Source organism: Micrasema longulum, unplaced genomic scaffold, assembly GCF_059751315.1.
Source record: "Micrasema longulum isolate JH-2025_06_02 unplaced genomic scaffold, ASM5975131v1 h1tg001512l, whole genome shotgun sequence".
Lineage (NCBI taxonomy): Eukaryota > Metazoa > Arthropoda > Insecta > Trichoptera > Brachycentridae > Micrasema > Micrasema longulum.
In genome coordinates, this window is record NW_028278696.1 from 452,945 (window position 1) to 525,033 (window position 72,089).

A 72,089-nucleotide genomic window follows, 5' to 3' on the forward strand; every position below is an offset into this window, starting at 1 on the left:
GTTTCAGTAAAAAACGTGTTTTTAATGAAACGGGAAGTTCGTTCAAAATTGGAATTAACGAACACTTCCAAAGTTGGAGAAATAAAAAGAAAAACTCCGCTTTTGCAAACCACCTTATTGAGTCAAATCATGTTTTTGATAAAAATACTTATTTTAAATTCTTTCATACATGCAGCAGAGGTCAACAATTAGATAAACTTGAAATTATATAAATAAACAGCTTAAAGAATTACCCCGATAAAATAATATTAAACAATCAAGGCCCCGATTACAACGGGAAGGTAACATTTATCTTCAATTTTATCTACAACGTAAAATTAAGTTTTCTGTATGAAAAGCAGAATATGCATACAATTTTTTCTTCTAAACATGTTCAATTATAGGTTACTGACGAAGATACGTACACAATTATCGGTTTCTCTTTATAGACAGTTGAAGATAACTCTGTTAACTTCCTATTGTAATCTATGCCCTGGTAACACACGTTCATTCCCCCTTATTGTATCCATCAACATACAAACAATGAAACAACTCGAAGATGACCAAACGATTCCTTACATATTTTTGAGTAAATTTCGAAAATTTGTTGTACTTTTTAATTGAAATATTTACAAAAAAAAAAATATTTGATAATATTTGGTGCCATTAACACTTTGAACAATAAACCTAAAGGTATACATATTAAATATGCAGTTGGCCGCATTTGATACCATTTTTAGCATTTGGCCATCTTTGATACTAAGGGCCTCAATTAACTGCCGGGAATTTTGGTTTCAGAGAATCACTTAATTACCTCCAGGCTTGGGGACATGGCTTTCGAAGGAACTAATAACCAGTGGCCCCTGTTATAGTTTTAATACAATTAAAATACATATAATTCAAATACATTTTTATTATAAAACTTAATAAGACGATACATTTTACATCGGTTTTTATCATATACATTTCAAATAAAAACTTAAATTCATACTATTGTAATTACTTTATACTTAAATTATTTTAATTTAAACTCTTTTACTCCCATAATTATATAAAATTCTGATTTACATCCCCTGCTTGTACTTTATATAAAATAGATATTTGTTTTGTCTCCCACCAGTCTGACGATGCCGGTCACGACGAAACTCGGTCACTGGTAATAATTATAAACAAGTGGAATAAAACTATAAAGGTATTTTTATTATTATAAATAAAATGCAGTTTTATAATACCCACTGGCTTTTTTAAAGAGGCGACGTTTTGAAACGGACAAATTGAGTTCTTTACAAAAACTGTATTTGTATTGTTTTATAATAACATGAATTTAGGAATATAAACACACCTCATCAACACAGATTTATATCAGGAAGATCAACTGTCACAAGCCCTCTGTTATATGAAAATTTACATTTGCGAGATATTTTCAGATCATTTACGAGTAGATTAGGACACGAACTTTCAAAAAGCGTTTGACACTGTGAACCTTAAAATTTCAATAGAAAAAATGTAAAACCCAGGTATTCGAGGAACCTTTCTTAAGTGGTTATCAAGTTATTTGACTGTGCGCAAACTTGCTGTTAAATTTAATAGATGTCTGTCAAATGAATTTCCAGCTTCTTCGGGAGTTCTTCAGGTTTCTCACCTTGGTCTCATTCTTTTCGATCATAGCCCAAATGTTCGTAGACAAAATACTGGATTTCACCCCCTCGAGAGTCATTAAGATCAACATGTAACAACAGGGATGGAGAATACCTTAAATAAGGGAATATCGAAGTCTAGGCATTTACAGGGCTTATGAACTGTTATCGGGTGGTTTAACTCAAATATTGTAATAAAACCAACTGGTCCAAGAAGAAGTTTAAAAATTCGAAAATTGTTGTCAGGTGTTGCCTAGTATGTGAAATAATTCAGTCAGATGAACCTCTTCACAACAATATCGATTTCAACTCTTTAACTTTACTCAAATCAGCAAATTGAAGAATTGAAGAAATACAGATGTTCGAACATAGGCAAAATGGTAAATGTTACACAGTGTGTAAAGTGGCCACTTCATGTAACAAAAAATATCAAGAGACACTGCGATTGGTGTACCAATGCATTGCCCTATGCGCCATTAGGCGATAAAAGGGAATGATGGTGATGATGATGTTCCGGCATTTATTTATTCAGTAATTAATTTACACTTTGAAACAATTATATACAATATATTTGAATTACACCTATGGTATCTTTTTAAACATATTTTTATCATCTTTACTTTTAAACCTATGTACAAAAGGCGTAACTGTTACCTATTATTGTTTTGTTAACCTTATTATGTACCTATTTTATAACCAACTATATAGTGTAAAAGCCCTCTGGGCGCTTAATGTCAAAATTAATAGAAAAAAAATAGCAGATAGATTGTTTATTCATTTTAAATGTTTGGTTTGTGTCTCAAGGTAACATTTTTAATAAAATTGTTGTGGATTGGGTGTTTTCTGAAAAAGTACCTCTGCATTTTCACCAATAATAAATCAATTAATATTTTGTGATAACACGCGATACAATAAGTTTGTTTTGACGTAATTCCTCGTCAAAAAATATGTCCACGATTCACAATTTCGGAAAAAGGTTTTTTTTGGATTCCATATTGTTTTCAATTTTGGGTTAATGCTATTGTGTTCGTATTCGGTATTAAAACACCTACATTATATTCGTTCACTCAACATTGTTATTTACTGTACAATAATATTACCTACGCGCAGTTACCTACACCCCCTAAATAACAATACCTCATTTACTGCTTTGATGAAATCCAACTTTGTGGGTGATAATGCCATCTATCGGCAATTACTAAAAGTTACATACTATTTTCAGTTTTTTAAAGCGCACTCGTGACAGGACTGAAGCATAAAATTATATTCTAGGTTTTACCTAGTTTTAATTATTATTAGTGAAATCGTTTTTTTTTAAACAAGTCTTTTGGAAAAATTTTAATATCAGGTACAATAAATATGTGTGCTTTAATCGAGGAAGTGATATTTTATGTAGACATATTCAATTGAATCATTTATTGTTTCAGCATTTACTTTGTGGAAAAAAATTCTAAATTTATTTAAAGTGAAACACTTCGTAATTTTTACTACATAAGAATTTAATATACTATAACGCAACTAGTTTTAGGCATTCTGAATTACCCACCAACATTCATTGCCATAAAATTAAAATTTTACATTCTGTCACAAATAAATGTACTATAATGAATAATTTAGAAAACATTGAAATACAAAAAAAAATTCAGAGAAAACTTTGATTAATAATATTATATTCCAAAATTCTTTACCCCTGCTATCAATATTCCCTATAATTAGGAAAACCCCACCCCCTTCACCACACATTGCCTTGCCCCTTCCCGCGACCCTATCAGTACCTAAATACTGATGATGTAGATGATGATTCAGAATACCTGAAACTAGTTGTGTTATGATATATTAAACTCGTATGTGGTAAAAATTACAAAGTGTTTCATTTTAAATAAATATTAGATTGTGTTATTTCTCTGGTAGAAATGATCATTTGGATTACGATTAAATGGTATTGAATGAAATTAATTTGAACGTATGTATGTATAAAAAACATTCTGGATATTGGCGCTCTCAAAAATGTACTTTGCTCTGCTTCAATCTACTGGTTACAGTTACCGTGGAATAGCTGGCTGGGGAGATCGTGCGGCATCCATCTTAAAGCCTCTAATAATTTCTTTGAAATTATTTCTTAGAATCATATTCCGGCGTCCTCCAGTATACCCGCCAGAACAGTTGTTCCAGTGCACGAGGGTACTGGATGTGAGGCAACTTTACCTAAAAGAGACACCGACACACTTCTGGTCGAACAATAAGAAGAGGTCTCAGCAAAACGTTTGTGTGAAGTTTTCCCATGGAATAAAATATGTTAAACCCAAAACCCGGACGACTTTTGTTCAGAGACACCTATCCTTTATCGCACCGAGAGTGTTTAATATTTTGGAAGAGCGTATTCTCTCTCTCAAGGACAAAATCTACTTTCAAAAAAGAGTTTCAGTACTGGATATTCCTTAGGGGAAAGGGGTAGAGTAAGAAACTTTCAGTTTGTGATTGAGTTACTCAAATATTTGAGTTAGTTTGCTTTTTTTAAATATTTTTTTTTATGTTCTTCAAATATTTTTTCATTGAAAGTTGTTTTATATGTTAATATACGATGTATTTTTTATGATGTTTTTGTTCTGTATTATATAAATAGTGAAATGTATGTTGTTAAAGTTTTATACATATATTTCTCTCAACTTCACATGATTTTGGTTCCACGGAGTTGGGATTTGTTTCTCAATAAATGTGACGTAAATATATTCTGAATAAAAGAAATAAATATAAATAAAATAAGACTTCTAAACAAAGGCGCATTATTTTTTATTTTCTTTAGCAGCATTTAGTGCATAGGTATGACACAGCATTGATTGATAAAAATTTCAACGCATTAGATCATTTGCTTTAAATAACGAGATGACGAATCTTGCGCTTCTTAAGGTGATTCTAAACGAAAATATGAAACTAAATATTCATAGATGGCACTTTTACATTTTTTTATTAAAAAATGTCATTTTTACGTTTATGGAAATTTTACAAAACTTGGTTTGCAGAAACTTTACACTATACTGGTTGTAACAAATACCATAACAATGTAATTTAGGTCATTTTCACAAAATGGTGTACAAAAGAAAATATAACTTATCTGTATCGTTTAGAATCATCTTAAAGTGAATACTGCGACTCCTTTCAAATAAATGTTTTGAGTCGGTAATGCACCCGAGACCCCGTGTGCTAACCACTACACCACGGGCCGAAATAAGTACAGCAATAAAAAATAAGCCCACCTCCACAAGTCCCTCAAAATCTTCACAAGCCTGGAGAAGATGTATGACAGCAGCAGATGATACATATTACTTGCATAACTTAACCAAATCTCCCTCAAAACCATAAAAATATACTAAGCAACGGCGTAACAAGTAACGACCGGTCGTTTTTTTCTCAAGATTAAGGCGGATTATTTAAATTTACACATGCAACCTTTTTCTTACATAAAAACATCGGAAGGGATTTTTTTTAAAAATGTTTTATGTATTTGATTATAGAAATAAAAGACGTAAATCGAAAAATTTCCAATAAAAGTTTTACAAAGGTAAAACTGATTCACGGGATAGAAAGTAAATATAATTTTGCCAACCTTTGCACGAAACTTGGAGAGATTGTATGCGGGCCAGTGTAAATAAGGACACGTACCTATCAGTAGTCATACATAACCAAAATAAATATTCTACTACTGCCTGGTTGCGTACTGCGAACCAGTTTGTTTATAAAATAATTCAACGTGACATTAGCAAAAGCATCAAATTTTATATGCAACGCTATTTTAATTTTAAAAAATTTAAGAAAACCATTAATCTATTTCCCCGTAGGCGAGGCAAAGAAGATGGACTGTCACACACGTCTATCCTAACATGCATTCCAAGCTTCTTCCGCATTTATACGTGTTATTATACATGCTCTTCGGTTCTGACTGCTTTTAATATTACCAGACCTGAGATTTTCATTTATATGATCATGCCACGTCTCCTCGGTCGTCCTCGTCCATTCGTTAGCGTTCGTTCTCGCCATTTATATCTGTTTTACCATTCATTCACCCAAACATGTTCTACATGACCAAACAATCTTATCATCATCATCATCATTCCATTATCGCTCCCTAGTAAAAGCATATGGTGTCCACAAAGAGCCCCCATGCATCTCTATCAGGTTCGCGTCCCGTAATTTTGACTTAAACTTACCCTCGAAACACCTACGCATTATTTTTAAAGTATCTAGAGACAATTATTATTGTTTTCTTGGAACTAAGTGACAGTAGGGACGTAAACATGGGGCCAGGGAGAAAAATGAAAAAATGGCAGAAGGGACGTAATTTATGCCTGAAATCCTTACGCTTAGGGCGCAGCAATCATTTCATATTCAGAAATGATGCTTTTGTTCAGTTTACGTTGGTAAAATACTCGCACATGCGCAGTATTTTACCAACGTAAACTCCGGTCGAAAACCAAAATAATATTTGATGTAATGTTTTTATTTTAGATAGTTGTACGGATAAATTTTGAACACCTAGTTTTAGTTATACCTCAACTCATAAACTATGTAAATACAAAAATGTTTTTAAAAAACAAAACATTGTTATCCAGATCCAGACGCTTTCCGATGACATTCTATGTACCTATATGGATCTTTGTTTTTAACGAAAATCATCGCCATCCCACGAAACGATGAGACACACCCAGCTTCCCTAATCTCTTTTGGTAGTCATAATCAGATTGTTTTGAGTGTCCTGGATTCTTGTTTTGGAGAGTCTGAAACCTTCACCTCCCCTCGTAGGATAGCGATCAATTTCGTTGTTACGCTGAACATGTATTCGGATAATAATTTATTTTTTAATTGAAATATTAACACTAATGTATTTAAAATCACTTTTTGCTTTACGAAATAATGTTCAGTGCCATCAACATAATATGTTGAATCTTTAAATATCTGCCACACCTCAATATCGTCCTCATTTCCCTTACATTTTTTATATTTTTTATGCTTTCTGGCATTTCCTCAAATAACTGTATTCCTTTGTACATAAGGCAATTCTGGAACATTGCTTTTGATTTCATTTCTAGTCTTGTATTTTTAGATCCTCTTGTTGCGTAGCTATGAAAGAACTAATTATAATTTTAGTTTTAAGTGCGTCGTCGGCGAATTTTAACCACAGTAAAGAAAACCAGCCTATTGTGTTGTCTAATCTGCTTGGGAGATTGCGGGTTCGAAAACATTGCAAGTGCGCGAGACGATTCATTGGTTAATTTATGCACAGTACCTACTCGCGGAATTAAATTCACTACAATATATTTAAATACATTAAAAACAATCATAGAATTACGTAACCATAACAATAGTATCAAGGAAATACATCTAAGAAACCAAAAATATTTTTTAAATATATACATAAATATGAAAAAGCAAAAAAGAAAAACATTTTCAAACAGAGAAAAGTTCAAGAATTATATTGCGAGAAAAAAAAGAAATCAGATTCGTTTTACAAATATCAAGTCCATAACCCAGCCTTATTCTCATACTGATTACCATATCTGTGGAGCCTGGGGATATGCGAGTGCATGTGATAGGTGGTCCTAGAACCTGCAGAGCAAAAATGAGATCCGTGGCGGGTATGTCAACCAGGTACACGGAAACACACCAACTCCAGCAAATCTCTAAAAATAATCAAGTTAGGGCACACAAAACACGTTTATTATTTAATGTACACAAAACATATTTATAATTCAATGTACACAAAACACGTTTATGATTTACTTGAAGTTATGTGTTTTTGGCGAGACTCATGTTTATGGATTTAAAATGCGGGCATTCACTAAAAGTGATTTACTGTCGCGAAGGGGTTATTTAACAACTTGTAAATGTTTCTATTACGCAGATTACATTTGGACATAAATTCTAATACATTTACCATAACGCCTCACGCCTTATTAATTCCCTAGGAAATAGTCGCCCTGAATGAGACCCAAAACAATTATCTTAGTAGGCGCTGGTGTTGGACGAGTTCCCGTGATGTTTCCATTAAACCCCAGAAGAGGGATTCCCTGGGTAATTTTATCTAAATGCTGTACGGAATCCCCTTACTGCGGTGATCTAAAGGATAAAATTTATTATTTCACCAACTGCTGTTTGAAGGCTAGATTTCATTAGAGGAATTATTCCTAAGAATCTCGCTGTCTGCAGTGTCATCGTAAAAGCATGAATTTCACAGATTATATTTCATACTATACGATCGTCGTATTGGTACTAAAAAGACCAGAAAGTATACATAACATGTAATGCATAATGCATCCATGCTAAAATACATATTTAAAAAAAATTATTATGGTTCACAAACAATAAACAAAACATTCAACATTGGTATACATGTTATTGTTGATGTACCTTCAAATAAGTTTTTTTTTTTTGAGATGGATAACCTGATTTAAATTCTCTCAATATTATAAATTCATCTACTTACTTATTACAATAATTACGCTAACAATTTATTATACTTTTATCTAATTAACATAAAATGAGTGGTATTACTGTTAACTGTCTTCTGTGTGCGGATGATGCCGTGCTTCTTGCTAGCAGCAAAGAAGACCTACAATTCTTGGTAACTAAAGTCTACGATTTATGCAAGAAAAGCGATTTGCTGATGAATGTTGATAAATCGAAAGTGATGGTTTTTGAAAGGGATGAAAATATAATTAACTGTAAGATCAGTGTGAACGGAGATATTCTGAATCAGGTAGAAGAATTTGTGTACCTGGGAAGTATGTTTACTATGGATGGAAAGACCGAGAAAGATATTGAAAGGAGGGTGAGTGCCGGGAACGGGGTGAACGGTGCACTGAAAACTACTTTGGCAAACAAATGTTAATCGCAGGAGGCTAAACTAGCAGTTCACAACGGAGTTCTAGTGCCAACTCTAATGTATGGGAGCGAAGTATGGAATTGGAAAAATGATGATAAAAGTAGGTTGAATGCTGTTGAAATGCGATCCCTCGGGCGAATGTGTAGTAAAACGATGCATGATAGGTGCACAAATGTCGAGATCCGTGAAGTGTGTAAGGCTGAGAGACATGCATTATTGACAGAATCAAAAAAGGGGTGCTGCGTTGGTTTGGACATGTAGAGCGAATGGACGGCGAAAGAACGGCTAAAAGGATCTACGATGCTAATGCTGATGGATGCAGAAAATGAGGAAGACCGAGAAATACATGGCACGATAAAGTCCATCAAATACTTGAAGATGGACATGTCAAAAGTAGGAATAATCGGCGTGCGTGCATGAGAAGATGTATGAATGTATAGGAAGCGAGGTATATATGCCAAGATAGAGTGATATGGCGTCCTATCCTCTCTGCCTACCCCTACGGGGAAACGGCGTGATGGTTTGTTTGTTTGTTGACATACGGGGACTGGCATATTTTATAAATTTTACTATAGTTCTCCAATTCTTTTAAAATCTAAAAATGTGTTTGTCTTTTAGGTTGTATTTCTTTCACGTCGCGACGGGCAACCGATCGACGTGATTTTTCGGATAAGAATATCCAGGGAACTGATAAGTGTTGTAGGCCACTTTTTACTTCCCTTTATATAATTTTATATGTATAAATATGTCATTAAAAATGCCTATTGGGCGTTTATGTAAATAAATAAAATAAAATAGTATAATTGAATCTATGCAAGAAAAATTCTTCGTAACCTTCATGTCATACCATACGAGAGCTTAATTTTAAGATGAATTTTTTTAAAGTGTATTTTTTAAATTGTATTTCTATGTAAATAATACGTGTATAGAAAAATAAAAAATAAAATAAAAATATAAATGTAACCTGGACAGAACCCTTCAGTTTTATGATCAGAGCCTAGAACATTTTGGTCTAGATAAGTTAGAATTTAGGAGGCAGATTTTAGACTTAATGTGTCTTTATAATATTATTAATCGTAAAATTGATTTTACATCTTGTTTGGAGAATGTACCCCTGAATGTTCCCAGTCAGCGATTGAGATCGTACACTACATTTCATCTTCCAACCTTCAATAATAATATGGCGCACTTTAATGCATTATCACGCAGGTTAAAATTATATGATTATGTAAAAAATCATGCTGATATTGATATCTTTAACGATACATGAAATAATTATAGGAGAACTGTAACGTAATTTATAAAATCAAATAGTCCCTTATGTCAGTAAGGTAAAATAATTTGTAATAACCAGTGAATTTAATTAATTGTTAAGACTTTCATCATATTCAATATCATCATCATCATCATCATCATTCCCTTTCCACACCTAATGGTGCATAGGGCTCTGCATTGGTACACCAATCGCAGCGTATCTTGATTATTTTTGTTACATGATGTAAGATTATCAGTCTTACGCTTCAGGTACCAGTCCAGGGACAATGAAATATTCTAGTGTGGAAATACCCTTAAACCACATATATTTCATATCAACCATGTCGGGAATCGAACCCAAGACCTCAAACGATTTATTTGTGCATTTTTTGTAGACATATAATTGATGAACAATATCTAAACATAACAAATTGTGATTATTATATCAATGTCGTATGTATTGTTTATTGTTTGTTAACCGTTATAAATAAAATAAAATAAAAACAAAAAACCACAGCCCGCTATGGTCACAGGTCACAGAAAACTTATTTTTTAAACATGCGTCGTATGAGGCTCTGTAATTCTTGTTATATCTATTAAAGTAAAGTAAAGATTGTGTAGGATTAACAGAAAAAAAACATTGAAATAATTATATTGTAAAGCCATATATTTATTATTTATTAATTTTATTCATACAAATAGAAACATATTACAAAAAAATATGATAAAAACGTATCCCAAACTTTATGAGGCCAAGGGCCCTGTTTTGAGTTGGGATACAAAATAATGGAAAGTGGAAGCACGTACATAATTAAATAATAGCAAAAAAAAAAGTATTCTTACATTTAATATATAAGGTAAACGTATATATTATATACTGACCATATTTACCGCACATGCCGGAAGTGTGGACATTTTCCTTTTTTTTAAGCCGACTTATTGAATTAATTGTTCCTTAACATTGGTTGTTTTTATTTGTCATTATTTATAAAGGTATTTAACTACATATTTGTACAATTACATTGGCACGTTGGCGAACTTATTGCCAAGCCAAATGGAAATTTCTACGAACAAACAGAAAATAAAAGATTTTATCAATATTTTTTTATTTGTCATAAGACTATAAAAATAATTTTTAAAAAATCAGGCGGTAAAGGTTTAGGAGACCATATTACTCACATGTACCTACCTTAGTCATCTTCCACAACTATGATACTGTGACCTTCACCAGCGAGACGACGCGACGACGCATTATCGTGACGATGATTCTTGCTCTAGGGCACAAGTTGCACAAAAAAGTTTTTGAAAAGTTTTTAAAAATATTATCACATTTGCATCCAAACAGATTGCATGAAAAAAGTGAGATAGGGTGGGTGCTATAGTAGTAATAGGACCTTCTAAATATAATGGTAAAAAATAAATAATAATAATAATATAATGCATTTACTTAAAGAAAAAACATACAAAAAATGTCTATTTTATGGTGGAAATAAATTTCCAAGTTACAAATATTTTAAAATTTAACTTTTTTAAACAGAACTTTTTTCGGTGGAACTGACCATAATAGATTGAGTGAAGTATAAAATATTATAGCATACGTCATGATATGTATAGAACTACCATTTAAGAAAAAAAACCGTTAAGAATACCAAGTCTATAATGTTACACTATAATATAGTAAGTTATATTAAAACGAGCCTATCTATTCAGCAAGGTAAATGTACCAAACGTACCGAACCAACAAAATTTCAATCAAATGTTAGTTTCAATTTCCATTTACTTATAATCTCGGGTATTTTCACAGGCCTAAACCAGTCCATTCATAATATCATCTTATATAATAATAAAAATACCAACGGTTTATATATATTATACGTTAATACTGGCACTTAGAATTTTTCAATGGCAAATTTCGTTTATTTATTTACCCTATATGTACATAAGACTGTCGTTATATTTTTCGATTAATTTTTGGAAGAATTGTCACTGCAAACACAATTTTCGTTCCGAGTAAATAATAAATACGGAGGCTGGTGTGGTGCCGAGCAGGAAATTGGATTTTCCAGGGGGTTCGCCAACACTTACCCCCGGTTACACATCTCTACACCATGCAGATCTTGCTTCCACGCTAGAATATTGTACCAAAAATAGTACCTACCTACGCCTACGCGTGGATAATGGCCAGTCGCGATGATTTATTTTATACGATGATTCATGTTCAACCAATATTTCACCGGCTATTGAATCGGATATTTAATTCCGGATCTGTAACAAGGCCGAGAAGATTTGCGATTTGGACCGGCATATGTCCACAATACGGAATCAGAATTATTTACCACACATTACCATCGGATCACCATTCGTCATAGTGATGAATAGGACTCATCCTCTAGCTCTAGCCTCCAGTCCCAGGCCAGAGAGGCTAGAGAGGCTGGTCTGGGGCGGCTGCAGGTCAACTGTTCGCGTGATTTACTTCCCTTTGTCCTTGTTCCGAGTGACGTGAATAGTGTGTACACAATGGCTAATGTCTTCACAATGACCGCTAGATTAATAATACTAGGTGCCTAGTAAAATATTAATTAGGTAATAACTGTTATACTTACCGTAGGTAAATACTGTTCGAAAGAATCGGGTTGTGGTCCCGCGACTAGTGCTGCGGACTCGAGGATCAGAGGTCCGAGGTTCGAACTCCACTCGACCTCAACTTGATTTCCAATTTTTATTAGTGACTTATTTCAAACTCATTGAAAATGGCCCCCAACATTGAAAAATTTGGGTAAATTGTAAGAACGAAAATATTTGCTTTTTTAAAATTGTATTAATTAAGAAGTAAACACTATGTACCCACATATACATCTATGGTGGGATTACGCATTATTTATTTATGTAATATAAATATATTTCAAAAACAAAATTACATTATTTTACAATAAAAAATGCAATTACTGTGAGAATAGGTCAAATAGGTATTTACAAAATATTTGTACTTGTCTATCGGCTTCTATAAGGGCATAACCGATATAATATGGTGCAGAAAATTAGAAATAATATTGTAGTTATTAAATATAAATCAATATGGGTATAAACCATTTTACTAATAATTATTTTTCAAAATTTTTTGGAAATTTATAGGAATTATTATTAACTAGAAAAATAAGTATTTCCCCATCTTAAAATATTGAACAACCGTTTTTTTTTTTAAAACATTCTAGTTTTGCCTAGAAATTATTTGTTTGAAATAAATTTCGGCGAATTTCAGCGCTCCGCGCCCGTTTGGCAATATGCTGTTTCTATAGATAAGTCTCTGACGTTCAAGAATCCGCCACTCTGCTGTTAGAAATGCACAACTCCTGTATATCATCAAATGTAAAATATTTTAAATGTATTAGTATATGCTAATAGAGATTAGTTTGATTGAAATCGCACAGATGTCACTCAATAAGGATTAATTGAGAAATAAAATCAAATGTCAAACACGCCACTACATTATCCACCCACCCATATCCACCATACTTCCATACTAAATAATATTATAAAAACGAAAGGGCGTTTTTTTGTGGTTCCTTCACGTTTCAACGAAGCAACCGATTGATGTATTTTTTTGCGTAGAATAGCCGGAGAGGTGAGAAACAAAACATGATACTTGTTTTTTATCGCGAATTAAAAAAAACTAAAATAAAAAAAATATGTCAACAATGAGTAACTTGGGCATCCAGACAAATCCGCAATAACGGAACACTTTATAGACACAGGACATTTTTTCGCCTTTGAACCAAAAATTCTACATAAACCTAGTAATTATAGTGCACGAATAATAAAAGAGGCAATTGAAATACACAGACATCCAAATAATATAAACAAAGACGACGGGCTTAAATTAAATTCAACATGGTTCCCAGCACTACATATGACAAAAACGAATAGAAATGTGCCTACTGCCGGCTGCGACACAGAACAAATTACTAGTACATAAACATAATTATTCTTTCCTACAAAACTAGAAATGTGCCTACTGCTGACTGTGACACGGTACAAATTACTTGTACATAAACACATACATTTCTCTATAAAACACAGTTTTCCCTGAAGATGGCTCCTGCAATGGTAGCCGAAACGTCGGATCAAATCCAACATACACGGTATCACCCAAAAAAGATACATAATAATGAGTATCATTGGTTGAAATTTAGTAGGCGGTAAGGTGAGATGTCATAAAGAATAAATTTGAAATCAATTCTTTAAGTTTTTACTATTGATTTTTTCATTTATTTAAGAAGATACATACATGAACAGAAAATATAAAAGGAAAAATAATAAAACCCACTAAACCGCGAAACCGATTGATTGTGTCTGTCATGTACCTACGGGCCCGTTTTACACGTATCGCGCCAATCCACTCGGTCCGAGAAAATCAGGGCGGGTAAATACTTATATTATTTTATAGTTTTATTTATTTAGTTTCTACTCGGGGGTGAAAATTTTGCTAAAATAAATCGAGTGGAAATTAGTCGGCCTCATTGTGTAGTACTTGTAGTTCGTGTGTTTACCTGCCTATTGATAAATGAAATAATTAAAAAAATAATTATTAATGAATCCACTCTATATTATTTCGTGGTGCCGGGGGACGTTCAACCATCAACTAAATTGGCGGATAGGAATTTGATATCTATCTATATATGAAATAGACTCATTTACGACTGATATTTTTTCGTTTAAAGCTTATTGAATATTGCACCGCCTAAACGATGTGTATGAGGGAGAAAGCAGTTAAAATTTCTCGCTTATAACTCCAATGGAACTCATTCAAGATTGAACTGTCAATACTTCCTCAGAAAATCACAATTTCGGTCACATTGTAAAATTTTAACCTCTCAGTTCAAAAACATTAAATAATGTTTCTTGATTAATTGAACTACGCAATACGCAATATACAAAACGTCTTGTGTCAATTTTGAGGTTATAAATTATAACCACAGACTACAGGTTATAACATAGACAACTAAAACCACAGACATAGACAAAGATACGGCCATCAAATCGTTCGCGTTCTGCGTTCGTCAATGTGTAACCATATAAATATTTTGTGGGGTAAGTTGGTCCTTTTTTCTATTTGTGTATTCTTTATTCGTACAATATTGTTACATTGTTATGATTTATTTTTATAATGCGAAGAGAATGAAGTATTCTTAATAATTTTATTAGCCCTGCTTATTAGATTTCCTTATACCAAGCTTATATTGAGGAATAACTGTACCAGGTATAACTATTTATACCAGGTATAAAAAAATATTACTTTCTAATATTAGCCGGTTGATTATTCCATAATTGAGCAGCTACCAACCTAACAGCTAAAAACCACATCCTGCAGTGCTCTTCAGGAGCCCTTTCTTTTTCAGTATTATCGTAAATTAATCTACCTACTCTGCATTTCAGTAAGTATATGGCTTAGAAAACATGGCTTATGAATAAATTGTAGAAAATTAACTTGAAAAGATTACTTTTAATATTTTTTGTAGAAGGCACAAGCCAACAGTTGTTGAGATTTTTTTTTAAATGTTACACAAAAGTAGTAATATTTATGCGCGCACAGGCTTGCTGCATTAGAAAACTTGAGTTTTCAATAAAGCACTAGGTACAAACAACATATCCAAAATTTAAAACAGCATGAGGTTTTGCAAGTAAACCGTCTTTTGTATGACCTGGTCACTGGGCTATAACTCACTCGTGAAAGGTTCCGGGTTCGATTCCCAGTAAGTTTACTGGGTGTTCTGTGCTATAATTCACAGCTGTTCACAGACAGGCACTTAAACATAAACATAAGTTTATTAAACATTCAACACACTGTACGTAATCATCAAAGTGTAAAAAACGTTTGTAAATAATTGTTACATGTTTGCCTCTAAATTAATTTGAATGCAATTTTTTTTTTAAATCTAACGTGAAATTTTATGGAACTAGGAACCTTTTTATTCTCAAGGTGGCAATATGCGCTTTCTATTTTGGTATACCAAGTATCACAATCAGAGCATTATCGTGTTTAGATTATTTGTTTTATAAATTTATTGTATGTATAGGTTTATATAATTAGTACTATGGAATCTACATAAAACTAGTGAATAAATTTTATTTTATGGAAAGTCCTGTAGCTGGTTAAAATAATACCCGTCTTTCATTGCTCCGCCTGTAGTAAGATTGAGTTTTTTTTGTGTTTTAAAGTAAAAGTAGTTCTATGCTAATACTACAATAAGAAAAAAACTGATATCGGTTTATTACAAATATTCTTTTAACGTTTGTAGCACTTACTTTGTACTTTATTGTTATATTTTAAAGGAATAAATAAAATTACTTTGTTAAATGAATTACTTTATTTTTAGGGTTATTAATTATTTTTATTTTACCAACCTATCTTCAGGGTTATTAATTATAATTATTATATAACCTTGAAGAGGGCAACTTGAGTTGCTGAAACTAGTCGGTTGTGACAATAAAAAATAAATTGGTTTATAAAACAAAGTAATCTGATTTATTCCTTTAAAATTATTTTACATATTATTATATTTATTATGCCATCTACCAACATGCATTACTTTTTGTCCGAATATCTTTCATAAAATAAATCAATTATTTTGTTCAATCTATCTTTCGTATGAATTTTAGGTAGATACAAATATTTATTCAATTAATAAAAACGGAAATAGTAGCTGGCAACATGTATCGCTGCTTATAGCTAACTTCATAGCAAGCGTCCTCGTGTTGACAAGGTCTTTATATTTTGAACATGGCCGCTGCCGATGAGGTTGCCCTTTTAGCTCTCGTTCACGGCTATCTTTTGAAAAAGGATAAAGGCTTAGCTTCAATTTATCAGAAAAAAACGAACGCGGTAAGATTCTTTTACTACACTTTATAAGGGTTTATTATAATCACGACGCAACCTCAGTAAACGGTTTCCACACGTGCAAGTCGGCTTGTCTTTAAACACGTGCTTTTCGTTTTTGACGTTTTTGCGTATTTAGTATATTGTATTTGTTAATTTTTTTGTTTATTCTTTCAGACAACTCTTCCTAAAGGATGTCCTAACCTCGAAGAAATATATTCACACTTCCAAAAGACTTCTAAAAAAAAGGTTCCACCAGTAAAAGCTGAATCAAGGTATTTAAATTATATATTTTGTCTTTTAATTCATTATATCTCAGTTAGCTTGCGGTAAATTTTGTTTTCGCGCGGTTGTGTTCATGCCCCTCTAAAATCGCCGTAGTTTCAGACGTTCCTTGAGAATTCACCGACGTTTTTCATTTTATTATTATATATCATTCTATACGATCTACTGAACTTAGTTATCAACAATAAAAAACAGGTAGTTTCTTACACTTCTTACGATATAATACATTTAAATAAATTAACCTCTTTTATACCCATAACCTCAAATACAAGCCATGTGGGTGTTGTCAAAATACAAATCTGGTACCCACTGCCTCAATGCCCTCAATACAATGAATCAAATAACAATCCAACGTGTTCAAAACGCGTAGTCGAATACTAATAGTTTTATTGAAAATTACATGTGATATTGATTAAAGTTTCTCACATGGCCAGAAAAATCTTAAGACAAATTATAGCAATTCCGTCAATTTTTAATTTAGGCTTTTGAGGAATATCCTGATAATTATTCGTACTTTTGTTTATCCAAATTATCTTCATACATGTACATCTTCATGCATGTATATACATGTAATTTGTGCTTATTGCTAACACAGATATTCAAATTAAGTACTCTGAAATAAACTAAAAAGCAATTTTATGCCATAATTTCAGTATAAAAGAGTTATATATCATAGTTTAATATTATAATGCCATCACGTCAACTGATTTAAGTGCTAATTTTTTTTATAAAACCATTACAATACCTAGATGTGTGTGTTAAAATTGGTTCCACAGATATTCAAAGATCTCTATCTGTACATGCGTGGACTTCTAAAATTCTGTACTGAGGGACCGTCACATAAATTTTAAAAAAGACATTTGCGTTCTTATGTTTTACCATTTAGTTTTGAGGACCATTTTCAACAAGTTGTAAATAACTCACTATTTGAAAATGGGAATCAAGTTGGGGTAGAGTGGGATTCGAACCATGGACCTTTGAGCTGTGAGCCCGAGACAATAGCCACAGTACCACAACCCGATCCAAACAAGCCTTAAAGGAACTAAAGCACTTACGCAGTTCCAGAATCAGACAAAGCGCAGTTTATTTTATACCAGTTCGCGCATAACTGCGCAGCCGAGAGGTTGTGTGTGGGGTTGTTACAATTTTTTGAAAGTTATTAATGAATGAACATCAAACTTATCTCAGATCGCTACAATTAAAACAATAAACCAATAAAAACATATTGTAGTTATTTAAAGGTTTGGCTTATAGCTGATTTTATTAAACAAAAGGAAAATAGATACTGATTGTTTAGAGGTCAAACTTTTAGGGTAGCATTGGCATATATCTGTGTGTGAAAGGAAAAATGGAATGAGTAAGAAAATCGAGTTTTGTGTTAAGTATGCAGAGTGGTTCTTTAGATACATATCTACCGAGGAAAAATGAGATGAGTAAGAAAATTAAAGAAAATTGGATTTTATTTTGGAAAAGGACAAATGACATGAATAATTATTTCAAATATTTGGCAAGGATTAATGGAATAAGTTTACTTATTCCAGTGGAGCGTATTTTTTTAACGTTTAGTTGGCAAGGAACAATGACATAAGTCAACTCGGTTCTATGTTCTTTTCCGCTTTTGACCATATTTACTCTACTCTGTCGGCCATTTCGTACAAACTTCACATAAATTCGTATCCTTTATGAGTATGAAGGGATACAGGTGACAAAAAGTTTTTGCCAGTAGGCTTAACTCTGGCCACCGTGTACAAGATGTACGTACAATTTAAAGTCCTTGGATATATCTCTACCCTTTGAAACTATTTAATTTTTCTGAAGAGGCAAATCCAATGAACTATTGCAACTAAAACCATGCTACGATAGTCCAGTGCCAATAAATAAAGAGAAAAAAAGACAATGTTTGATTATGTCCAAATGCTTGCAGACTGGCTGGATTTCCTCCCTAGGGAGTTGTTCATATTTAAATTTATTTCAACAGAGAGGGAAAAAGCTTTCGAGAAGGGAATATGGAAGTCTAGGCATTTACAGGGCTTATGACCTGTCATTGGCTGGTTTAAGTGGCCACTTTACACACTGTGTAACATTCACCATTCTGCCCATGAATTACTACCTGGTAAAAGAAGAAGTATAAAAATTGGAAAATTGTTTCCAGGCGTTGCCTAGTAGGTGATTTGGTTCAGCTGGATGAATCTCACCCACGTGATAAAGGTTTCAGCTCTTTCACTTCACAAAAGTCAACAGATGGAAGAGTTGAGGAAATGTGGATGTTCAAACATGGGCAGAATGGTGAATGTTACACAGTGTGTAAAGTGGCCACTTAAACCAGCCAATGACAGGTCATAAGCCCTGTAAATGCCTAGACTTCCATATTCCCTTCTCGAAAGCTTTTTCCCTCTCTGTTGAAATAAATTTAAAAAGAAAAAAAGACCTTCGTATTTTAAACCTAATTGATAATGACCGTCACGATTTTTTCAAAACCTTAAAAGACAGTTCTAATGTGCCATGTATATAAATTATTAATTATTTTTATGAAAATTAATATATTTATATATACAAGTATAAATTATTTTATCTTAATGAATATAAGCGAAGTCTTTTGAATGTACCCACATAATAAAAAATAGAATTAAAAGGATATTTTTTTCTTATCCCATTCTTCACCGTGAGCTCTTTTACTTATGTTATCTGAATCCCATCACATATCAGATCTCTGATCTGTCTGAGATAGGAGTGGAGTTTATGTGACGAGATGGGATTAATAATTATATAAATATATTGCACTCTCTGAATCGCAAATCTGATCACCTTTCCTTTATATAATTATTAATCTTTATAATATAATAATAATTATATTATTATTATTTCGAGTTGGTCTGTGGCCCAGTGGTAGTGTCGTGGACTCTGAGTCTAAGGTTCGAATCCTCGCTCCGACACCACTTGATTCCTATTTTCAAACACAAGCCGCTTAGGCTTTCTTGAAAATAGTATTTACAAATGGAAATACTAGCAAATGCGAGATTGCACAAATTTGTTAAAAAATATAATATACTCGAATATACACATTTTTAATACCACGTCTATATGATCCCGTACCCTATGCACCATTTAAGAGTAAATTTGATTCAATTTTTTTTTATTTATCGGTTTTGATTCGGTATCAAATGACATAAGTGTCCATTTTAATAATTGATGACAGAATATTTGGAAAGGAACACTGGCATAAGTCAGAAAAATGTAATAAATTATTAAGTTACACTATTTTAGGTTACATTTAAAATTAATATACATTCTCGAACCTACTGGTACAAAAATTCAAAATAATAAAGCCGTTTACGATTTGTGGGATATTTCATAAAAAACTGAAATTCTTCAATTTTGTTTTAGCTCTCCTGAAAACCTGCATTTTTTTTACTCATTCCGTTATTCCTTCATCTGTGTGCGAAAGGAATAACGGAATGAATGGTCATATTTGCTTCCCCGTGATTTATTTTATTTTAATTGGAAAACCCAACAGTTCTACATATTTACAGTCAACATTAAGAAATATTGCATGGTCTCAGAACCAATAACAGTTTTCCGGAATTTTCCATCTTTTCAATTTTGGGGTTTGCCAGTTTTAACCACAGTTTCGGGCCGAAATTGGCTGAAACTTCGGCTCAGCTGAAACCTGCGGTCAGGATGTGTCAGATCGTTTGGCTGTACTCGGGTGCATCTTATGGCCACCTGTGACCTTTGGTTTGTTTAGGCTTTCGGCTGGTGAGTGTTGTCAGCTGTCACGTTGTCGGTCAGTCAGTTCTCATGCATCAAATAACAACTATTTTTACAGAAGTATCCCAATTATACATTGCTGTTCATGTCTAAAAAATAGGGTCTTTTCAAGTTTATTTTTATTTAAATCTTAAAATAGGGCACACATATCATACATATTGTTATGTGTGTTCTAATAATAACATTGCAAATATATTTAATTTATAAATTGTTTATCACATATGTCTTGACCATTATTTTAAATTTTGATATGTTTTTTTTCTTCATAAATATTTTTTTCCATTTCGTAATACTTTTTAATTGCTTTAAATAAAATTGAATTTTGTGACTTTGCCTTTTTCCTAAATGGAAGTCTAATTTTGTTCTTTTCTCTAGTATTGTGATTGTGTTCATGCTGGTTCCGATCAATTTTTTTTCCAAAATTCTGTTTTTTTATTAGAGTTTATAATTTTATGAACAAATATCATTGTATTGTAAAATATTCTTTGTTTATATGTTAATAATTTCATTTCATTTACCATCGACTTTACCCTCGTATATCTGTTTTTTTTCAAAATGATTCTAAAGGCTTTATTTTGTAATACAGTTAGTTTATCTATGTTTTCTTTGTTTGATAAAAATAAAATGCTACTACAGTAGTTAACGTGTGGTTCAATAATTGCTTTGTAAATAGTTTTGCAGGAGTCCTTATCAATAAATCTTCTGATCCTTCCCAAAATTGATATTTTTTTTGCAATCTTATTTATTACCATCTTAGCGTTTTGGTGAAATGTAAGTTTTGAATCCAACATTACACCTAAATATTTAAGTTTATTATTATTATTTGTTATAAGCAGGCAGTCTTTGCTGATGTGCTATATGCACATATAGGTGCTTTGCTATATCTCGTGTACTGCTTTTTGTCTTCATTTTTAAATAAGCCAAAAATACAATGGTAACAGGATTAATATTACTTCATGCAATGTCGGATAAATTTTCTGTAAGGGTATAAAATATACATATTTTGAATTACCGAAAACGAGATGTCTCGCGCCCTGTGGGAAAAACGACACGAATGACTTTTGAGCGCCAAACGACGTGATGCCAACTGCGAGCTGTTTTGTATATGCTCATTTTTAAACTCGAAAATTATAAATCAAGACATGTTTTGAATACATTGATAGTTATATAATTCAAATCTTAAAAATCCGCTTTAAATTTGTGCTGTATTTTTGACATTATTTCCGACTTGTGAATATGCCGTATTACAGGTATTGGATTTTTTTCCATGCAAATAATTAATCATTGTACTGCCATTGTCTAACATAAAAAATAAAAACTTGTCTGATGATTTGCTAACAATAGTTAATAAGTTTAAAGCTCCTATAGCGTACATTGAAGAATTGTTACATATAATTTATATGTGTAACATAACAACTAAAAAAAAGCTAAAAATAAACTAATTTACGCATCAAATTTTATCTTTTTTATTTCATAGTGTATTTTATTTACAAAAAAATTAAATGCAAGTGTTCTTATAATTTAGCCAAATATAAAAATTTTTGTGGCCATTTTCAATGAGTTGTAAATAACTCACTATTAGAAAATTTTGGGTTAGAGTGAGGTTCAAACCTCAGGACTTCTGATCTATGAGTCTGCAACATTAGCCACGGAACTACAACACGATAACAGCCTAATTTTGGGCATTTTGATGTGACTCAGATGTGAACTTATTTAAATAAATTTCGGTTTCAGCCAAAACTACAACAGAAGCTGAAATTCAGTTTCGGCTAAAAATCTTAGCTAAAAATTTCAGTCGCTCACTATAAACAAGTCTATATACGTTTTCCACAGTGAATGATCAATAATCATAGTAATATTTGGCTAATTTATGTAGCGCCATTTTTGTGAAGAACCACCTCAGGGGCGCTACTACATATTAAACATTCTGATTTTAAAATTGAGGGTATAATAAACAAAAGAAGTGAGATCTGATCGGACTGGGACTGTCGATGAAAAAGTACGAAGGCAATTGGTTCCAGACACGGGCTGGCAACAGCGAAAGTACAATCTCCGAATCTAGCATTTGGGCAGTGTCAGAGTTTGACAAGTTTTGCTCTACCTAATTCAAATGAATCAGCATTAACTTTGTGGAATAACATGATTAAATGTATTAAATTGAACACTTTGTCTTAAGACCACTTAGCTTATTTTGAATCTCTACTAGTTTTGGAAAGCACAGATCTTTCAGTCTCCTGGGGGAGGTGCCAAAGAAATTAATAAAAAAACTAATTTTTATACCATAATTTCTACAAACAAATAAAACATACCGTCACATAACAGCAAAAATTCAGTTAATTAATTTATTATTTTTACCCATGCATGCATAATACATTTGTAATAGAGATTTTAAAAATTATTATTAAAAACTTGTTTAATTTTAAAAAGAAATCAAAAACAAATTCAGGGAGACATAGTAGCATGAAGGTTGGATACCCCTGATCTACAGGTGTTATTATAAACTTGTTTATCTCAAAAGATCTGTGCTTTCCAAAACTGGTGGTGCTTCAAAACATCAAAATAAACTCAAGTGGTCTTAAAACAATTGAATTAATTTTATTGAATAGAGGTCCGATAGATAACTTTGACAACTATGATTCACCGTGTTTACAATATTTTTTTAATAATTATCTTTGTCTTTTATGTTGAAATTGTTCTATTCGTAAAATAAATGTACCTAATTTTAAAATATCATACCAAAAAGTGTAGAATGTTTTTGATATTTGAAAAAAGGAATTTATTCTGTTTCTACCATTTGTAGAACACCTTCCCTCTTATTGTTATTTGATAATGAAATCTCTTTCAGTTCTGAAGATTCTTCTGAAAATGAAACCCCACAAATAAAGCCTGGGAAAGTCAAAACTGTCAATGGCAAACAACCATGTCCTGTTAAAAATGCAAAAAAAGAAAGTTCCGATGACTCTGATGACAGCTCAGAGGATGAAAAACCAAAGGTTTGTTTAATATTTCTTTAATGCTTTCTAACAATGTAATTCTTCTTGATTATTTATTTTCTGTGCAGTAATAAATTTTATGATGATATAACTAATATTGAAAAAAAATATGATAAACATAATTTGTTTCGTCACTACCACTGATTATTTACAAAAAAAATATTTTATAAAAATGTTCATTTCACAATTACAAAATTGTGTTTCTTTTTTAGGTGGCAGCTCCTGTTAAGCCTTCAATTAAAAAGAAAGACGAATCTTCAGATTCTAGCGATGACAGTGATGATGAACCTCCAAAGAATGTTCCTCATTCGGCACAAAAGAAAGTTCAGCAAACACCAAAAACAACCGCCACTCTGGTAAAGAAACAGGAAAGCGATAGTGATTCTTCCGAAGAGGATACACCGCCGCCCAAAATCAAGGCACAAGGTGGTAAAATCCCTGCCCCCGTTGCCAAGAAGGCAGAATCAGATTCTGACGACAGTGATGATTCCAGCGAGGAGGAGATTTCTACAAAACCTCCTGTCAAGGCTCCAGTCAAAGTTGCCAAAGCTACACCCGCTAAGAAAGCTGATTCTGACACGGACTCGAGTGATGACAGTGCCTCCAGTGAAGAAACTCCCAAAAAGAAAGTCACCGGTCCAACTGTTGCAGCAAAAGCTCCAGCCAAAAAAGAAGAGTCGTCGAGTGAGGAAGACTCGTCTGATGAAGACGAAAAGCCTAAGAAGGCTGCCAGCAAACCAGTGAGTTTTTTAATAGATGTCTTCATTCGTTCTATTACATTATTTAGTGTTTTAATTTTTAAGTTAATAAATTGGAGATGCTAGATTATCATTTTCCTATTCACACCCAGTGGTGCATGGAGTACACTGCAGTGATACTACAATAGCAAAGTATCTTGTCTATTTAGGCAAAAATATAATGTTATGTCGACTTTGCCAGGAATGGATCCTGGTACCTCAAGCATGGTAGGCAACGGCTCTAACCAGTAACAGTGTTAACTTATCACCACCTGATTTCCCTTTTTGATTTGAAAACAATCTTTTGGCACTTTTTCATTTAGGTCGGTATTCTTCTTCCATTGGGCATTGGGAGATTTAAGATTAAATTATGTAAATTTGAACTAAAAAGAATAACTGACTTAGTGAATTTTGTCATTATAAAAGTGATAATCTGGACTCACAACCCCCCACTGTCATAACGTCTTTAGAATTAGTGAACTTTTGTACACATTTTTAATGATGATAACTAAATGTATTGAGACATATCAATGATATTTCAATTGTTTCGTCACTACCACTGATATATATTGTAATATATTTCTATACACATTCCAATTTGTGTCTGAATGTTAATGTGCTATTTTTATTACAGGTGGTCAAAGCAGTTCCTATCAAGAAGAAAGAAGAGTCGTCAGATTCAGATGATAGTGATGATGAAGAATCTACCCCGAAACCAGCGAAGGTTGCCGCTGGCAAAAAAAGGAAAGCGGAATCTTCCAGTGATAATGACGATGAAGAAGATGACGATGGCAATGTCAAGTCAACTCCATTCAAAAAGGCCAACTTTAATAAATCTAATGAAAATGGAAATGTGAGTAATTTTACAAAAAAGTCACTGTTATGGAGCGTAAAAAGTTTACTGATTTACTGATTTCAATGGCCTATTATTAAATACTGATAGTTAATCTTTCTGTTATACCGTTTATGCGTCATTTACACTCCTCGCCAACATTTCAAACGGCATTACAGGATCCATCATTCACTCTGATGGACCTTACAATGCTCGCCAAGAAGACGCGGCATAACGGCCTCTGTGGTGTTATAGCTAAGACGCTGGACTCCATACAGAAGTTTCCGGTTTCGATTCCCGGTGAGAACACAAAAAGTGATTTTTCTCAGGCCTGGGTGTTCCGTGCTGTAAATCACCACTATAATTGAGCCTCCTGTCCTGTTATGGTGCATGAAAAATCAAGCAGAATAAAATGCTTTACCATTTCATTGTACCACTGGGCCCCGATTATAACGAGAAGTTAACAGTGTTATCTTCGGCTCTCTTATAAAGCAAAATCAAAATTGATGTTTGAAAATGTGTATATTTGTGAGACAATGTTGTCAGTAACCTGTAATTGAACAAGTTTAGAAAAAAAAATGTATATTCATTTTATTTTCCGTACAGAAAACTAGATATAATTGAAGATAACTGTTTACTTCATTGTAATACAGGCCCTGCTCCTGTGGTGATGTTTTCAACAAATCTATAAAGTGCCACACAGAGAAAAATAGCTTAAGAGTGTATTCATTAAATTTCTTAGTGAAATTCCATGTTTTTGTGGTAATTAATATATTATTCTCACTTGGCATAATTTCACTCGCAGGCAATTTCCAATAAGAATTCAGTTGATTTTACTACTCCGAGTCCCGGGGGTAACAAACAAGAAATAAACAGAGGAAATAAAAATACCCCATTCAGACGTGTTGTATCCGAAGTGATTCCCGTGGACCCTCGTCTCTCGGACAACTCCTTCGAAGGAAAGGTAAATGCCCCAGCACCGGCCTAGCCGAGCGCAATACACCGTGATTATCAGTGCGGTGTCGCGGACATGTTTGGGCATTTACTATCTCTATCGAGTTTCTCCATCGACGCGCATTATTTTCACGATGTATTGTGTAGGTGATATTAATTAGGCCTTTTTCCTTATCTTAAGGAGGACGAAGAAGATGGTGAGAATGGCGACGAGCAAAACAACAGGAGCTTCGGAGGAAGAGGCGGGGGAAGAGGATTCGGGGGTGGGCGAGGGTTTGGTGACCGCGGGAGAGGAGGCAGAGGAGGCTTCGGTGACCGCAGGGGGGGTGGAGGGTTCCGCGGGGGGCGTGGTGGAGACCGTGATGGTTTCCGCGGTGGCAGGGGTGGGCGCGGGGGCGGCGGCTTCAGGGGAAATGACCGTGGGGGTGGCTTCAGGGGAGGATTTCGAGGGGGGCGAGATGGAGACCGCGGCGGAAGAGGGGGTGGGGGAGACAGGGGAGGAGACAGAGGGGGATTCAGGAAATCTTGGGGTGGCGAGAGGGGCGGGCGGGGCGGGGACAGGGGGGGAAGAGGAGACAGAGGCGGTTTCAACCGAAGCTTTGGAGGAGATTCAACACCCCAAAACAAGAAGATTACGTTTGACTAAATATATAGGATAATCATATATGGTAAGTTCATTATGAAATTAGTTAACTCATGATTTATGACAATTTGTCTGTAGATATAATGAATGCACCCACCCTTTTCCTGAAACTGTTTATAAAGACTTGTTTCTTTCTTCAGCTAGGCATATTCACTATCAATTTTTATAACTTACTAAAACTATTAAACTTTAGAGGAAATTTAATATTTCTTTACAATCGAACTGTGAAAATAACAGAACAAAGACATTTTAAAAACTGCCACTCATTGCATTGTCAATTTGTGGTCAATCAAATGCAAATGGTCACTTAAATCAACTGATTCCAGTTTCCCAGCGTGACAATGAAGAAATCGTGGTTATACAAGTAAAAGTGACCATTTGCAAAAATGACTAAATTAAGATTATCGACTTTTTGACACCGTATTAGCATAATGCTTTAATGGTAAAAATGCCAAGTCAATCCGACACTCCAAAAAATTTTTTTTTTTTTTTAATGTGTGATTATTTTATAGAAGCTCAAAGATTTTTGATTAGTAAAACTGACCAACACACATGGTCACTTTTATTAGTAAATTTAAGATCCAAAGAATTGACCAAGTAACATTATTCATGTAGGTAGATGTCACTAGTAAAGAGTTAGTAGTAAGTATTTAATAAGTTAGTATACGTTTTGTATTTGACAGATATGTTTTTTTATTAAAAGTTCATTAATATAATTTATTCTTTAGATTATTATGTAACACTTTTTAATTATTTGTTCTTTTTCATTTATTTTGTATTTCTGTGTTTATTTAACCTTTATAAATATTAAAAAAACCTCTATAAATATTATAAAATAAACTAAAATACTACCTCCCTCAATGAACGAAACAAAAATGTGTATCTGCAAAATTTCATGACAAATTTTACTGGCAAAATTGACCAAGTTTTTAAATTTTTTATTTTATTTAAAGGTGATATTGTTTTTGTAAAGTTGAAAGTACCGTACATATAATGTACAATTATCAACCAGCTACTTGAAAAATCTGATCTCAGCAACGAATGTAGCTTCAGTTTGGTGCATGACTATTTTGCTAGCCCTTAACTTCTGTGTCAATATATTTAATGTCTTTTTTTTCACCACAACAGGCCAGAAGGCCCAATTACAGTGGTGAATTACATCACAGAACACCCAGGCTTGAGAAAAATCACATAATTTTTGTGTTCTCACCGGGAATCGAACCCGGAACCTTTCGTGTGTGAGTCAAGCGTCTTGACCACTACACTACGGAGGCCGCCCCTTTTTTTTATTTAATAGCTGTGCTTTTGTTTTCTGAGTAACAAAGAAATGCACCCTCTCCAATCATAGTCGGTAAATGTTTTTTTTCTACTTTTCAGTCTGTACGTCATTTATTTAAATTGCATCGTACAATCAAATGATCTAATTTTTACCGCTTTAAGAACACATTATTTATATCCAATTTCTCATAGCACTGAACTTGCTGTTTAAAAATGGCTCTCCCATTTACATGACGACTTAATATTGTAGTTATATACATTTTATCAACACTACTATTGGCAATAAAATTATGAATCCACCTCTTAAAACGATATGTTATATTGTTTCCAGAAAGGTGCACGAGGATCATGGGGAGAGCGAGCTAACCTAGATCTCAAGCATACCAGAGGAAAGGGATTCAAGCATGAAAAAACTAAGAAGAAACGTGGTGCTTATCGCGGTGGATCTATCGACGTCTCCGTAAACTCCTTCAAGTTTGAGGACTGATAAATTATTCCTTCTAAGTTTCTACGAGTCAGAAATGATGTTTCCCATTTAGCCGATGCAGTGATTATTGTGTGGAACTTTTAACTAAGAATTTATCACCCGAAGTTTACATGCCCATATTACTAATTTATAGATTCACCCATGAAATATTGTATCGAAGGTTATCTTATTTTCCCAAAGGCTACCTTTGTTGAATGTCAGTTGTGTTTTGAGATTGTGTAAATATATATAAGTTGTGTTTGTGAAGACAGAGATTTTGAACAAGGAAATGTAGCCTCATTCCGCATCCATATAAATACTATTTTTCCATTGTTTATTTTTTTACTTTACATTTCACAATATGTATGTAAATCATAAAAACTTGCTATTTAGTATCATTCTCAGATAAATATTTATAATATTACTTTTCGTATGAAGCAGAGAAAGGTGATGAATGTTAATATTGAAAATATTTTTTAATTGTTTTAAGGGTAAAAACTGACGGAAAATGTAAAAAATAGAATCTAACATGACTGTACAAGTTATTTGTTAGAATATTGTTTTACATTACATGTAAGTGTTGACAGAAGTTTTTAATGATGCAAAATGGTAAATATAAGTGAAAATTCCTAAATGTTATTCTTTTATTAAAATATATTCCCCTACATTATAAACTAGTTTACTTTCAAGGTGATGAACTCAATGATAGCAAAGCAGAAAAGGGTGCACTAATATTATGTACCTAAAACTATATACATATATCGCACTGTGAGTGTAAGTTGTGGTCCTGTGGCTAGCGTTGCGGACTCACGGATCAGAGGTCCGAGGTTCGAGCCCCACTCTATCCCAACTTGCTTTCCATTTTCTAATAGTGAGTTATTTACAACTCCTTGAAAATGGACACCAAAATTGAAATATTTAGGCAAATTATAAGAGCGCTAATATTTATTTCTACAAAAAATATATCTAAGGATGAGCCTGATACTTTGAAAAATTTCAATATTTCGCTGGTCTGGTTTAACCTTAAATCTCCTCGGCAAGTGATTTCCAATCTTTTTTGTTTCGTAAGGGAATTGAACTCCTTTCCACGAGGTATGAAGATGGAAAAACTTTTTTGTGATTGTCCATAATGCGTGATAGGTAGTCTCTTGAAAGCCAAAATTGCTGATATCCCTTTCTTTTTGGTGATTATACCTATCAGTTCTTGTAAAATGACATCTGTTTCTTCAATGTCACTATTTGGATTTATAACCCATTGTGCTTATTTATTTTCGGACTTATTCAGAAACACATTTGCTTACAATACATACTGGTACAATTGAAATATAATACTACTAAAGAAAATTAAAGCTAGGACAAAAAAATAAATAATAATTACTACCTCAAGCAAGACAAAATCCGGTCTATCTTAGTGATTGTTTAATACCTGTATGCAGAGACAAACCTTAAGGTGAGGAAAGTACATTCTATTGTCTTCACCTTCGGGTTATTCTCTGCATTTGAAATTAGAATGTACTTTCCTTACCTTAAGTTTTGTCTATTCATACGGGTATAAATCTAGGAAGACTTACCCTGAAAAAGTCCAGGTCTTGTCACCTTGATATTTCCATTGTCAAAATATCTTCAAACCTAGTTTCAAAGTCTGTGTAAAGGACATTCAAATGTTGAATTTAGGCTATAAAACGTCATCATGTATTTGATGGGGTAGTTTGGTTTAGTTGTGAGAGTGACGAGGTTGAGAAAAATTATGTATGAGATTTGATTATCTCGGAGGCTGTAAAAATCAAGTTCCGCGTTCGCTCGTATAAATAGACGGAATCTGTCCGTCTCTCTGCTAACTAAGAGGAAGCAGGAACATTCGCCGATCGGAAACCTGAGATTTAATGGAAGATCACATCTTCCTGGTGCCTTATCGGATATGTGGTATACAAGTTAATTCGCCATGTGTTTCCCTATTTTGAATTCCCTGTCATAATGTTATTCTAAACTGAATGAATTTAAAGCCCAAAAGGAAATAAAGAAAACTTAAATCTATTCTGAAAACGTGTAATTTGGAAGATAATTGAAAAAGCTTGGAACGTTTTATGTACCTAGGTTTATTAAGCTAAAACATGGGAAATGTCTTAAAACTAATTACGACAAAAAAAAAAAGAAAATTACTTACTGAGCTAGGTCCTAGTGTAGTTTGTAATTGAACGTAGTTATGCAGAAAGCAGCCAGTCCACAATTTTGAAAAAATGATATTTTGATATTATCGGGTGCAGTAAGGTCAATTCTATGTTTTGCTAAAAACAGCCAGACCGCTTTCACACAAAAAGTTGTTCTAATCACCTTCTGAAAATGGTATCAATCACAAAAACAGTATTTCTCAATTTGCAGAAAACACCCACAGCACTAGAAAATCTTAACTAATTTAAAAATCATTAAAAGTGGTCAAATACATAATTCAATTCTTGTTTGTAATGTAAATAAAAACGAATATATTCCTTGTTTACCATTTGTTAAAGTCAAAAACATTCCAACTGTTGTGGAGATTTGTTTATTCACTCTTCACAAAGGTGCTATTATCTCAGAATCACTTTTCTATGATTGGCTACGTTTAATTGTCACTCTTCTATCTTTATACAGGTGTTCTTTAAACCCTGTCACATCCGAAACCACGATGATCAGTATGGGCAGGAAGGCATATAAGCATATTAAAAAAAATATTTAGAACACAGAAATTAAAAAAATTAAAAAAACAAATGGTTGCTTACTTCAGCATGGGAGAAGCGAGGGGGGCGTGGCCATGTATTGAAGGGGTATCAGAATCCCCCCCTCCCCTCTCCTCGCTTCAAACTTGCAGAAGTAAGCAACCATTTGTTTTTTTGAAATATTTTATTTTTATCAATTTTATTCGTTCTAAAAATTTATTTTAATGTGCCAATATGTCTTCTTGTTCATACTGAACATCGTGGTTTTAGATGTGACAGGGTTTAAAGAATACCTGTATTTATAATTCCTCTAAACGTGTGATGTCACTGAACTCCTCCTAAATGGCTTAACCGATTTACGTGCGGTTTCCAGAAAAATATAGATCTTTGCGCTGTGCGTGTTTGTAGATATTAAAATCTTCAATCTAATATGTAAAAAAGAAGTAAGGAGCATTAATGTTTTATTTATCGATGAACCAGGGTTGCGCTCGAGCATTTACAAAAAAATGGAAAGATGTTTTTTTGTGCTTAAAAAAATAATTGTTTTTGAATGTTTACAAACAGCATTAGTTTATTGTGGATCTCAATCAGATTTTTCTTTTTACTAGATTTTTGGTAATACTAAAATAATATTTAATTCAATACATTTAAAAAAAAAACGTATTCCTACAAAAGTGCATCCCTCTGTTGGTGAGAAGACCGGAGTTTGACGTTTGCAAAAGAATGCCATATATAAAAAAATATTTATTTTATGTTTTAGAATTCAACCATAAACAAGTACCTACTTAAATTCAATATTTGAATATAAACCATTTTTAGTTTTGGAATTTAATCACAAACATGTACCAAGGCAAGCCGACGTTCAGGCCAGAGATAATGTAGAACTTGGTTCGGGCAGGACAACGTCTGTCGGGTCAGCTAGTCTATCTATCCATCTATCTATATCTATCTATCTATATCTATCTATCTTATATATATATATATATAAATGGATCGCCGTGTTGTGTCTCGCAAAAACTCAAAAATGGCTCGACAGATTTATATGCGGTTTTTTGCAAAACTTTCTAATTCACATACTGAAGATTTACAAATAATAACATCTTCAATATATTGAGTAGAAAAAAGTTAGAAGCATATATGTCTTTTCATCGATTTTCCAGGGTTGCATTCGACTTAAATGCATATTCCAAAAAATTTGGAGAATGTTATTTTTTTGTAAATTAAAAAGTTTGTATATTAACGTTTACAAACATCAATTGTTTTCAATGGATACTGAATGTTTTAAAAAAATTAACCGACATTCGAGACATTTTTTAAAAATGGATTCTTGTTGGTTTTTTTCTTTATTAGGGCCTACTACCAAAACTTGATAAAATCGACCAAAAACAAGTTACATTTATAAACATAAGAAAAACATAAACAGAAAGGAATAACAATATAGATACAAACAAAAGACAAGAAAATTATAAGTACAAGAATAACATCAAAATATCAATTGTAATAATAAACACATATCCAAACCAACAAAAATTTAAACATTTATGATTCTTACACAGAATGACTAGTAATAGTTCTACGTTATCTCTGACAGAATGCATCACTGCCGGTAAGTAGCATAGAGTTTGAAATTTGCAAAGAGTTCTTTATTTGAAAAAATATTTTTCCATGTTTTGAAATTCAACCACAAACAAGTACCAAAGTACCTACCTATGTAATTAAATCCAATATTTGAAAATTAAAAATGTTTGGTTTTGGAATTCAATCAAATACATGTACTTAGGTACCTACATATCAATGAAAAGTATTTTTCTTATCCTGAAAATTTTTGCACGTTTCCACGATACAGTAATTTTTCTTTTATTATTATTATTTATTTGTTGACAGGCTTCTACAGTCCATTCCAACAATGGTAAAGACATTTTCTTATACTAAATACAGGTACAAATGAAATAAAATACAACGAAATAAAATTAAAGCTAGGACAAAAAAAAAAAATACTAACTCAAGACAAGATCTGGTCTATCTTGTTTCTATTCTCTTGGTTTTAAATTAAAAGTCAAGGTCACGTCGAAACAAGGCTGACGATTAAAGAATTACTAAATTCGCGTTGGGTATGGGCTGAGTGCCATAATTTTAGAGGGCTCAGGGTAAATCGCTCTCTGAATGTTCTTAATTAACACATATTCCTGTATTTTCTCCATGGATTATTGGTACTAGAGTAGTGGTTTTTGCGTGATTTTGATTTGAGCGCGACGAGGCCTCTTTGCCAATCGCATGAGGAGATAAAACGAAAAATTAACCCTTATTACGAATATAAAAATAGCTTAAAAAAGACCAAAATAAATAACGTGTGTTGCGGACGTCGTATAGACTCAGAGGCCCTTCCTGGGGCCTCTTAAATAAATAGTGTAGAAACCTCGGTATATGTAAACATGAAATGCTGCCTCCCCAATAAAGACTTTAATTTGTTTCCTTCGGGGTCGGCTTTCGTTATACCGAGGCCTATAGAATTAGGATGTTATAGAAAATTATAAATATATTGCATTGCCTGGTTGTTTTAAATTAATAATATTTTCTCTGTACATGTTTCTTACCGCGCGGTCTGCACCTGAGTGCGGGCGGGTGGCGGGGGGAGATAGCTTTATACGTGGCGAGAGAGAGATAGACAGAGCGGGCGACAGCGCGCTATCTCTCTCGCGACAGGATTGGTCGGCCTACTCCCGCCTGCCATTAGCCGGCCTATGTCAGCCTCGCGGATTTGTTATGTATAAAACGACGCAGCGCAAAAAATAAATCAGTGTCAGCCTTTTACTCGTGTTTGAATCGTGCCAGCTGGAAGACTGGCCGGCCGTGGTTTGGGCACACGCGCTGGCGGTTCAGGAAACTGGCGTTCCACCGGAGGACGATGGATGTCGGATGTGGAGGGACCTTCGCCGCTAGAAGGTGGCCTCCGCTGACCCTCGTGGAGTCGTTGAATTCCACGATATTTTCTACGTAGCGTTGACTACCTTGTACACTCACTTTTACTTGAACTCAACTTCGACTCCCACGCTGCATCGTCTCCGCAACCGAGGGTACGATCGCGTAGACCCGCCTCACTTCCCTGACATCCCTCCGGCTGCATTACGACTCCGTTCCGACTCTTCTTCCCGACTCTCGACCGACTGTCTTGTTCCGTCTGTCGGGGTGGTTTTGTAACTCCCAAATAAGGATCTCTCTCCTTCTCTCTCTCTCACTTATCACTTAAAACTCATTGACTATTTTCCACCACTAGCTTATGAGTACTTCGTCATGTTAAACACTAAAATATTATGTTCTGCATATTATTTCTTATAAAACTAAATTATAATTAACTTAATTAATTATTATGTCAAAAGTTTGAATAATAGGCGCGCCCACGAAAGAATATGTATGAATTTTGAAAAAGCGAGGTCAATATTGGGAATACTTGGGAATTAATTTTGGGTTTTAATTTTGTTATTTTTATATAAATTGGTAAGTTCTTATTAAAATACAAATGTTATTTTAATGGCCATCGATTTGCGAATTATTATTTTTTTTATCATTTTATTTATTGGGGATATCAACAGTAATACATGTTAAAAAAATATAACAAATAAAATATACAGAGAAAATAACCAATGTGCCAATGGCAGATATCCACAGAAATACATTAAATACAAGTACAATACATAATACATACTAGTGTGTTTGTGTGAGTTGGTGTTATATTGGATCATTGGTGGACATGTGTGTAAATATTATTGCGCAAGTGACAAAAATATAAAAATCTATAAAATATTAAGGACGAGCTGAACCCGGCAATGCTTTGCTATTGCTAGATTTGAGTTCTTGCTAAATTGATTAAATGAACACAATCGAAAGTTTGATATCAATTATTGTGTTTAGTCCAAATTAGATATGTTCGTTTACATTATTATTTTTGTGTTTCGGTTTAGATAAATTGTGAGGACGGAGAATTTTGATAAATATCGGTTAGAACATAAAGACAACTGCATGTCAGACCTTTTTTGTTAGAATAGACAAAATTGACGTTCCACTTTACCGTTTTCCTCACCTCAAAACTGAACCGATTTTATTATTTTTTAGACAGAATATCAGAATAAAATGTTCTGAATCGGTATGTTTTACGTTTAAAAAAAAATGTATTTGTATACCGTGCGCTGTGCGCCCGAAGACAGCAGATAAAACTGTGCTTTTTTACGGGTTTAAATCGTTCTCGTTCCCATAATAAACTATTTTTTTAAAACGAAACAATATAGGGACACGGCGATTGTAAATATCTATATAATGTATAAAAAAGAGCTCTGCGCTGGTTTGGACATGTAGAGCGAATGGACAACGAAAGAAAAGCTAAACATTTTTACAATGCGAATTTTCATAGATGCAGAAATAGAGGAAGACCGAGCAAGACATGGCATGACCAAATCCAACAAATACTTGAAGAAGGACATGGTAAAAGTCGGAATAATTGACGCGTGCGCGAGAAGATCTATGAATGTGAGGAAGCGAGGTCTGTGGCGTTCTATCCTCTCTGCCTACCCTTACGGGGAAGCCGCGTGATAGTTTGTTGTTGTTGTTGTTATTGTAAAAAAAACATTTCTCTAGGGACATAATGCAGAGAGAAAATACGTGAATACGTTTGTATGAAGAAAAGTCAGACCGCGTTTCCTCTTAAGATTAAACATAATTAAGTATACTTACAAAAAATTACTAAAAAATCTTAAGTAAAAACCATTCGGATAAACGTAAAAAAGATGTTACAACTTTTCATCGATAAGTAGGTAATTGTTTATGATTGAATTCCAAATCTAAAAGCAATAGATGATATTCAAATATTTAATTTAAGTAGGTACCCAAGTACTTGTTGATTTTTGAATTCCAAAACATAAAATAATTCAATATTTTCAAATAAAGAATTCTTTTAGCAAATGTCAAACTCTGCTCAGGAATGCACTTTAGTCAGGAATATGGATGTAAAATTACGTAATTTTACCAAAAGTCGCGGTAAAATACCGTAATTTACGGTATTTTACGGTAATTTTCGGTAAGAAACGAATTTGACGTACTAATTTTTATTTTTCAAAGATATTACACATTTCGTATATTTTTTTTCTATAAAACCTTCAGGGACGTAATTAAACACAAAAAAACTGATTTTAAGCACCACTTTTTCAAAATCGTGGCATGAGCGGTGGTCGTTCAAGGTCACAAACTTAAGGTTTTACTAAGGACCCTTTGTCAACTGATCCTGTTAAGTTTCAAAACATAATAACCCTTTTTATAAAAAAAGTGAAAAAAGTACATACCGAATGACCTTGAACGTCCCATACTTCTAATAAATCTCAACAACCACCCGATGGATCTAAACCTGGTTTTTGCAGTCATGCTAAGTATTCTAAAACTACTCTTATTTGTAATATTTTTGAAAAATAAAAATTAGTACGTCAAATTCGTTTCTTACCGAAAAATACTGTAAAATACCGAAAAATACCGTATTTGACCAAAATCTGGTAAAATTCCCGTAAAATACCGCGGTAATTTTACCGCCTTGCATCACTAGTCAGGAATGCGATTTTCAAAAACGTATGGAATGTTAGTTGATATTATTTTAGTAAAACCAAAAATCCAGTAAAAATAAATAAATGGGTAGAAATTATAGGGAATTCATAATTAAATGGGGTTATTTTCAAGATTGACTAACATGAACTAAAAGGTTATTATTATCAAAATGAATTATGGTTGAGAAATCCTAGAATAAAAAACAAAATAATGTACTGGAAAGTTATATTTAAACTCTTATTAAAATATTTTAAAATATCGCCGCGTTTTTTTCCAATACAAACAAAGGTTGATTTTATGGTAAATAATGAAAATACCTGCTTATTTTACGGGAAAAAAAGGTTTTAATGCATGAATGTTTTAAACAAGTACGTATAGCTTATATCACAATATCAGATACGATTTATTAAAATTCTCAAATCTGATATTCCTTCCGAGTTACAATATCCTATTGTATTCTAAATAAGTTTCAATTCATTATCACTTTTTAAGATTTTGGATTTTGCCGGGTTTGGAAATGATACCTACCTTTAATTTTCTAGTTAGGCTAGCGAGTGTGGTTTTAGCTTTGATGATCATTGATTCTAGCATCTCGGTCATTGTGCTCTACAATCTGTTTTATCAGCTGAGCACAAATTAATAAATATTATTCAAAGATGGCATAGCATAATATCTAATGTCAGTGGAAAAGAACATCAGTCGAGATGGACGTACGACACCTTGAAGATTAGAGTAATTGTTTCTTTTTTCCATTTTCAAGATACTCTGTGAAATTTAATCGATCCAGATACTTGTTCTCGTGTTTTCTAATATCGGAAACCAACAATGGGGGAAAACGTATTATGTGTAAACGAAGAAATTGATGTCGTGAACTTTTGCCCTATATTTCGTAAACAGTTCGTTTAGATATTATTAATTAGTTAGATAAAAAAGATACCTTCAACATGCCAGTGCAACAAATCATCGTTAAAAATTCTTCGGAAATAGAGAATTTTGAATGGAGTACTGCTCCTTACATTCAAGGGGGCCACAATGAAGTATCTCGTGCTGGATCAAGCTCCAGTCAGACGTCGAACAGCAATTCCAATGGAGATATTTGTAGAATTTGTCACTGTGAAAGTGATACACAAAACCCACTCTTGGCTCCATGTTATTGTTCTGGTAAATTTATATTTGAAGCAAATTACACAAATATCCATATTCTAGATAATAAATAGCTATCTATATGCATGATTAATTATGTTTGTATTAGTTTAACCTTAGATAAATGTTAATATGCAAATAAGTACTATTATTATCTCGCACAGTATATATAGGCACTATGTTGTGGATCTAAAACAAGTAGCAATTTTTTATGTTTTCTTTATTTTTGTATGTTTGTTGCCACACCATACATTTTTGAGATTTTCGGAACAATACCGTAACTTTTTTTTTACAAGTGTTAAGACTTTATTAGTTCTTATAAAATTTCCTATGGTTTGTTTACTATGCCCTTGCAGACTTCGTGTTGATGTTGATGGCATGGCAATGAATGTTTCTTTACGTTTTAGCGGTATCTACTAGTCGAATATTATCGTAAATATTTATTTATTGTTATAAATATTAATTTATAGAACGTACATACATGTAAATTCAATATGTATTTTTTTCAGTAAAAATAATGTTTTAAATTTATTTATGAAATATTGGAGACATTTTAAAACAGAAGGATAAGCTTTTTGAGTAGGGAATTTAGGTCTGCGGCCTGACATTGGCTAGTTTAAGTGTGCACTTTAAAAACTGCGCTACATTTACCCAAGCATAGCATCGGGCGGAAGCCCAATAACATCAATATTTCTTTAATTTTTTAATTAGTTTATTTTGGGAAGCAGAAGAGCAATGTTAGGTCTTGAGCCCTGTAAATTTCCCTATACTTCCGTATTCTCTTCTCAAATAGGTTTTCCACTATATCTATCCATCTTGTTTTCTCCCTTGGGGAATAAATTCTGTGCTACTAAAATTAGGACATACTCGAAATATGCATTTGGTGTTAGTTATTTCTTAATAACATTTTAGTTAAGTTTCTTTTTCTGTTATTTATTTTTCAATTTATGGTAATTTTTCATTCTGCATTTTAATTTTCACTTGTTTGTATTTTGTGTATCCTATAGAGGAAATACTTAATGTTTTAATCAACTAAATGAAAAACCCATGATTAAATAAAACTATTCAATTTTTATTGTACTTTCAGGAAGCTTGAAGTATGTACATCAGAGTTGTCTACAACAATGGCTAACGGCATCAGACACGAGGTCTTGCGAACTTTGCAAATTCCATTTCATTATGCATACAAAAATAAAACCATTCAATGAGGTGAGTATAAATAATATATCATAAAAAAAACATTTGTGTGTTTACTGAAGTCAATAACTAATAAATTGATATTCCACAATCAATTTGCACCTGACCAAAATTGCGATTTTTGATTTAAGTATGCATATTATATTACATATACAAAATTACAATTTATACAAAGTTGCTTTGACTGCCTAACTAGGGTTATATACCCCGTTCTAAGACAGTCAAAAAAATATAAATAACAGTAATCAATATATAGAAACAGTTATAAAGATAGGGGACAAAGTGAAAAACAAAGTAAAAAATGGAGTAAAAACATGGTAAAAAATGTAGTAAAAACATAGTAAAAATGTAGTAAAAACATAGTAAAAATGTAGTGAAAACATAGTAAAAATGTAGTAAAAACACAGTAAAAATGTAGTAAAAACATAGTAAAAATGTAGTAAAAAAACGAAGCAAAAACATAGTGAAAACAAAGCAATAAATGTAGTGAAAACATAGTAAAAAACTTTAAAATATAAATATGTATATAAAAATATTTTAAAACTCGGTAAAATGCGAAATAAAAACAGAATACACAGTAAGAAACATATTTAAAGTCATAATTAAAAAATGAATGTATGTGTAGAGCAAAAAGCATATTTAAAAAACATAGCAAAGTACCGAGTAGAAAGAGAAGAAAACAACATTAAAAAATAAAGTAAAAGATGTTTTTATATCTAAACAATCAATAACATGAATAATTCTAAATGGAAAGTTTAAGTTAACACAGTTATCTTTAATAGTCTATAAAATGGAATAATTTTTTCGCTATGTAAAATTGAATATTCATATGTATATTTATATTCGTCCAATAATAGTATTTATGCAAACTAAGGAAAAGGCCTGCAATGTCCTCAGGAATAAAGCTAAACTACTCCCAACAACGTCGGTTAAATCTGACTTAACCATCTTCCGATGCGATCAGTTAAAAAAATTAAGAGGAATTGACTGAATTGGGGAGATGTAGCCATTTATGTATCCACCATTTATGTATCCACCAGTCATATAAACACATATTGTGAAAACCTGCAATTGGCTTATTTGTAATTTGTTTTATTTTTTATGTATGATAAATGTAGCTGTTGGTTATCCAAAAAAATATAAAAGAATAAGAAAAGTGTAGAAGCGCTATGGTTGGATATTCAGTATGCAGTTTTTATTATAGGAATTTTTATTTGCCAGACATAAGTGGCCACTGAGGAAATTCCATGGATATAATACCCCACATGAAAAATTTATCCAAATGTATACAAATTGTAATTTTGAATTGCAAATGTAGAATTTCATCTCGATAGCAAGAATTTAGCCCTGCCAGGAATCCACCACAACAGCAGGGATAAAATCTTCTCGTAGGGTCTATGCAAAAGATTACAAAGCTCTGGGTGAGTCATTCTCAGGAATGAGAACATCACCAATTACAACCACGCCGAAATAGTAAGTGCGTGGAGGGATTCCAAAATCACTACCCATATCAAAGAATCATATCCCACTAACATGTAGCAAAAAGGAAAAATAAACCTTGGATTAGTAAACAAATACTGACTTTGGTTTTTAAAAAAGAATACTTTGGAAAATATATTAACTGAGTGAATCCGACAATGCACACACGTCATATAGACAATTAACAACAAGATTACTTTAGCTGTAAGGCTGGCGAAAATTTTAAAGTGATATCTTTGATAGCAGACCGAAAGTGTTTCATAGTAATATAATAATAATAATTTTTATTCCAGCTCGATATCCGGACACAATTAACATGTAAGGTGTGTGTACACCAGCTTTAACAGATAACAATTTAGGTGACATTGTCACAGCTAATCGTGATGTAGCTAATATCTTTGTAAAGTAGTTCGAAAAATATTATCCAAGAACCAGATGGACCGATTCCACAAGTATTAAAACCTAGAGTACAAAACTCAGTAGAAAATATTGAATATATAAATATTGATAACCAGAAATAATCCTTCAAATACTAAAATTCTTTAAGGATATTACCTCTATGAGGCCAGTTGAAATTTCAGCTATCCTTCTAAGGAGATGTTCAACAGAAGTGTGCAAGCAGCTTGCGTACATTATGACTCATTTCAAAATGGAATACTGCTTCCAGACTGGAAAGAGGTCATTGTTACTCCCATCTACAAAAAGGGGACAAGCGTTCTGCTGTTAACTACAGGCCCATTAGTCTAACAAGTGTAGTCTGCAAGAAAATACTATCGTAGAAGAGCCTCATGGATTTGTCCTGAAACTATCCAATCCTGCGTGGATACTTGGACTCAAGAGTGGAACAAACGTCACCCTGCTGATATCTTGATTACGAGAAAGCTTTTGATCGAGTATCAATAAAATGACTTGTGTCCGTGGAAAGCTTTTGTGTTGGATTGAGGATTTCTTAACAAATTGAATATTTCAAGTGAGAGTTGGGGAGGATCTCTCAGACCCTCTTACAGTTCTGAGTGGAGCCTCAGGGATCAGTCATGGCACAATTGCATTTGGAATCTACTTGACTGATTTGAGAGAACTAATTAGGTCACCTATATCCTTCGTTGCTGATGATACAAAGTTGTTCACCAACCCAATTATAAGACCGGAAAATCCAAGATGACCTTAACCTGATTTTTCAGTGGACTAGAGAATGGTTCTTAACGCTGAACCCCGAGAAATGCACTGTCCTACACATAGAAATCCAGAATGAATATATACCGTGGATGGAAATCAAGTATAAGCAGTGACTTCACGAAGAGATCTCGCAGTTGTGATAACTTGTGATCTTAAATGGGAATGACATATCGAAATTGTCAAACATGCCTATTCCCTTTTATACCTAATAAGGAAAACACTCTCACACATTACCCACGACTTGTTCCTCGAAATTTATAAAACATGAGTTCATCCTCTCCTGGAGTATGCCTACCAAATCTGAAGTCCCTATTTTATAAAAAATATGGATTTGTTGAAGATAGTTCATAGAAGAGCAACTAAAATGGTAGTTTCTGTAAGGAACAAAACACGTGAGGACCACTTAAGGTAGCTTAGTTTGAGTTCGCTAGAAGAGAAGACTCGATTGAAACATTTAAAATCCTAACATAGCAATATAATGTACTACTAAGTTGAAATCAATGTTCACTATAAATAATAACCGCCATCTCAGAGGTCATTCTTGTCATCCAACGCCGGGAAGAACTTCCCGACAAACAGACTTGTGGAGCAATGGAATGACCTTCCCGTTAATGAGTTAAAAAACTACCTAGACACACACATACATAAATTTCTCGTGTTTTCTTTTCATCTTTTCTGTTTTAAAACACTGCATTATATGTAAACCCATCAGCTTAATAGCTGCTAGTGTATAAAATAAATAAATAAAATGTAAATGTATATTTTTTACACATTACACCTGAGCGATAATAGTGCCATAAGTCTGAAATTGCCGATTTTGAGTTAAGTATACTGAAATGTCACTGATGAATTACAATTTTTTACTCGAGTTTCAATAGTGAAAGTAGCACAATAATCATTATGCCATTGTTATTTATCATATGAAATTAAAAGATGGCACAAGTGAGTGAATTTTAAGTTGTGCCTTTGTTTTTGTGAGTAAATGTTAGTTTACCGATAGCATGGGTGTGTGTGTGTAACTGCTCTCCCCTTCAAATGAGTTTTTTGAGTTGTGCCACTGTTATTCCAAGGGTAAAAATCATATTAATACATCCACGACCTGAAAATTATCGAGTGTATTTGAATTTATTAAAATGAATTGTAAATGTTTTTTTATTCTTATTTATTTTAATTCTTACTTTTTGATTACTTTTAGTAAGTAATTTTTTTTCATTTTAATATTATTTTTAGATACTTTTAACATTACTTTTTTACTTTGATTTTCATTTTCTAATTTTGTATACTATAAAACTATGTCATTGTACTGTATGTTTCCTGAATAAAAGAAAATAAAAAATAAAAATATTATGTTTTGTATATTGATAGGATGTTTGTTTTCAGTGGCGACGCTTAGAAATGTCTGGAGTGGAACGCAGAAGACTATGCTGTGCCGTACTATTTCACTGTGTGGCTGCCCTTTGTGTCATGTGGTCGCTGTTTGTTTTGATTGACAGAGCCGCTGAAGAAATACAACGTGGCCTTATCGGTACTTATTTGATATTTAACATTCCATAATAGGCTGCATAAATGCATACTCATTTTTCTGATTATTATTTTTTTTACAAAAATTTGCTCTTGCGGCCGTAGAAAACACTTTTATCTTGCGTATTTTTTATGTTGATAAAGGTGTTTTCTACAGCTGCGGGAGTGGTTCAGAATAGCACTACAGGAAATTAAAATCAGTATGAAAACATGAATTCACAATACCAACAAATTGCATCGCTATAACAGTACCTTGTCGCTCCAGGATTGAAATGAATGGCTTTTTTTTTAAGCCAATCAACAGACTTATGTTAGCCCTAACAGATTGGCATTAATAAGTATATATAACACTTAATATAAACAGTCTTAAAATTTATTTAAATTTACAAAAGGTACAAATATGGCATAATCTAGGTGGACATGGCAAGTGAGTCAGTAGTGACAACACCGCTTGCTTCTTGAATGCTTGCCCTTGCTGTTGGAACACATCGATAGTACCGTTTAATGAGATTTCATTCACTGTTCTGAGGATTCTTGGCAGAGGGAAAAGAATCCGATGTTAGTTTTATAATTTCCAACGGCAAAGATAGGATTGGTATGCAAGTTACAGCGAGATACATTAAGGTTTATCTGAGCAAGGATGTCATGGACATCTATATACAATTAGATATTAATTTGTGCAAGAATATCAAACCAGCCAAAATCCTTCTAAATTCTAAACTGAAGTTATGGCTTCTTAGTTCTCCTCGGAAATAAATAAATAGTAAAGTTACTTATCGTAATAATTATTAAATTTGAACAGCCTTTATCATCTACTATATGAAACCGCCTTTGAAATTTGTTTTATTAAAAGCTCTAACGCATTGGTTTTAAAAGATTGCTCAAACATTGAGTATATTTCACATAATATGAATATGTAAAACGAAGAAGTATAAATAAATATACAATTGAATAAATAATAAAATATTTCAGCTTGGCCATTTTGGACAAAACTCATGGTTGTTGCTGTTGGATTCACTGGTGGAGCTGTATTCATGTATATTCAATGTCGGCAATATTTTACACTCTGCAGCAGGTGGAGATGCCATAACAGGTAAACTTACCTGCTTCCCTTCGTTTTTATTATCATCTTAAAGAGACTTGAATGTTTCGATAATCCTAAATTTTGTTTTTACTGTTTTAGAATCCTTCTTATTCAAAATGCTCCAGAAAAAATACACGTCGCCCCACCGTCACCTGTTATTCATCACTTAACTACGAATGCATCAAATAATCGCTCCGGTCGAGATAACAATGATATTGAGAGAGGAAACCACGGGCAAGTAGTGGCCAATATTGAGAACAATCCCACAAATAATGCTCCGTCTCTCGTTAACTACGCAATGAGACAAAATTTGAACGAACAAGCCCACGGAAACAATGATAGTAAAATGCACACTCATTCAGTTTGCGTTTTCCCTCCTGTTTCCAGTGTATACTTGGAAGAAGAAGACGAAAGTGGGGGATTCAACGATTACCGCCCGAACTCTTTCCGCCGAATTCTAACCAGCGAAAATAGAGATTATTCCATAGTTCCAATGAAAAGGGATGCCAAAATCAGAATGGTGCCAGTGGGTCCTTCCGATGTGAGGAGGTATTCCGACACGAGATTATTGCAGACTTTGGATTCGAGGGATGTCGCTTGTATTCAGTTACCCAGTACTGCTCCCCACACGTGTTTTCATCCCATCGACAGGCGTTATTCTGGTTCGCATCAGTATCAATATGCCAGTAAAAACTTGGACTTGACGAGCCACTCGGAGGAGTTTCTCAATGACTGTTCTTATAACTTCTGTCCATATGAGAAAACAGTGTACCATATATCGGACAAGTTTGATCCTGCAGTAAGTATTTCTTCCCCGTATGAAGTGCACCCCCAAGTATCGGATATAGCGTTTGAAGCCTCTGTCCACAAATATGATCCTCTAGAATTGAATATCCAAGAAATGTTGGAGTTGGATAACAAAACTTCGGAGAACCGAAAGAGATCCGTACTCTCTCTGACCAGAGAACAACCCATCCTTTGTCACAAAACAAGTCACGAAGAAAACAGGTTGGTGTTTAAATCACTGCCTAATCTCAGCGCGAGTAGCGAAAGCCTTCTACCTAATAAGTCCAACTCCTGAGTTTTGCATTCCAAAAGTTCAGTCTTTCATTCTCTGAGTGCTTTGATTCACTTTTATGTTGAGGATAAAATATATTGATGTAGATATTCTTACTTATGCCAAAAAAAGAATCACAAATTATTCATACTGTGTATAACATTAACATGCATTTTTAATTCTGATAAAGAATACAAATATAATATGAATTTACACACAGTATTGCTTACCTGTGTTATTTTGTGTTACTTAGAGTGAGGTGTTATTGAGTCCATAGTACTTACACAGAACATGAAAAAACATCACTGTTTTAATCATGGCAGTCTTTATTAATGTACTTTAATTTTATGATAATTCTAAATACGTATTTTTGTTGCTTTAGATTTACATTGTTTTCTAATTATACTGCTTTGTAACGGTTTAAACACAGTCATGTACAAGTCTAAGTGGATTAAGTTTTTCTTTACTATTTATCAATAGAATAAAAAAATTGCAAGTATACATATTTGAAAAAAAAAATCATTTATGCTATTATATCTCTCTTTTTCATATGTATAAGTGATTTTATGATTTTTGTGTACTTATTTTCACAGTGATTTCTAAATTTGTTTAATTGAATTTCCTCTATGTATGATTTATTTATTTTCCTGTAGTAGTTAAATATATTAAAAGTGGAAACACATCTAAATCTAAATTATATGCAAGCATTTGACATTTGCAAGGTTGATCAGTCTTATTTGTTTTCTTACATTGAGCATATAATCTATGATTTATTGATTTAGCCTGATTGAACTGAAAACAATGCTCAAATTACAAAGTAAATAATTAACGAAATTCAAAGCCTCGATGAGTGCAAGTCAAACTACATAATTATGTACTTAAAACTATTTATTTTTTACAAACAAAAAGACTTTCTTGTTATTAACGCACGTGTGCTATAAGAAAAAAATATTTTAATAATAATTTAATGGGTTTAATATTTTATGTTTTTTGTTGATTGCTCTCATTTTAGTGCTACAAATTTTAACAAATAAATATGAAAACTACACATCTTTGATAAATATTGAAGGATACATTTTATGTTGAACCCATACTAAAAATACTATCATTTTATTTTGATCGCTTATACCGTGAGAGTTTTTCTATTTTAAATTTGTCTTGTTGACCGGCGAAATTATTCTCCCTGATCATATAATTGTTTTAATTACTGACCTTTTCAAAATCACGACTATCCGAATTCTAAAAATGTTGTCAATAATATGCTACAATATATCTTCTATAATGTCAACAGTGTTGTTGGAAACTAATGAATTAAAAATAGAAAATCTGACATACATTGAAATACCAATCGTCATGTTTTTGTGTTTTTTTTTGTACAATTTATGGTCTAAGCCGATATACGTACTAGACTTTATTACTTTCCTGACTGTGAATGTGTCCATTTGACAAAACTTGTGTGCAACCAATTTTCTTGTTATTTCACTTGTGCAACCGTACTTATTATAGTCCTAAAACTGAAAAATATTTTTTTATATAAATAATTTTAGTTTGTATCTCTTTATGTTTAAAAATAATAACACCCCTTTTCTGCTCTCAAAGATCTGATTTACATTTTTTTTTAAACAGCTTTGTATCTTTTTATTTTGAAATTGGTTTTTAAAAAATATTAAAATTAATTTATGGGGCATTCCACATAAGGTGGGAAAATGACCTAAATTTTTAATTTCCATTTATCACCTCTACACCAGTCACAATGGAATACCCCTTCTACAAACAGAGTCATAAGAATAGTTTTGCATTTAAAAGATACCCTTTTAAGGGATAAACAGTTTTTATTTGAAAAGAAAAATTAAACTAAATAATATTTAACAGTATTTTGAGTATTTCCAAATGTTTGTAGACAAGTACTGGATTTAATTAGCTAGAGATTTTATTAAGATTGACGAAATTTTTCAATTAGTTTTAGTCACAAAAGTCAACAGATGGATTAAAGAAATATGGATGTTCAAACATAGGTAGAAAGGTACACAGTATCTAAAGCGATCACTTGGACCTAAGTTTTGTCCCGTGGCAGTGCAGCGGACTCTGATGAGATCTGGAGTTCAAACATTGCCATACCACAATTTGTTTCTCATTTTTCCAGCTTAGTTATTTACGACTAGCAGAAATTGACTCCAAAGTTTAAATATTATGATACATCTATTGAAGTACATTGAATTAAAAAAATAATAATAACAGGTCATAAGCCTTTCAAATGCTTAGACTTCCATATTCTCTTCTCAAGGAGATTTTTCATTTGTTGAAAATATTTAATATTTGTTATTCAATTCTTTCTCTGAATCTCAAAATGAATCTTACATAAAGAAAAACAAAGATTTTCTTCTTATTATAAAAACATACAGTATAAAATAAACTGAATCTTATTTGTATGTATATTTATACATTTACATGTTTTTAAAATAAACCTTTTAATCTTTTAAGAATTTTATGTGGAAGAATAATCTCTTAAACTAAATGTTTATAAAAATAAAATAAAAAAACAATTATTTGATCACAACCTGCTTTGTTTTATTTCACCTACTTTTATTTATTTTATGTTTTGTACAAATATGATGTAAAATAATTGGTTACATGAAACTCTCTCCCATTTTTTAATATTGTGTAAGCATGGACATTAAAAAAAATCAGCGGTAGTTTTACTACAGTTTCAATGAGGAAGTTCAGTGCTATGGTTTAGTACAAATAATATTTTTTTACATGCGGTAAACATTTGAGCATTTAATTGTATGGCGAAGTTTTTTAAAATGTCTTAAAAATTAATAAAAATACGTGTTAATAATATAATAAACCAATTGAAACGTCACAAATTCAGGTGAATACGTGTTTAGAATAGCCGATCAATTATGTGTTTTGATAGATTTTTGGTTTCCGGGTAGCCGTGTTTAGTGGGGTTCGGGGTTCCCTTTTTAAAGGTCAGAAAAGCACACCCATTTGCACTCGTGACGTCGAAGGCGGTGTAATTTAAAAATTACAAAACTTAGTTTGTTAGTCTATTGAAAAAAAAAAAAAAACTTTGAACTTCTTCCTTGTAACGAAATATGACAGAAAACAATATAAAATGAAGTATACAAACAGTCCTGAAGTGGGTTGTGTTCCCGTGTAGTGTCGCGAACTCACCGATCAGAGGTCCGAAGTTCGAACTCTGCTCTACCACAAATCGATTCCGATTTTCTAGCGTAGTTTTTTACGACTGACAATGTCTCAAATGGCCTCAAAATGGAAATATTTGGGTTAAATAAAAACGAATTCATTTCTCTTAAAAAAGTCAAGAAAATTTAGTTAGAAGTACATATGGATTGCGAAATTTTTATATGATTTCTAATTTTGTTGCATTTTTTTATTCGTTGTACTTCGCGCACATACTCGTATTGTATAATGTTCATTCTAATTTTCTTTTCAAAAGTTAAGACACTTATACCCGTTTGCAGAGACAAAACTTAAGGTGAGGAAAGTACATTCTAATTTCAAATGCAGAGAATAACCCGAAGGTGAAGACAATAGAATGTATTTTCCTCACCTTAAGGTTTGTCTCTGCATACGGGTATTAAAATAGCTTTAGAATTACACTATGACCAAAAATTTCGGGGAATTGGTAAATAAAACAGTTTTTTGTTAATTTTCGGGTACATTTATTTTATCGCTCTTAAAATAACATCCATCTTAAGCGATGCACATATGCCAACATTTAACCCATTCATCCATACACTTTTCATTGTCTGATAAAGGAATGGCTTTCAATTCCTTCGTCGCATTTTTTTATATTTCATCTGTGCTCGAGAACAGTCGGCCACAATGCGTGCTTTGTGAGAGGTAGCGTTATCATGGTGCAAAACCCAAAAGTTGTTTTTCCATTATTCTCGCCGTTTTCTACGCACAGCATCCCTTAAACATCTCATTACGGCCAGATAATACTGCTTATTGACCGTTTGACCCGAACAAAGAAAACTGAGCATAACTGTAACGCGCTTTCTTCGGTTTTGGTTCATTTTCATAGCGCCACTCGGATAAAGTTGGCTAGTTTCGGCATCGTATTCGTAAACCCATGTTTTGTCACCAGCTAATTATGCGTTTCACATGGTAGGATCATTTGTTACCTCACAAATCATCTGGGCCACTGCCTTTCGGAATTGATTGAATGCCAAAAAACATACGCCACAATGTGCTGTGCCGATCCATACGTGATATTGAGCTCACCAGCTACCTCTCTGAGGCTTGCATGACGATTTTCGAGCACGGCTTCCTTAACTTTTTCGACGCTTCCATCGGTTGTCGATGTCGGAAGGCGTGCACTACGAGGCGCATCTTCAGCTTCTTTGAGATCTTTTTTTAATGCCGAATACCGCTTGGACGCTCTTAATGCATTGGCACAAGAAATTTCGTCGGAAACACAAAACGTCAAACAAACTCTTCGTTCAATATTGTTTTCCATGTTCAAATGCGATGAAGTGCAAATGGACTGATGTAAACAGACACCAAACAACTACTAATGAATTATGATGGCGCTCACGTTTTTTTTTACAGAAGTATCGAGGAAAGAATTCAGTCTGAGATTTTTTTTGGAATCGGTAAAACGCGCATCATTTAAAATACAAATTCCAAAGTGTACATTTAAAAAAAAATCTGTTTTACGTAATATCTTAGATTCAGTTCTATTGGTCAATATGATTATTCATTATCCAAAATTAAAATTACAATATGAAAATAATTGGTCAAAATCACAGTGCAAGGGCAATGAAAGGAAAATAAATTAAATTAAAATCGTGGTTTATTATATTGACGTTTTAAATTATTGAATTTTATGAAACCACATTTTAATTAATTGACAGGTTAAAACTTTTTAATAATCTCGACGACGTAGGTAATTAACTTCAATCACGTCTAATTTTGTAATAAAATTTGACTAAGCCTATGAAATACAATATTATTTTCGTAAAATATAGAGCGATGAAACCGGTTATTCTACAAAACTGTGAATAAAAGTATCACAATGCCATGAAATTATATAAAATTTAACACGACTATTCTAAATTACATTTGACTATTATTATTTTTGTACTTTCAGTGCCATGGTTCAGTATTTTTGAAGTGTTTTTAGATAAATACTACGATATATTCATATAGATTATTTACTTATTAAATAAATAACCATAATAATAATCAAATTTAGCAAGGTATTGTTTTACGAAACAAACGGTAGGTATGTGAAATATACCTAATAACAGGAAATAGTACAAGATACTTCTCATGACTTTTTAGATCTATTATTGGATTATATTCCATGACGTATAATAAATAGACCTTATTTAGGGAGGTCGCATTAAATAAAATGAAGATGCAGGGGAAGGGTAGCGTCAGATTTCTTAAGATCTAGCTCTACCCCTCCACCCTAGGATGTCAGTTTTTCACCCCTTTCTTTTTGCCATTCTTGTGACTGCGACCCCCCCCCTAGCAAGGCTTCGCGACCCAAATATTGAAAACACTGATATAAAACAGAAAATATAGCCTTGCCCTCAACAATTTAGAAAAAAAATTATAGCTGATCACATATTTTCTTAGCTCGTATTCATTTTTGTGTTACTCGTTACTATAGATGCGACATTAGCTGGCAGTTTTCAAAAATGTTTACATAAAAATGTAACTGATTAATTACTTATTCCATAAATTGGATTGTATTCAGAAATGAACGATATATTATGAATCTGTTCTGTTTTTTACAGTTGCGGTGCAATTATAGAAATTTTTCACCAAACACGATGCCATATTTTTGCGCAGGTTCACGTTTGATCACGGTGAAAGTGCTGATCGATTATCTAGTGCTGGCGCGTTCGCAAAACTTACATTATCACATTGTGTAGTATCTGTGAATAAGCGTATGGTATAACATCGCACGGCATACCTGTTATGAAAATAATACATGTCTCTCTCGCGCTCAGACGCGCTTGTGAGCGTGCCATTGACAACAATTGCTTTGTTAGTTACTAATGTCCATACACAGGATGCTTCAGCGTTCGTCTGAATTTCGCTGTGATTCTTAGTAGTAAAAATATAATAATATATGTATACAATATATGTATTACATACGCAAGGTGACCAATCTTACGCTTCGGGTCCAGTCCAGAAACTACGAAATACAGCAATGAAAAGTTACCAATAAAACCCCGCTTTGATCCTATTGGAAATCAAACCCTGAACCCCAGGATTTCCTTTTGCAGGATTTTTACCTGAGCGTATCTTCTAAATAAATTAAAATAATAAAGGAAACAGTAATAAATAAATCCACCATACATAATTTTACCGTGTGAAATAAGTCGATTAAAATATGAGTTTCAAAATAAAGTTAAGCATAAAACGACGAACGTTTAAACAAATTTATTATATTACAAAACAAAACCTTAAAGATAATTTTGAAAAAAAAAAGTTTCACAAGTATAAAGTCGTTGTTAAATTAATACAAAATTATTTTGTAGGTATAGGCAAATTATGTTTTACGATACCATGATATTTGTGTATAAAATTATTAATTCTAAAAATAACAGAAATTTGCCGAAAAAATTATCAAAGTCTACTTGAACATGATCATAATTTCATAATACCAGAAAAAAAGTAAAAATTAGACTCCATTTAGAAGTCACAAAATTCAAAGCAGAAAATATTATATGTGAAAAAATATGTGATTTTTTTTACCAAAATTCAAACTTAAGGTTAAGACATGTGTTTCAAACAATTTATAAATTAAGTATCCCCACAATGTTATTATTAAAAGTAAAATAAAATAACAATAATAAAACAAATAAGTTTGATTATTTTTAAATTTATTTTTTCATTTTGACATGAAACATAAGTATGCAATATTACTACTGAATTCATTTTTTATATTAATTCGATACAAATATTTACATAAACGTTTCCAATTACGTAAAAGAAAAAACAGTTATTGTGTACATAATGGGGAGTGACGTCTTAAAATAGTTTGTTGATTTTATTTTTAATTATTAATATTTTTGGGATAACAAATAAATTACAAAAAAACAATTGAACGGTGTTTTTAATCAGTGCTACACAAAGAAGAATTATAAATATAACATTTAACTTCTTTCTTAAATATTTTGTATTCCTGACTGCACTTTTTTATTTTCTTTGGTCATTTCATTGAAGAAAAATATTCCTCTGTAAGTATAATGATGTGCTGTAGTTGTTTTTAATTTGGGAATTAAGATGTTACCACTTGTTCTAGATCGCGCACTTACATTTTGTGACAAAGAAACACTTCTATTTATTTTGTCTTTATGTATTTGAAGCAAACAATTATTTTTATATAACAAATTAATATCTAAAACCTTATTTTTTTTAAACAATTGAACAGTTAGAAAAGCTGGCGGTTTTTTTTAAATAACTTTTATAATTTTAAATTAGGTATTTCAGTTGAACATATTAATTACTTATACTTAAATAAATATTTAAATGTACAAACATTAGACAGTAGAAGAAAACTGAATGATTTGTTATTTTTATTAAATATTGAATTCAATATTTGATTGTTACGAGCTGTTACAACTAATTAACTTGCGAGTTTTGGGCCGGGTTACCCGATTTAATAAACTATTCTATGTAAATGTATCTATAATAAATTACAGTGCACACACGCCAATAAGGAGAATTCATCCGTTTGCAAATGAACACGCTAATGGTGTAGATGTATTTAATAAAACACTTTTGAATTTTAAAATGCAGTGTATAAATTTACTATCTTCAAGTTGAAATACCTAAATAATACAACGTTGATTTCAATTATTGTTTACTATTTATTGACTTATATCTGTATTCTAAATTAGTATTTCTCTAACCACTTCTAATTTTAATATAACTAATATTAAAAAATGCACTTCCGTTCTCTCCACTGCAATATATGTTTGTATTATTATTATACCTGTATACCCATATATTTTCTACTAATATGTAATGTTGATTATTTATTTATTTTTCTTATTCTTCTTAATTAATTTTTATTTTTTGTTGCTTTTGTGTAAAATTCATGTCTGTCTTCATATTTTAAAATGCACTTCTGTTCTTTCTACTGCAATATATGTATGTACTATATGTTTAGTATACCCACATATTTAAAACTAATATGTAAAGATGATATTTTTAATCTTTTCCTTTTTCTTCTAAAAATAATTTATATTTTTTGCTACGTCTGTGTAAAATACATGTCTGTCTTTATTTGTATATATGTATGTAAAACATGTAAAAGCGGACACGGCGTTTAAATAAATTATTATTTTTATTTTTTCGACCGGTAAAAATGCTACGGTTTCATTCCTTTGGATGTTTTCTCAAAAATATATTGTGGCCACGTAGAATGTCATGTCTTCATTTCGTGGGTCTGTTCGTATTCCATAAACATACTCGTATTTTAAATATATCTCACTAACGCAATAAAAATCTTGTTTTGCTCTCGATTCTGCTACATACGAACTACTCTGAACACAACAGTTTCTTACGTTACGTTACTTGCTAAATGATTAAATAATTATACAACACAAACATGGTACAAATAGAAGCGTGTTTTTTGCAACTTTTTTGCACCGCAACAGTTGTGGATTACAGTACATAACAGGCTCGAGAAAAACACATTTCAAATTTTGTGTTCTCGCCGGGAATCGATTCCGTAACCTCACACATGATCCAAGCGTCTTAGCCATTACATCGCGGTGGCTGCCAAATTTTTTTTTGCACCACAAGATGCCAGAAGGCCCAATTACAGTGGTGAGTTGCATCACAGAACACCCAGGCTTGAGAAAAAAATCACATCTAATTTTTGTGTTTTTACCGGGAATCGAACAGGGAACCTTCCGTGTGTGAGTCAAGCGTCTTGACCACTACACCACGGAGGCCGCTTGTCTTATTATTTAAAATATAATATGGAAAAAAAACAAATGGTTGCTTACTTCGGCAGGGGAGAAACGAGGAGAAACGAGGGGGGAGTCTGATACACTCTCAACCGCATGGCCGCGCCCCCCTTATTTCTTCCCTGCAGAAGTGAGTAACCATTTGTTTTTTTGAAATATTTTATTTTTGTCAATTTTATTCGTTCTAAAAAATTATTTTAATGTGCCAATATGTCTTCTTGCTCATACTGATCATCGTGGTTTCGGATGTGACAGGGTTTAATGAACACCCTGTATACCTCAATGCTCGTTTCACTGCATTTGTTGTCAAGCTTATTATTTTGAAAATCAAGCGGAAATTGGACAATTAGGTAATCTATTTGAATTGTAATATTCGGAAATTTCACAAGTCAACATACACCAAGTAGGACTGAGTCCGCTAGTTTTCATAAAATTCAAAATCTCGCAACTCGGCGTATCATGTTGGATTTGAGCTTTCTGTATAAAATTGTTAAAAACCTAATTGATAGCCCAGAAATTGTTAGAAGCATTTCATATCGAGTCCCAGCCCGTAGAACTCGTCATTCTGTGCTCTTCGTCAGTCCGAGCTCACAGACGAATTATATGAAGAATAGCACTCTTCGAAGAATACAGACTACCTGTAATGACAGTTTTAGTCTTTGAAGACAAGGACTGGATTTCACCCGCTATTCTGAACGAAAATATGAAACTAATTATTCATAGATGGATTTTAACATTTTTTGTTGATAAATGCCATTTTTACGTTTATTTTCAATGAAAATTTTACAAAACTTGGTTTGCGGAAACTTTACACTAAATTGATTGTAACAAATACCGTAACAATTTTATTTAGGTCCTTTTTACAAAATGGTGAACAAAACAATAAAACATTTATCTTATAAAGCAGCGAAAGGTAGTAAAACAGTTAACGTTTTCTCTAATTGGGTATCAATAAATTGGTATAGATTTTTATAAAAATATTTTCTCTTTGAATTTCGGTAAAAATTAGAGCTTTTAATTATACGCGAAATATCTCGAAAATGTATGAAAAAATTAACAAAAATAAAACTACTATGTCTACGTCACTAGTTCTCTGAAATCAACCAATGACAGAGTGTTGTGATCAATTTCCGGCTACCGAGAAGCCAACCCACCAATCAGGACAACTAAACTTGTGACGTCTATATCTAAACTTTTAGAAATCATAGCGCTGATGATGAATAGTCAAAGCAAAAAAAAAATTTTTTTTTTAATTAAAAAATCTTTACCATGTACCGACAGCTCGCACCAACTATGCACAAAACTCTCCTCTGATTCGCTTGGCGCGTAATTATAATGTATTTTTCAATAGCATAGATATATTTGACTGCAGTAAACCCACATTCAAAATATGAATTAAAAAACTATTATTTGAAAAAAAAAAATGTTTCTTTATAAAAAAATATTTTTACATTATAAATTTAAGATGTTTCTATTCACTCGTATCAAACACACACTCAACCTGTCCATAAACCCACCCTCACACTCACACACATATTCACATTCCTACCAAAACCACACTCCACTCATTTACCCACGCATCCTCACACACAAAAACTCGCACACATGCACTTCTACATGTATTAATAACCTGGACTAGATGTATATAATTGCATTTATGCGGAAAACTGATTTGTCTTAATTTTTTATGTTTTTATAATGTTGTGTATATTTGTTTGTACTGCTGTTGTTTTTCTGAATAAACAAAAAAAAAATAATTCAAAAATCACTAAACTTCCTCATTGAGAAGATTGGTATATGCTCCACAAACGTAGTAAAAATGAAAATCAGAAGAAGGTACAATACCGAATCCGTCTGTTGGTGTAGTGGTTAACGCGTTCGGCGACCACTCATAAAATCCCGGGAACTGTTTAAAGGTTTTTTATTTTATTGAATAATAAATAAATGCGTTGAATTTCATTGCGTGATCCCCATCGCTAGAGCACAGCAGTCGGCAGTTGGCCGTTGGCTGTCGGCTGTTGGCAAGTGGTCAGTAACTGGGAGCACGAGGAGTGATATTTCTGTCCGAGCTTCCATCTCACAGCTGTCAAGACAATATTATTAATACAAACATATTAACGTCCGATCCGAAAAGTAAAAGCGCTTTGTTGTTGTATTGCGTAATCTCCAGAAGTCAACATTGGCGTTTCGGAATATTACTTGCACTGCACACGCAGCGACACAAGTCACATACAGAGGCGGAAGTGTGAGGCGCCCGCTACGCGCGCGACATGCGCTCTTTTTAATACACGCGTATTTTTGTCATTAAAAATGTATTCAATCGTTGGCTTACTCGCCAAAGTCTATGCTTTCTTCAACGGTGAAAAATATGCAAAAAATAATGCGACGTGGTGCAGGTGGTTAGACGGCCAAATGTAAAGCTGGCGTTGCGGGTTCGATTCCCGTCAGTTGCAAGGAAAAATACAGTAAAGATTTTTACTCAATGGTCTGGATGTTGCGGTGTATTATTCAAAACTTTCTTCAATATCATTTCTTCCCTACCTGCTGAAAAGCCTCTAAAATAGAGTTTTTTTTTTAAAATGGTCTACTACATGTTTTAAAATGGTGTACGTAGTAAATGCTTTATTTGTGAAAATATATCAACAATATAGTTTCCTATGCACCTTCAAAAGCGGTATAAACCTTTTTTACATTTGTATTTACTGCACAAAATACAGTGATCACCCAGGGTTGAGAAAATCTACACGAATCTCTCGCATAACCTCCTTTCCGTGCACGAGGCAAACGTTTAATATTAAACTAAGGCTTATTAAAATAAAGCCGGGTTAAAAATTCGACTACCCTGGCAATACTAACAAAATGTCCACCTTGTTTTATTTAACAGTCTGACAGACGGTAAAATAATCGAATTCTTACATTATATTGTTTGTTAATAAGTCTGTAAATACATAAATAAATTAATACACAGTACATAGAAAAGTCAACCTCGAAAGTCATATGACCAACTGCTCGTTTTGTTCTGCCGGCGCGGCCGTTGTTGAAAGTGGAAGTTTCGAAAATAATATTTTCTTAATCAATGTCTACTACATCATCGAAAAATGGAAATTTGAACCTTTCGCTCTTTTTCTTTAAATACTGAATTTTAAACCAAAATATAAACGTTAGAATATATTAACAATCTCCAATGATAATTACCTTCGTGTCAACGTCTCTATTGAAATTTGTAAATTGAGATCGATTGTTATAATTTTTTTTTTTTTAAATTTATTAGTAAGTTCAACAAGGATTCATAAAATACATAATTTTTTAAAGTAAGCATTACTAACGTTCTTTATATATATCCTCAATTATAGAACTCCACCATCTTTCATAAATTATATAAAATAAGTGTGTAAAATCAATTTAAGTAATAATAAAGATTAAGTTTAGTGAAAGATAAGAATAAAGATTGAGTTAAATAAATAAAATTGAGTTAAACATAAGAAACTATATTTTATTTATTTTTTTAAGAAAAGAAAAGAGAAAATAACAACATATAAGATGTAATAAAATAGACTAAAATTAATTTACATACACAAAAATAAGGATTAGGCATTTGATTTAAGACATAGTAATATTTTTTTATAATCATTTGCTCTATCATGATAAATGTCAATGTCAACTTTTTTTTATATTTTGTTATAGAGTCTTAACATACTTGCAATAGGGTTACTATTAATTTTATTCAAACTTTAGCTAATTCAATTATGAAATTGGAACTGCATAAAGATACTATATACTGCCACCAATATCATTAACGATAATATAAATTTGTAAATAAATTATCAGTTGAGGCTCTACTTTGGTTTAACTTCATTAATTTGTCAGCATTCGTCGCACTTCGAGTAAAAACACAAATGTTATTGGTAAATGATTACAATACCAGTAACTCAATCACAAATAACTATCGACGTGCTAATAAGCAACGTGATAACAATTTCTCACTATGGTTGTTTGTCGTATTCGCGTTCACAATGGAACATCCGTAAACACCTAATATTAAATGTCGAAAGATTTACGTTTTGCGACATATAATCCTGCTGCGCAATCACATATTTGAATTTCACCGGTGTAAATATGGAAAATATTCCAAAACTGCTATTAATATTTATTTATTTATTATTTATCATGCTATTCATTCCATTTAGCCGGCGGTTGGTAAGCCAAATGTCAAGAAAAGCAGTCGCCATAGTAATAATTATTGTAATTTTTTTTTTTTTTTTTGTATTCGATACCCCTTACTGTTTTGCAAATGCAAACTATTGTATTATTTTTAATAATAAACGCCGATTTTTCGCCAACGAACTGTATTTATTTACGAGGAAAACAAAAAACAAGCCGACACGAGCGTTGACTTAGAGATTACACACGCGTTGACTTATGACTGCGATAACTTAAGCATGTTTATTACTGTTTATTGTGATCGCTCAAATGCTTAGCATGTTTTTAAGCACCTGGATAGTTGTTTGTGATTAAGCTACTGGTTTACTAGTATAAAGGGGCTGGCTGTTCCTTAATATTGTAATAAATATGACAAAAAGACACCGCAACACAGCATACCTAAAATATTTCACATGTTACCAAAGAATATTCAAAATATCGAGTGAAATACTGGAGTAAGACGTATGCTGTAATAAAAAATACAGGAAAAGGGAAAGAAGTTTATTGCGTTAAAATAATATTAATTTTGAATAAAATACCGAATAGTTTTTAACGTTATTATATATACTATTGAAAAAAAATGTATAGAAACCGGCTTACTCATTACATACATGCCTGCAATTCAGCTGGATAATTTTAAGATAATTTTGAGAATAAATTTCAAGTTCAAGAAGTCACAAACACAGATTTCCAAATTACTTATACGTATTTTGTTTCAACTTATTATAAACACATTACAACAGAGATGAAGAACATTTAAGAGAAGGTAATATAAAAGTTTAGGCACCTACAGGGCTTATGACCTGTCAATGGCTGGTTTAAGTGGCTACTTTACATACTCTGTACCATTCACCATTCTGCCCATATTTGAACATCTATATTCCTTCAATTCTTTCATCTGTTGATGTTTGTGAAGTTAAAGAGCTGAAACCTTTATTTATGCGGGTGAGATTCATCTAATTGAATTATTTCACCTACATACTAGACAACGCCTGAAAATGTTATTTTTTCAATTTCTATACTTATTCATGGACCAGGTGGATTTATCAACAATATTTTGACTTTGTCCAAATTTTTGTTGACATGGACTGGATTCAACTCCCCGGGGAGCTGTTTATATTAACACACTACAACAGAGATGAAGAACATTTAAGAGAAGGTAATATAGAAGTCTAGGCATCTACAGGGCTTATGACCTGTCAATGGCTGGTTTAATTCAGTCCATTTTCACCATGGCAAAAATCCATACGGTAAGATAAAATAACATAAGGTGGGTTGATATTTATTCATCATCATCATTCCCTTTCCGCATCTAATGGTGCATAGGACACTGCATTGGTAAACAAATCGCAGCGTATTTTGATCATTTTTGTTACATGAAGGTAAGATGATCAGTTTTACGTTTCAGGTGATAGTCCAGGGACTATGAAATATTCTACTGTAAAAACACCTTTTTCAATAAATGTTTCTGAACCCTTCTTTCTTTGTTTGAACCCGAGACCATTTGCATGGCGGGTGAATGCGCTTTCCACTACACCACGAGGCCGACACGATGATGATGATAAATGATTTTTTACAATATTTATTTATTTAGGTAAACGCACTAACCATTATCGCCATGATGTCGATTAATTTTCAACCGATTTCTTTTTGTAGAATTTTTACCTGAGAGTAGACGCTACATTTAAAATAAATAAAAAATATTAATGTCCATTTGCCATAATTTTGCCGTATGGATTCAGACGATGCGTGTGAAATGGAACATGGGCGCATAGATCAGAGATGATCTTCTTCTTATTCCTCAATATTTATAGCGTGTCTAAACGTTTGTAGACAAGGCTAGACTTTTTTTTTACTCCCCAGGGAACCATCAACATGTAAGTTTATTGCAACAGAGAGAGAAAACATGTTTGAGAGGGGAATATAGAAATCTAGGCTTTTACATAGTCGGTCATAGGCTGGTTTAAGTAGCTAATTTACAGGCTGTGCAACATTCACCATTCTTCTGATGTTGTTTCCTTAACTCTTCTATCTGTTGATTCTTGTGAAGTAAAAAGGTGAAGCCCTTATTGCTTTGGGAGAGATTCATCTGACTGAATTATTTCACCGAGGCAAAACCTGAGAACACTTTTCAATGTTTATATTTATTTTTGTACTAACATATTTCAACGCTTCTTAATATATTCTTGAGTGGTTATTTTCCATTTTATTAGCGTTCATTTTCATTTGCCTTAATCTCTTACAACAGCTCACATTTTCGTAAGTAATTTTTCATTTTGATATTTTGATTCCGCCCACGAGCACACTTGACACGCTTCCCGCTTCCGCTGGGACGAACAAGCGAAAACCCTATTTTCATTAATTTATCAACTCTCTCATACCCCGTTCTTCTACATTGGCTTAAGCATGACTTTTCTTTAAAGAAGAGGAAAAAAATATGCGCAAAAAAAAACAACAGCATTTTGAAATGTTGCCCAAAAAAATAAACACCTAAATATTTTGACTTTATCGTGTTTTTTTTCTAAACAAAATTACCTTTAACAAAATAAATAACAACAACTTTGTTTGTAACCACTTATTTTTTATTCTTTCTACCGACCGGTTTTTTAAACCGTTTTTATAGCTTTTTTTGATATTTTTTTTAATTTGGTTCTAACAAAGTCTAATATATATTTACAACACAATATTTAAATCTATACTTATTCTAACATTATTTATCACTATTATACACTTAATATCCTAATTTATAATATTCATTTTTTTTAATGTATATTTTCATTAATTATATTCACTATTTACATTATATATTACCTAATATTTTTCACATATATACTTTTTACATTTAATTTTAAATATATTTACATTTATTTCATTTTTTATGCTTTCTGGCATTTCCTTAAATAATTGTATTCCCTTGTACATAAGGCAGTTCTGGGACATTGCTTTTGATTTCTTTTCCAGTCTTATATTTTTAGATCCTCTTGTTGCATAGTTATGAAAGAACTCATTATTTTTTAGTTTATTTAAAAATATCTCGGAACTATTCCTTTAATATATTTTTTTATTTCATTAGCAACATTGAATTTAATTCTTTGATCAATTGTCATGATATCTAGAAGTTGAATCATTTTCTTAACTTTTGTTCGTCTCCCACATCTTAATATTATCCTCATCGCTTTGTTTTGTATTATTTGAAGTCTCTTTACATCTCCTTCATTACTTAAATATAAAATACTGGAGCAATAATCAATGTGGGGAACGATAATACTTTTAAATATCAGCAGAGAGGTTTTAATGTCTAATTTATTCCTTATCCTTCCTAAAAGGGATACCTTCTTTGGCTATACAAGCTTCTTTATCAAGGTGTCCGTAACTAATGAATGCTTTCCTATTTTATTTGATTTATTTATTTATTAATTTACACGCCCTACGGGCTTTTACATATATTAGAAATTACATTCAAGTGCAGCAGTGAAACATAAGTATGTAAATTTAGTTACAATTAAAGATAACAATAACATTTTACAAGTATTGTGCTGTAAAAATGTAAAATAAAATCTAATCATCAACATCAAATCCACGTTTAAAAAATGATTTTTTTTAAATCTCTTAGGTTTGTATAATATAAAATAATCTGGAATTTATGTCAAGTACGCAAGTGGGTAGAAATAAAATACAAAAATAGATTATTTTAATGTTGTGAAATAAGCGGAGTAGAATCGTTAGATTATATTCGGTATTTTTATTTCGATCCTGGGTTCGATTTCTGGTAGAGTTAACGTAAAATATTGATTTTATAGTTTGTTTAAACTCAATATTTAATTGTTCCTGGACAGTAAAAAGAAAGCGCTCTAGTGGCGTCCGTCTACTCCCAACTGAAAGAATGTCTCAATCGGATATAAAGAAAATGGCGATTGCGATGGGAATCTTCCCCTTCAGGGAGGGTTACCTTTCTTTTTCCTTCAATCCATCAGCGCTTAAAATCTTTTTGGGTTATCCCCGATCAATGGACTACGCAGTTTTTATCAGGTCATGGTAATTTTAATGACAAATTATTTGCTTTCAATATTGTTGATTTCTATCCTAATCAATATTCTGAACACATCCTGTGGTCTTGTTCCTTTTGCCCTCTCTATGATTAACGAATAGAGCTTCGTGCTACTATCCATGGCCCTGTTATAAGTCCAATAGGATATACAGATCTGGTGGCTTCCAAAAATAATTTTAAGGCTCTTAAAAAGTTTTTTCGTCATTTCGGCGAATTGATCATGTCTAATCAATTTAATAGTCAGCGAAGAATTCACTTCCCTCTCTTTTCAATTCAATGGAGTGCATATTATGTACTTCTGGATTACCTTTTTTCAGCACAAAGATTCTAAGGCTACCAGATTACAGAAAGCTCTTTCGGGTAGCTTTTCTCGCTCGAGACATTTTTCTGTGTATCTGGGCACCGCGAAGAAGATTTATGTCCTCAGGTGCGGTGTTTTTTTTTTTTTTTTTAATATATATATATTTGGACCCCTGTATTTAGTAGCCTTGCGTGTGGTAGGTGCTGCAAGCTGTTCCCGGACAGTCACGTGAAGTGTAGGATTGATCTGCTCACCTTTGTGTAACAGATGATCAAAATAGGCTACATTTGGTTTACTAATCCAGTGCCATGGGGCTTGGGCTCCACTATGATGATGATGATGATAACGTACTCACTTTGTCAAATAACCTATTAAGATAATGGGCTAGTTTTTTTTTAATGTACTCGGAAGCTCTGAACGTGGTAAGTTTCAGATTTAGAAAAAAATGACCAAACGGTTAATTTTAGAAAATGTTGTGGTCTATAAAAATATAGAAAAAAAGGGTTTTTGGAATAAAATACATGTAAAGCGTTGTCGAGTAAACATTTAAAATCAGGTTGTAGTCACGTGACAAGTGTTGCGGACTTACGGATCAGAGGTCCGAGGTTCGAACTCTACTCTACCCAAGGTGATTTCCACTTAATAGTGAGTTGTTTATAACTCAATAATGTCTTGAGCATGTCCAAATGTTTTCATTGTTGAATCAACTAACTGGTAAAGTATACAAATTTGAAAACTGTTTTTAGGCGTTGCCTAGTAGGTGAATTGGTTCAGCCGAAAAAATCTCACCCACATGATAAAGGTTTAAGCTCTTTTACTTCACAAAAGCCAACATATAGAAGAGTTGAGGAAATGTGTGTGTTTAAACATAGGCAGAATGGTTAATGTTACACAGTGTGAAAAGTGGCCACTTAAACATTCTGACCTATACATTATGTTTCATAATAAATACCTTGATTTATGTTATAACTGCAAAAAAATGAAAACTGAAAAATCGATAAAATATTTGGGAGTAACGTTAGACTTTCAACTCAAAAAGACTAATCATATTGAAAAAAATGTTGACAAATTGCCATATTTGACCTATGTTTTCATACGTTTGACTAGTTATGTTCATCCAAACACTAGAAAAATGGTTTATCATGCTCTTGTATAGTCTTCTCTTTCTTATGGAATAATTGGATGGAGAGGAGCCTATAAAAACATATTAAACCTTTAGAAACCGTATAAAAACTAATTATTTTAGTTATACTTCACAAAAATTCAACTTTTCCCTCCAACCAATTATTTCAGGAAGCTGAATTTTTTAAACTACGTAAAATCTATAGCCAGCAATGTCTCAAATATGTTTTTAATGCGCCAACATTTATATCCTCAAAATTTTAATAGACATGTTCAAAGATTCAATAGTTTACTTGAAATCCCTTATTGTAAATCCAGACTCGGGCAAAGATACTCATTTTTTATAGATCCAAAACGGTTCAATTCATTTTATATGACAGTATGATAGATATTAATTATTAAAATATATTTGGATTTAAATATTTGTTGATATTATGGATAAATTTTTTAAAATTAAAATACCTTGTTTATTTATGAATAGAATTTACTTGTACTATAATTTTCTTAATTTTAGTGACAAAAAAATGTGTTCTAATATCAGCACTCATTTTTTCACTTATAAATATCTATTGTATTCTTCCAGTAGCCTTTATTTAAATTTAAAATTCGTCGTTGGAAATGTGTAAATATGTCAATAAATGATTTTTTTATATGATTGTCCCTAAATGAGTTTTTCCTAATTTTTTAAATAATAATATTAAAAAAAATATTTAGGAAGGTACCCACACAATAGGTAAATATATTTTTTTTTTTTTTACATTTTTAAGGTAATAAAGGTCTATAAAAAAAACTTTTTTTTTGTCAATTTTTAGTAGCATCAAAAATACTTTTAAATATTTAACTTTGAATTCCCGCAAAAACGACGATTCCATTGGCCACGCCTCTAATACGTCACGATTCGTGTTTGTTTGTTCGCGGCCATAGATATTTGTGTAGAACAATATCGCGAATCTTGACATCACAACAACCACGGCCAAACACGTCGCGTTTTTCTACGAACGTATTTCTATTGAATTTCTCTTTTACATTTATGTATGAAAACATTTCTCCACAATATCCATATTGATCTTAAAACACAATTAATTATTCTAAATCCGTTTCATATATTTTTATCGGTATTCGTAGTATGTGATATTTCCCTATTATTTGTTTATTAATTTATATACATAAGTTTATTGTACATTATTTAAGACATAAATCCCGACTCCATAGGACTAAAAGTCCTGTGTTGAGATGGGATTAGAAATTAGTTGACATAGACACATAAGTATATTACCACAAATATAAGATCAGAAACGAATTTTTTTTTTTAAATAACACACAACACGGTAAACAGTAAATTCAAACATTCGGAAAATCATCCAGGAGTTTCCTACTTAAATCCTTCCCACTTAGGAAAATCCAGTCCTTAACTACTTTCTGAAAAATAGTTTTTGTCCTTGAGAGCTTAATACGCTCTTCCAAAACATTGAACACTCTCGGTGCGATAAATTAGAGATGTCTCTGAGCATAAGTCGCACGGGTTTTGGGTATGACATAATTCATTATTAGCAATACTTATAAATGCATTTCTGTCCTAAGAAACGGAGAAATTCCTCTTTGGTTGTTTTCAAAGAAAACATTGTTTCTGGTAGAACTGACAAATATTTCCCACGCGTTGAAAATTACATCGGCGATTTCCGCGTTCGGCCGCCATATTCACTATTTTCCCGCCAACTCGCGGGAGATCGGCGCGGGGAGTGCGGCGGAGGGGGAGTTCTGGCAGCCGAATCCTCGTATTGCTGCGCCAATTTAAACTCTAAACTCATCCGAGTTATGAATTAATATCGCGCGTGCGACGGATCTTTTGATAGATGGAAATAGTTTGTGTTTAGGCATTAACGCAGCGAAATTTACTCATATCGCCGCTGAGATTTACTCCCTGTTCATATCCGCGGTACTGTAGAGCAGAAGTTTGTTTTTTTAAAAAAATATATATACATTCTATATCATTCGCCTTGATAGTCCGGCTCTTATGTAGGAGTTATTATTGAATTTCCCTGGCTACCGCGCCCATCACACGTCGAGCTCTCTATTTCATTTGCCAGTAGTTCGTACGAACTATGCCCAGTACTCTCCACTTATACGTTTAGCTCGTAAATATAATACTTTCTCATTATTGATCCGTTTGATTGTAACAAATTAACATTAAAAATGCGCGTTTTAAAACACACTTTTTTGTCTTATACTTAGATTATATAATAAAATCTTATTTTATCTCTAATTCTTGATATTTTATATATTCTTATATTTTTGACACTTGTGCAATAATATTTACACACTTGTCCACCCTCTTTCTATTATAACACCCCTCACCCACCCTCTCACACACTTACACTCACACAAACACACTAGCATGTATTGTACGAGTATTTAATGTATTTCTCTTATTGGTTTTATTCTCTGTATATTTTATTTGTTATGTTTTTTGTATGTATTACTGTTGATATCCATAATAAATATTTAAAAAAATACAACAAAACCCGATAAAAGAGACCAGTGATATAAAAAGAACATAAAAATACAGATCAATCAAATAGAAACTATGTAAGCCGACATACGACCTGTTTATTGGAATCGGCTGTGACTGTTATTTTTTTTATTTAAAACTTATAAGTAATAAGATATATACTTCCAGGGAGGGTATTGAAATTGAGAGTTAAGAGAGTTATCTTCGACCGTATATAAATGTATGAAAATGTGTACATTTATAATAAAATTTAAAGTATCTCTTCGGTAACCTGCAGTCGAAAGTGTTTGGAAAATAAAATAGATTGTATGCGTATTCTGTTTTTCACACAAAAAACTTAATTTTACTTTGTAGATAAAATTGAAGACAAATGTTATTCAACTTTCCACTGTAGTATATGCCGAACAGTTTAAAAAATGACTAATTTGGGACGTTACACAAAACAAAGAGTTTTGTGACAAAAAATAATACCCATTAAACACAATATAATATAGTAATAAAATATCAAAACACAGCATTTTCATTGTGATTTTAAAAACCCTATTAGTTGTAAATTAAATTTTAAAATATTTTCAAAAATATGGAATTCGTTTAACCGTCTACGTCTTTAATACAATATAATGCTAATGAAAAATTAGAAAATATACCATTTGTAAATTAAAGAATAAATGTAAATGCTCATAATATTAAGAAAATTAAAATAAATATACGTGACTAATTATGATATTTGATATTTTTATTAAATTTTCATATATCTATTTGGAAAAAAGTTCTGCACAACGAAGAGGCGAGCCGAGATGGCCGAGTTTCCCAGGCTGGGTCGGGAGGGAAAGTAAGCACCCAGAATTAAAATGGAGCATAGTACCCACGGCGCGCCGCCGTCCACCGACCGACCACAGCCGGAGCGGGTCACTCGCCACTCGCGGCAAGCCTCAGTCAACGCGTCAACACTCCAGCCTCCCCTTCACTGCCAAGGTGAGCCCACCTGACCCGCAGTCCACGTGTGCACGCACACACGCACGCACGCACACGCACACACGCGCCAGGTGAGTTACCCGCGGCGAGAGTGTTCCGTCTTCTGTTTACTCTTCCCGGTGAATCTTGAATGATTTTCGATAAGTAAGAACGCGATCATTTCATTAATGTGCCAAAGTAGAATCCCCGACTAAAAACAATATAAAAACACGTGTGTTGTATATAGTTGCAATTTTAATTTCATTGTTTTACCATTTTAGTTGCTTGTAAAATATTGCTTTTGGCAATAAACCGGAGAAAGCGTATTAAAAAACCAACGACGTGTACATTTAATGTTGTACATACATAGTCGTACACTGAAAACAAAATTACGAAAAGTGCACCACATACATTGATATTATGTGAAAATTAACTGAAAATGTAATAATCATCGAACTTAATATTAATGATAAAATAAATAAAACAACTTTGTTTTTAACCACTAATTTCAATGCTTGTTTGCTTGAAACCTTTTGCTTGTTTGAAATTTGATGGAAAAAAAATTAAAAAATTATCGGTCAAAAGCAAAGTTGTTTTATTTATTTTATTATAATGAACAACCACAAAGTTAGTGCTTCAAATATAAAATTAATATTAATTTTTATGAATTCAAAAGGAATTATGAACTAAAAAAACATCGAGATAAAAAATAAGCGGTAGTTTTTTAGTAAAACGTATTTTTAACGAAATAATATAAAATATTTTTTTATTCAAAACTTAATAGGAAAAAAATTAAAACAGTGCCCGTCCGTAATGCCAATAAATTATATACTAAATATTCTATGTTAATTTAACATTTTGTATCACCAATAATTTAAAAGTATTCAATTAAACACTTTGTTTTAAGTTTAAGACCACTTGAGTTTATGTTGAAGAACTGGTAGTTTCGGAAAGGACAGATCCTTCCATCTTAAGATATATAAAAACACAGGTGTAGTGTGCGGTTAAATTAATACATTTAATTATGTTCTTCCACAAAATTATTGCCGATTCAATAAATAATATAATCAAAAAATTGTTTTACACACCTCATTAAAGTAATGGCAATTTACAAATTTATTGTAGTTAATCGATCTGAATTAAAAAGTGATAATTTGATTGTGCACGAGATTGGATGATATAAGTGCATGAGAAAAAGTTTTTCTACCTTTTTTTGACATAGTCTCACTTGTAAGCAATTAAGGGCATTGGAAGCAAAGATAGCAACCTCAAAAAAAAACTTTTTTGGTTATGATGTCATTCTGTAGTTTAAAAACTTTCTTTTAATAAAAAAACATGGGTTGAGTTGCAAACGTAGTTTAAAATCAAACTTCTGATGATTTAAAAATAGTGTTTGGAAGCAAACATAGCAATGTCCATCAGCCATTTTATTCGGCCAATGACAGGCTTGAGATTTAAATTTTTAAAATGGCCGTGCCAAACAAATATTAAGAAAGTTTTTTGAATTCGTATTTCGATTAAAGCTGATTTATTATTGTATTAAAGTTTGAGTTTAAAATAACATTTCTTACATAAAGACTGTCTTTGGCATTAGTGTACCAGTTTTTGTTATTTTTCTCGTAAACACCAAAACGGGAGTTTGCTATCTTTTCTTCCAATGCCCTCAATTCTTCCAGCGATGCTCCGATATTTCTATAGCTTCCTGGGGTGCAATAATGAATCTTCTCTATCCCCTAGATAGTGGTTAATTTGGGGATATTTGTTTTTTCCATGCGATTAATTTTTGTTTCATATATGGCCACACTGACGATTAAACGTCAAAAATATAAACACGTGAAATCAAACATGATGATTTTAATTTAGAACGTTATTGCGACCTTAAGCATTACCCAAAAACACTTGATTGGGTTGAATTAGCCTAACTGAATTAGTTTTATTTCCGTTTTTTAAGGAGTTTTATACACCATTTGACGTTTAATCATCAGTGTGGCCATTATATGAAGCAAAGTGTGGTTACATTTAAAAAAAATCTTCAAATTAATCACTCTTTAGGGGGTAGAAAAGATTCAGAATACCACCACTGGTTGGATATCGCACGACACGCTCAACCGAATTATTTTTGACCTAAGTTTTAGAACATTTCCAGAATGCCTTTGCATTCACAGAGCTAATTTACTAACATTGTGACATTGATCACTTCGCCTATGTTTGAATATACGAGTATATCCATTCATACTTCTTCAATCTGTTGACCTTTTTTTTCGTAAAAATAAACATTTCTGAAATAGGTACTTCTATAAACCACTAAAAAGTGTTATCTATTTGGTACAAATAACGTGTCAGTGATTTAAAAAAATAAATAAATTTTATTTACAGTCCAACGAAAATGCTTTCTCGCACGTAGTATAAAATTTATATTTGAAGCACGAACTTTGTGGTTATTCATTGTAATAAAATAAATAACACAACTTTGTTTTTAACCACTTATTTTTTTGATAAAAATGGGTATAATGAAAACTTAATTAATAAAATATTAAAAAAAAAAAACAAAACGTAAACTCATGAATAAATATTTATATTCTACTCCCACAGTAAATAAAGCTAACCCACCTAAACAATGGAAGCGGATTTTTATTATGAATGACAATTTTTCTGAAAAATTATTTGATTTCCTACCACTAAACATTTAACCTGCATTCTACATAACTAAGAATAGATGAACATTGTTAAAAAATACAAAGAAAAGACCCTAAATATAATATATCTTGCATTTACAAATTAAATTGAAATGATTGCGATTCAATCTACATTAAATAACTTTAAGAAGCTTCTATGTTAGATTGACAAATTACAACAGGGATGGAAAACTTCCTAGGCGGTGAAATTTAGTTTTTTGTCTACAAACATTCAGACAAACTCAAAATATTTTAACATTAGAGTAAAATAACACTTTAGGTTAAGACACTGGATTGAAAGTTCTTCGTGTTGAAAATAAAATAAACTATAAACTTAGAAATCTTGGAAATTAAAAAAGCTATTCATAATAAGAAAAAAAATCGTGAATAACCCAGTTAACAATATTTCCTTAACTTCACTCTTTTCTCGTTTTAAAGATGTATGCATGTCAAGAATACTTGATTTGTTAGCTCCATATGTAATATTTAGTAAACATTGATTAATGAAAGCCGGATATAATATTTTATTTAAGTATACCCTGATAAAGAAGCTTGTATAGCTTTAAAACCGCTCGGTAGAAAAAAATAATAATAAGTGGTTGAAAATAAAGTAGTTTTATTTATTTTATTAAAAATACTTTAAAGTTATACTTATGCATGACATCGCCAACTGCATATTATTAAACATTTTAAATTCCTCAGGTCATACCAATAAAAAAATAAAAATAGCGATATGCATAGCCACAATACGTGCAGCTCGAGAAATCTGCATAAATATACCGAAATTTAATTCGACCAAGTTTAGTAAAAAGTTCCTGCAGAACATCTCTCCAACGCTGTTTAATAAACTACTGTTTAATTGTCAGTCGTGGCTCGGAAAGACTTCTGTCCAAATCTTTTCTTGGATAATCTGAAGTGTGAAAATTATTTTTGAAAATGTTTTTATTTTTCTATTTTGTTTATTTAACCACTTCGGTAATCATAAAAAAATTAAAAACGGAAAAAAGGTTTTTTTATGAATTAGCTTTATCAACTGAACATATAAAACATTTCCTTCGTAAAAGCCATTTCGGGCCCAAAATGGGACTTAAAGTTGATATACTATGGTACATAGTACGTGGGTCAGGAATTCAAAGAAATTCATAAAAAAATATTCAATATAATTCAATAATGATGCCTTATAAAGGCAAATAACTAGAAAAAACCTCGTGCCAGTTCTTGTCTACAAACACTTGGACGAACTCAAAATATTGTTGATAAATCCAGCTGATCCAAGAAGAAGTATAAAAATTGAACAGTATTTTCAGAAGTTGCCTAGCATGTAGGTGAAATAATTCGGTCAGAATTTCACCAATATCAATAAAGTTTCATCTCTTTTACTTCACAAAGATGGAAGAGTTGAAGGAATAAAGATGTCCAAACATAGGCATAATGATGAATGTTATACAGTGTGTAAAGCGGCCTCGTAAACCAGTCAATGACAGATCATTAGCTCTGTACATGCTTAGACTTCTATATTCTCTTCTTTAAAACATCTCTGTTATAATGTATTAGTAAGAAAAACCTTTATAGGGAAGAGGGTACAGGGGAGGGTTTGGTAAAAAGTTTGATTGTTAAAAAATATGTAAATACATTAAAAACCTGTTTAAAAATATGATTAGTTAAAAAAATATTACGATGCTTAAATTTGATTTTTGAAATGAGGGTAAATTTCACAACCTTATTCTGCAAATAATTTATATTATATTTTTAAAATTATATAAAAACGGAATAATGCGCAACAAGTTCCATTTACTACTGT

At 32.3% G+C, this 72,089-nt stretch overlaps 2 protein-coding genes and 1 long non-coding RNA gene across 5 annotated transcripts; 2 read left to right on the forward strand and 1 right to left on the reverse strand.

Annotated features, from left to right (window-relative positions):
* The first annotated feature begins 16,510 nt into the window (after positions 1–16,510).
* Positions 16,511–29,211, forward strand: LOC148275100 (uncharacterized). 2 transcript variants are annotated; one of them, XM_088236143.1, is made up of 7 exons: positions 16,511–16,627; positions 16,799–16,896; positions 23,520–23,667; positions 23,880–24,407; positions 25,039–25,257; positions 26,042–26,200; positions 28,443–29,211. In XM_088236143.1, the coding sequence occupies exons 1-7, from the start codon at positions 16,526–16,528 to the stop codon at positions 28,596–28,598; spliced, it is 1,410 nt and encodes a 469-aa protein (XP_088092269.1). In that variant the 5' UTR covers positions 16,511–16,525; the 3' UTR covers positions 28,599–29,211. The 2 variants fall into 2 exon arrangements, with proteins under 2 accessions (XP_088092269.1, XP_088092268.1); XM_088236142.1 differs by lacking the exon at positions 26,042–26,200 and adding an exon at positions 26,372–26,858.
* A 1,442-nt stretch (positions 29,212–30,653) lies between these two features.
* On the reverse strand, positions 30,654–37,922 carry LOC148275101 (uncharacterized). The gene is made up of 2 exons (XR_015824118.1): positions 37,791–37,922; positions 30,654–30,911 (listed from the first exon to the last, which is right to left on the reverse strand). It is a non-coding gene; the product is annotated as an uncharacterized LOC148275101 (long non-coding RNA).
* On the forward strand, positions 37,455–48,067 carry LOC148275102 (uncharacterized). Of its 2 annotated transcripts, none has more exons than XM_088236140.1 (5): positions 37,455–38,014; positions 39,084–39,205; positions 43,229–43,373; positions 44,342–44,462; positions 44,553–48,067. In XM_088236140.1, the coding sequence occupies exons 1-5, from the start codon at positions 37,798–37,800 to the stop codon at positions 45,532–45,534; spliced, it is 1,587 nt and encodes a 528-aa protein (XP_088092266.1). In that variant the 5' UTR covers positions 37,455–37,797; the 3' UTR covers positions 45,535–48,067. The 2 variants fall into 2 exon arrangements, with proteins under 2 accessions (XP_088092266.1, XP_088092267.1); XM_088236141.1 differs by having other exon boundaries at positions 37,462–37,585; positions 44,553–46,418.
* The last annotated feature ends 24,022 nt before the right edge of the window (positions 48,068–72,089 follow it).

What these genes read in the sequence shown, in the direction of transcription:
- LOC148275100 (XM_088236142.1), top strand. Translation starts at nt 16,526, where the DNA reads ATGGCCGCTGCCGATGAGGTTGCCCTTTTAGCTCTCGTTCACGGCTAT. An exon ending in ATCAGAAAAAAACGAACGCG is followed by an intron (nt 16,628 to 16,798) that starts GTAAGATTCTTT and finishes TTATTCTTTCAG; the next exon opens with ACAACTCTTCCTAAAGGATG. An exon ending in AATCTAATGAAAATGGAAAT is followed by an intron (nt 25,258 to 26,371) that starts GTGAGTAATTTT and finishes CCTTATCTTAAG; the next exon opens with GAGGACGAAGAAGATGGTGA.
- LOC148275102 (XM_088236140.1), top strand. Translation starts at nt 37,798, where the DNA reads ATGCCAGTGCAACAAATCATCGTTAAAAATTCTTCGGAAATAGAGAAT. An exon ending in AATACAACGTGGCCTTATCG is followed by an intron (nt 43,374 to 44,341) that starts GTACTTATTTGA and finishes AAAATATTTCAG; the next exon opens with CTTGGCCATTTTGGACAAAA. An exon ending in AGGTGGAGATGCCATAACAG is followed by an intron (nt 44,463 to 44,552) that starts GTAAACTTACCT and finishes TTACTGTTTTAG; the next exon opens with AATCCTTCTTATTCAAAATG.